The sequence below is a fragment of the Oncorhynchus mykiss genome, chromosome 32 (genome assembly GCF_013265735.2).
Source record: "Oncorhynchus mykiss isolate Arlee chromosome 32, USDA_OmykA_1.1, whole genome shotgun sequence".
Classification (NCBI taxonomy): domain Eukaryota; kingdom Metazoa; phylum Chordata; class Actinopteri; order Salmoniformes; family Salmonidae; genus Oncorhynchus; species Oncorhynchus mykiss.
Window position 1 is genome coordinate 39007783 of NC_050572.1, and position 71852 is coordinate 39079634.

The 71852-nt window shown below is 41.6% G+C and overlaps 3 protein-coding genes and 1 long non-coding RNA gene across 10 annotated transcripts; 3 read left to right on the top strand and 1 right to left on the bottom strand.

Annotated features, from left to right (window-relative positions):
* Positions 1–1183: 1183 nt before the first annotated feature.
* Positions 1184–22910, top strand: LOC110514582 (heterogeneous nuclear ribonucleoprotein R). 6 transcript variants are annotated; one of them, XM_036970709.1, is made up of 15 exons: positions 1216–1386; positions 2174–2342; positions 2458–2576; positions 2720–2827; positions 16411–16524; positions 16720–16896; positions 17722–17857; positions 17943–18148; positions 18262–18411; positions 18502–18623; positions 18720–19261; positions 20789–20980; positions 21881–21972; positions 22263–22494; positions 22621–22910. In XM_036970709.1, exons 2-12 carry the CDS (start codon positions 2177–2179, stop codon positions 20818–20820), a joined length of 1872 nt encoding a protein of 623 aa, XP_036826604.1. In that variant the 5' UTR covers positions 1216–1386; positions 2174–2176; the 3' UTR covers positions 20821–20980; positions 21881–21972; positions 22263–22494; positions 22621–22910. The 6 variants fall into 6 exon arrangements, with proteins under 6 accessions (XP_036826600.1, XP_036826601.1, XP_036826604.1 ...); XM_036970708.1 differs by having other exon boundaries at positions 20789–20871; XM_036970707.1 differs by having other exon boundaries at positions 20789–20863.
* Positions 22911–26249: 3339 nt separating this feature from the next.
* On the top strand, positions 26250–38391 carry LOC110488529 (dnaJ homolog subfamily C member 8). The gene is made up of 9 exons (XM_021560761.2): positions 26250–26401; positions 27371–27472; positions 28428–28484; positions 32495–32561; positions 32656–32750; positions 33021–33092; positions 33198–33289; positions 36489–36564; positions 36841–38391. Exons 1-9 carry the CDS (start codon positions 26309–26311, stop codon positions 36964–36966), a joined length of 780 nt encoding a protein of 259 aa, XP_021416436.1. The 5' UTR covers positions 26250–26308; the 3' UTR covers positions 36967–38391.
* Positions 38392–41443: 3052 nt separating this feature from the next.
* LOC118946482 lies at positions 41444–43795 on the top strand. Its single transcript, XR_005041320.1, has 2 exons — positions 41444–41615; positions 42469–43795. It is a non-coding gene; the product is annotated as an uncharacterized LOC118946482 (long non-coding RNA).
* Positions 43796–51321: 7526 nt separating this feature from the next.
* On the bottom strand, positions 51322–66631 carry clk2a (CDC-like kinase 2a). Of its 2 annotated transcripts, XM_036971166.1 has the most exons (13): positions 66477–66631; positions 65200–65387; positions 64674–64959; positions 63756–63846; positions 62573–62639; positions 61217–61333; positions 60514–60680; positions 57239–57333; positions 56667–56796; positions 53718–53800; positions 53091–53170; positions 52715–52805; positions 51322–52481 (listed from the first exon to the last, which is right to left on the bottom strand). In XM_036971166.1, exons 2-13 carry the CDS (start codon positions 65385–65387, stop codon positions 52293–52295), a joined length of 1584 nt encoding a protein of 527 aa, XP_036827061.1. In that variant the 5' UTR covers positions 66477–66631; the 3' UTR covers positions 51322–52292. The 2 variants fall into 2 exon arrangements, with proteins under 2 accessions (XP_036827061.1, XP_036827062.1); XM_036971167.1 differs by lacking the exons at positions 63756–63846; positions 65200–65387; positions 66477–66631 and having other exon boundaries at positions 64674–64806.
* Between the last annotated feature and the right edge of the window lie 5221 nt (positions 66632–71852).

Here is a 71852-nt window from a genome sequence, read left to right on the forward strand (position 1 = left end):
CGTTATAGTGCAATTAATGTATTGTTTATTGTTGTGTTGTGGCTTTGCTGGCATGCACCCCCCCCCCCCCCCAAAAAAAATGTTTTGTCCCACCAAGATTTACATGCTAAAATCGCCACTGGTGTTTTGTATAACACGAACGTCTAGCAACCCGAAGTTTGTGAGTTTGAATCTTATCACAACTTTTGCATTTTAGCAAATTAGCAACTTTTCAACTGCTTACTTCATTTTAGATACTTTGCAACTACTTGCATGTTAGTGTCCGCTTCCCCTAACCTTAACCCTTAAACATAACTCCTAAACTTAACCTTAACCCCTAACCCTTAGCTAAAGTTAGCCAGCTAGCTAACATTAGCCAGCTAGCTAGCTAATGACGGCCTACCCCGGCCAAACCTGGATGACGCTGGGCCAGTTGTGCGCCGCCCTATGGGACTACCAATCACGGGTGGATGTGATACATATCATACGTGTCGCATATTTGTAACATTTTGAAAAATGTTCAAATTCGTAACGTATTGTCAATTTTGCTAATTTGCTACATTGTACGTTTTGCAAATTCGTAACATATCATACGAAATGGGTGATGGACATCCACAAATGAATACATACCATACGAAACGTATCTAAATGGAGTGTCTCTGATTTATATACAGAATAATATGAAATGCTCGTAGGCAGTTGTAAGTGGTTGTATGTGAGTCACATTCAAAGCATTAATAAAGCACTAAAGTTGTTTTCTGATTGGGAGTTTTTTGTGATTACTTTAAATACCACTGTAGAATGTTAATCTTGAAATCAGGCGCATTTATTATGACAGATGAGTATTTGATTTCAGGTGTGCAATATTCTGAAAGCGTTAGCTGCACACATTTATCTGTGACAGGCAACCCAATTTCAAATCCGAACCAGTTCTAACAATGATAACAATAATCCCATCTCTTCCACATATCTGATTTCCATCGCCAAGACCTCGTACCAAAAACTGCACAGAATTTGTCACATTCCGTTCAGTACGTTTATACTGTAATTCAATCACAGCATTGTGCAGTATCGAAATCCAAATATGTCCTTATTTTGAGTGTATAGATACAGTCATTGATGTACAATACCTAGGCGTTCTGTCTGGAAATATGGGACTTTTATTGGTGGAAAGTAATGTCAATCTGCGATTAACCACTTCGATTGGTTAAGATTGTGAGGTTCTACGTAGTTAGGTGGGGGCGTACTCCTTCGTCGCCGAGTGGTGTGCGAGCGACTGGGCCGTCTCGAAAACTGTCTCGTGGGTAGACTCAAACATATTATTGATATTGACCATAGTGCATATCTATTTTGGTTCATTGTTGAATAATACATTTAACGATACTGTTATATTTCTAGAAAAGATAGGTAAGCGTTTGCTAATTATTCATTTTCACCTCTTTTGGCGGGTGGTTTGTTTGAATGCTGAAAGGTGTCCAGCATGCTAACAAGGCCTAAGCTAGCCCTGTTTTTTTTTTTTCTTGGCAAAGCGTATGAACATTAACGTTATTTTGATTTACATTTTCGTATTTCTAACGCAAAACGTTTATTTTGCTTGGTGTAAATTTTCCAAATTGTGAATTCAGTCGAATTCGTCTAACAATGTAGCTAACTAAATCTAGTTATGTACTGTAGCTAGCTGCAGTAATTGAGCTTGCTATTATTGGAAGGGGGCGGGACGATGTTTAACCAAGAAATACACACCACCAACTAAGCTTGCTTCAACAAAAAACATGTTTGCTAGCTAGCATAGTCATTGTTTTTGTTTACTGTCTGTTGGAGTTCACTAACTAGCTTCCTCCCAATATAACCTTACTGTTCACTTGTCCCCAGGTATTTCATTTTTCAGACATCGTGGTTGTCTGCATTAAAATGAATGGTTCAGAATTTCTAGTGTAGTTATAGTATTTTAGCCAATCTGAACTAGCTAGTTGATCTATTTACAATACTTGCAGAGGTTTAGCTAGATTACATGAAGTTACTATTGCAATAGGAAAAAATGTGCCCAATGTATTTTATGAAAGGGAAAGTTTATGTACCATACAAGTTGTTAGTCTTGATCTGTAAAGGGCACCTGAAACATATGTTCTAATGTGGAACATTCTTACTGAAATCTTGTTTTTGTCTTATCTGGTCTTTTCCCCTTTCTCTCAAGAGAATGGCTGCTGCCGCTGAGGTGAATGGTACTTCTGCCCTGGTGAGGGAGGAAGAGGAGCCTATGGAAGTCACTGCCGAAGGCGAGCACACAGAGAACTACCAGACACTCATCGACGCTGGACTGCCTCAGAAAGTGGCCGAGAGTCTCGACAACGTATTCTCAACTGGTGGGGAATCGGTCATACAATCCGTTTTCCAAAGAAGCGTGATGATATTGCTTGAGGTTCCATGAAGGGGAGAAAGGCCAGGTTGTAATGTTAGGAATCTGTCTTGTACCCTCAGGCTTGGTGGCGTACGCTGACCTGGATGAGAGGGCCATTGATGCTCTGCGGGAGTTCAATGAAGAGGGAGCGCTGTCTGTACTGTTGCAGTTCAAAGAAAGTGACCTGTCCCATGTGCAGGTGAGTTACAGGGGGAGAGGAATGAATACAAGTCAGTTTGGATGATGATGCATTAGTCAGAAGTTGACATGGAGGGGGCTATTTATTTCCTTCTGCTCATAACACCAATACATGAATCATCTGTCCTGTGGTTTGCTTTCTAGAACAAAAGTGCTTTCCTTTGTGGAGTCATGAAGACGTACAGACAGAGGGAAAAGCAGGGAAGTAAAGTACAAGAATCCACCAAGGGTCCCGATGAGTCCAAGATCAAGGTAAAGATATTTTTTTTAGATCAGTGTAGACCAGCTCCCCAGAGACTTTTATTGCAGGTTTGGTGATGACATGGCCTAATAGACCAACGGAAGTGTCTGTTTTATGCTAAATAAATTCCCAAATGTTTCATAAAAACACATTCTCTGTAATCCTGTATGCACTGACCGGCCATGCATGATTGTTGCTGACACTGATGTTCAGATAATTCAATTGTTTATAATGCTCAGCACTCAACTCAAACAGTGGTGTGTAGCCTAGTGTACTTTTGCATTTTAGTAATTTAGCAGATGCTATTATCCAGAGTGATTTACAGTAAGTAGTGAGTGTATACTGTTTGATTTTTTTTAACTTTTTTTTTTTACTGGTCCCCTGTGGGAATTGAACCCACAACCCTGGTGTTGGAAGCGCCATGCTTTACCACATGGGGCCACTAGCTGCTGGAAAAGTCATTCAAAGCCTATACTTATTGCTCAAGATGTAACTTTCCAGGGCTGTTTCCCAAAAGTGTTGTAGCACTAACATCTTAATTCCATTGAAACTAAATGGACGAAAGATGATCTTAGTACTACGATGCTTTTATGAAACCCTGCCCTGTGCGACTATTTTTGCCATGTAATGTTAATACAAAATCGGACAACCCCATAGTAGAATAGTTTACCTATTTACTTAGTCGGCTTGTAGTTTTCTATTCGAGATAAATATGCTTGTCAATGCACAACAATTCTTAATGGCTCTGCCATTTACTGGTTGCTGAAATTCTAATACCTAATTTCAGGTTGACAAAACAAAGTATAGTGTAGAGAATCATCTAAACCGCTGTGAAATATACTTTACGTAACCAAAAATGTAGTATTTTCAGCTGTTTGAAGCTGGTGTACAAAAGTGAAAGACACAAATGAAACTTTAATGAAAAATACACCTGAAAATCACTCATTCCTTTAATTTACAGTGTTTATATAACACTGGAAACAATATTTTTTTTGTGATCAAATGTTCCATTTTGGTGTTTATAATAAGGTTGGTAGCAACATGAAAAACTGTTGTGGGGATCTATTGCAGCTCAAGTCGACGACAAAATTGGCAATGCTCTCTGGGCTGGCTGGCTAGTTAGCTAGGTATGTAGCAAGCAAATGTAGCTACTCACAATACCATAGACAATATCAGCATGTAAAGTAGCTAGTTAGCTTTAAAATCGCCTAAACAAACTACAGTCTAAAATCTCTAATGTTCAACCTAGACAGATGTGCCTCACAGTGAGGTCTTACATTTACAACAGCAGATACACTATATATAAGTATTTGGAGATCACTTCAAATTAGTGGATTCCGCTATTTTAGCCGTTGCTAAACCATTGCTGACAGGTGTATAAAATCGAGCACACAGTAGTCTCCATAGACAAACATTGGCAGTAGAATGGCCTTACTGAAATGCTCAGTGACTTTTAACGTGCCACTGTCATAGGATATCACCTTTCCAACAAGTGCCCCGGTCAACTGTAAGTGCTGTTAATGTGAAGTGGAAATGTCTAGGCGCAACAACGGCTCAGCAGCGAAGTGGTAGACCACACAAGCTCACAGAACAGGACCACTGAGAGCTGAAGCATGTATAAAAACTTTTTTTTTTTAAATAATGCCTTCCCTCGATTGCAACACTCAATACCGAGTTCCAAACTGCGTCTGGAAGCAATGTCAACACATTAACTGTGGCTGCAGTGGCGTAAAGTTTGGCGCCCAATATCCGTGCCCGATCTTACTAATGCTCTTGTGGCTGAATGGAAGCAAGTCTCTGCAACAATGTTCCAATGTCTAGTGGAATGCCTTCCCAGAACAGTGAAGTCTGTTATTGCAGCAAAGGGTGGTGGGCAACTCCATATTAATACTCATGATTTTGGAATGAGATGTTCGGGCGAGCAGGTGTAGGTAGTCCTGAGGCATGGTCCTAGGGCTCAGGTCCTCAGAGGGAGAGAAAAAGAGGGAGAGAGAGAATTAGAGAGGGTGTACTTAAATTCACACAGGACACCGGATAAGACAGGAGAAATGTTCCAGATATAACAGACTGACCCTAGCCCCGCAACACACAAACTACTGCAGCATAAATACTAGAGGCTAAGACAGGAGGGGTCAGGTGACACTGACCCCGTTTGACGATACCCCCAGACGGGTCTTGAATAAAGACTTCAATAAAGACTTAAAGGTTGAGACGGAGTCTGCATCTCTCTCACATAGTAGCCGTATTTAGCACTAACTGAAGTTTATTTAGTGCTTTAGTCAGAAAGTAGAGCATTGCAGTAGTCTAACCTAGAAGTGACAAAAGCATGGATATATTTTTCTGCGTCATTTTTGGACAAAGTTAAAGATTTTTGCAATGTTACGTAGATGGGGGGAAAAAAGCTGTCCTTGAAACAGTCTTGATGTGTTCGTCAAAAGAGAGATCAGGGTCCAGAGTAACGCTGAGGTCCTTCAGTTTTTTTCATTTGAGACGACTGTCCAACCATCAAGATGAATTGTCAGATTCAACAGAAGATCTCTTTTTCTTGGTACCTAGAACAAGCATATCTGTTTTGTTTGAGTTTGAAAGCAGAACATTTGCCGCCATCCACTTCCTTATGTCTGAAACACCAGCTTCTAGGGAGGGAAATTTTGGGGCTTCACCATGTTTCATCGAAATGTACAGCTGTGTGTCATCCGCATAGCAGTGAAAGTTAACATTGTTTCCGAATGACATCACCGAGAGGTAAATATATATATATATATATATTGCTCAAAAAAATAAAGGGAACACTTAAACACACTTAAACAACACAATGTAACTCCAAGTCAATCACACTTCTGTGAAATCAAACTGTCCACTTAGGAAGCAACACTGACAATAAATGTCACATGTTGTTGTGCAAATGGAATAGAAAACAGGTGGAAATTATAGGCATTTAGCAAGACACCCCCAATGAAGGAGTGGTTCTGCAGGTGGGGACCACAGACCTCTTCTCAGTTCCTATCCTTCCTGGCTGATGTTTTGGTCACTTTTGAATGCTGGCAATGCTTTCACTCTAGTGGTAGCATGAGACTGAGTCTACAACCCACACAAGTGGCTCAGGTAGTGAGCTCATCCAGGATGGCACATCAATGCGAGATGTGACAAGGTTTGCTGTGTCTGTCAGCGTAGTGTCCAGAGCATGGAGGCGCTACCAGGAGACAGGCCAGTACATCAGGAGACGTGGAGGAGGCCGTAGGAGGGCAACAACCCAGCAGCAGGACCGCTACCTCCGCCTTTGTGCAAGGAGGAGCAGGAGGAGCACTGCCAGAGCCCTGCAAAATGACCTCCAGCAGGCCACACATGTGCATGTGTCTGCTCAAATGGTCAGAAAACAGACTCCATGAGGGTGGTATGAGGGCCCGACGTCAACAGGTGGGGGTTGTGCTTACAGCCAACACCGTGCAGGACGTTTGGCATTTGCCAGAGAACACCAAGATTGGCAAATTCGCCACTGGCGCCCTGTGCTCTTCACAGATGAAAGCAGGTTCACACTGAGCACGTGGCAGTCTGGAGATGCCGTGGAGAACGTTCTGCTGCCTGCAACATCCTCCAGCATGAACGGTTTGGCGGTGGGTCAGTCATGGTGTGGGGTGGCATTTCTTTGGGGGGCCGCACAGCCCTCCATGTGTTCGCCAGAGGTAGCCTGACTGCCATTAGGTACCGAGATGAGATCCTCAGACCCCTTGTGAAACCATATGCTGGTGTGGTTGGCCTTGGGTTCCTCCTAATGCAAGACAATGCTAGACCTCATGTGGCTGGAGTGTGTCAGCAGTTCCTGCAAGAGGAAGGCATTGATGCTATGGGCTGGCCCGCCCGTTCCCCAGACCTGAATCCAATTGAGCACATCTGGGACATCATGTCTCGCTCCATCCAGCAACGCCACGTTGCACCACAGACTGTCCAGGAGTTGGCAGATGCTTTAGTCCAGGTCTGGGAGGAGATCCCTCAGGAGACCATCCGCCACCTCATCAGGAGCATGCCCAGGCGTTGTAGGGAGGACATACAGGCACGTGGAGGCCACACACACTACTGAGCCTCATTTTGACTTGTTTTAAGGACATTACATCAAAGTTGGATCAGGCTGTAGTGTGATTTTCCACTTTAATTTTGAGTGTGACTCCAAATCCAGACCTCCATGGGTTTGATACATTTCATTTCCATTGATAATTTGTGTGATTTTGTTGCCAGCACATTCAATTTAAAGAAAAAAGTATTTAATAAGAATATTTCATTCATTCAGATCTAGGATGTGTTATTTAAATGTTCCCTTTGTTTTTTTGAGCAGTGTATATAGTGAAAACAATAGTCCTACAACGGAGCTTTGAGGAACACCGAAATTTACAGTTGATTTGTCAGAGGACAAACCATCCAGAGACTAACTGATATCTTTCCGACAGATAAGATCTAAACCAGGCCAGAAGTTGTCCATGTAGACCAATTTGTGTTTCCAATCTCTCCTAAAGAATGTGGTGCTCGATGGTATCAAAAGCAGCACTAAGGTCTAGGAGCACGAGGACTGATACAGAGCCTCGGTCTGACGCCATTTAAAAGATAATATACCACCTTCACAAGTGCAGTCTCCGTGCTATGATGGGGTCTAAACCAGACTGAAGCGTTTCGTATACGTTGTTTGTCTTCAGGAAGGCAAGTGAGTTGTGGGCAACAGCTTTTTCAAAACAAATTGAGAGGAATGGGAGACTTGATACAGACTGATAGTTTTTAAAATATTTTTGGGGTCAAGGTTTGGCTTTTTGAAGAGGCTTTATTATTGCCACTTTTAGTGAGTTTGGTACACATCCGGTGGATAAAGAGCTGTTTATTATGGTCAACATAGGAGACCAAGCACTGGAAGCGGCTCTTTCAGTAGTTTAGTTGGAATAGGGTATGCAGCTTGAAGGTTTAGAGGCCATGATTATTTTCATCAGTTTATCAGTCAACTGAAGTAAAGTCATTAGACCTCATTTATGGATTTAATTTGACTGGCCATGGGTGAGCCTGGGAGGGCATAGGCTCACACACTGGGGAGCCAGGCCCAGCCAATACAAATACATTTTTCTGCACAAAAGGACTTTATTACAGATAGAAATACTCCTCAGTTTAATCAGCTGTCCGAGTGGCTGGTCTCGGACAATCTCGTGGGTGAAGAAGCCAGACGTGGAGGTCCTGGGCTGTCGTGGTTACAAGTGGGCATGCTAGGTTACACGTAGGCTGGTGTGGTGTCATATTATCTAAATCAATGCTGGGAGGTGGCTTATGGTGCACATTGTGAGAAATAAGCTTTTTGTTTATATGGAACATTTAATATTTTATTTCAGCTCAAGACTTTACATGTTGTTTTTGTTCAGTATGTATTTTTATATATATATAATATATATATATATATATATATATATATATATATATATATATATATATATATATATATATGATCAAGGCTGTTCAATATTCTGTGCAGATTATTATAGCAATTGTGAAGATCTCCACAGACCTACCACCTTTGCATGCTGTCTTGAACATGCACACTTTCTATGATTTACATTTAGTTACAGTAACCTCAAAGTGGCCATGGATGTTTTACTAATGTTAAGGTTGAATAAATACTGTTACATTAGTTTAAGAGACTTAACTTTAGTATTTTTACTGTATTACAAAAGTAAAATTGAATTGTGTTTGGTTGGCAACTAGTGTTGAGCAATTATTGCTTTTTGAGGGCGGTTCAATTATATAAATTATTTGTAAAATTCTGACATTAAATGCACTAGGGATGCACGATATACCAGTGAACATATCGGAATCGGCCGACAAAAATGCCAACGTCGGTATTGGTCCGATGTCTATTTTAACGACGTGCAAAACCGATGTCAATGCTGACGTGCATACCTACAGCATTCCTAACCTAGCCCACAATGTCTGCTGTGTGGATTGAGCAGTCATTTGAAAGAGTAAGAACATTTCAGCGAGACAACTCAAAGGCGAAATCCATTAAAGCCAAGATAATGGAATTCATTGCCCTTGACAATCAACTGTCGTGGGTGATGTTGTCTTTCCCCGACTGGTCGAGCACCGGTACACGAAGCAATAAAATGGGGTATCAGTCCACTTGGTGACACCCACAACACAACTGTGACGAGTTTATGCAAATATTAACATTGTTGCTGATATCGCTGGACTGTGACTGTGAAATCACATTCCCAGTCCGCCTATTTGGTGTAATGACATTCATATTGCACTGTACAGCTTTACCTAGTGTTTGGGGATCAATGAAATGGGGTATCAGTCTACTCAATACCCAATATATTTTTTCCCAATGTTATCAGATTCCCAAACATTCACGCAGTATTTTTCCTCTGGAAAAGTGTTCAATACCCACAGGTTGACAAATGTAGCTCAATTCAGTTGTTTCAGAGTCCCGTAATAAGAGCTACGACACTAATGTTCTCTGGGTAGAACGATACCCAATGTCATTGATCCACAATTAGGGTTGCAAAGGTTTAGAAACTTTCTGGAAATTTTCCATGGGTAGTTAAGCCTGGGAATTTTGGGGATTTTGCTTAAATTCCTCAAAAAGGTTAGCATGTAAAAGTGAACCTTTTTTGTGGTATACACAAGGCAATTCTAGGTCTTGTGGCATGTTTTAGTTAAACTATCCCCAATTCAGTGAAATTGCAAACCTCTGCATGCACAGTGCACTCTTCCATCACATGTACAGCTGATTCTCAAGATCTTCCACACTATGAGATGCTATTGAGCCCAAACCACTACACTGTCTGAGCTAAGGACTGCATGCTCTCTGGTAAGTTTTGTTTATAATAATGGGTGGGGTGAATATATTTTATGAATTTTTTTTTGGTAACTAGTAAATAGTAGCCTACAGCAAAGTGAGTTTAAATCATTTCTAACTTGTTAACAATTTCTGCTAGTTAGTTTTTGCTACCATGTGGGTTTTAACTTGCTCGAGCCTGCTAAGTGTTTCCATAAATGTTTAATTTAAATGTTTTTATCTTACAAAGGAGTTATTTGAATCTAACTGCTTAACTCTTTATCTGTACATGAAATTGTATATCTTTTTTTATCTTTACAGCAAAATGCTACGGGCACTATCTGTGTGGAGACAGTTTGCTGCAGCTAATGTAGAAGGAAAAGCAGTGTACATTTGCAAATACTGTGCCGAATCATATGTGAATAATGAAAAAAGATGCAGAATCATTTGTCAGTGCATAAAGGTCCCTCAGCGCTCACAACAAGCAACCTCTGACAAAAGTCTCTACTTCTATTTGAGGTGACAATGATGAATCAGACACCTTATCGATAGCAACAGCTTATGGTCCTCCTGGAATCAGATGTTTTTTTGACTCGATGGAGGAACGTAGTCAGAGAAATGCTGATGAGTGTCTTGCACGAGCTGTGTATGCAACTGGTCCATCTCTGCTCACAGGCAATATGTATTGGAAGAGATATCAGAATGTTCTTTGCCCAGCATATACCCCTCCAAACAGACATACTTTATCTACTAATTTGCTGGATGTGGAGTTCAACAGAGTTCAAGCAAATCATAGAGAAAGCAATCATCTCTAACGGGTGGTTGAATGTTTGTGGGCAAGGAATAATTAACTTAATCTCCACCCCTCATCCAGAGTTCTACAAGAGTACAGATACAAGGGACAACAGACACACCGGTCTCTACATTTGCAGATGAGCTCAAGGCAGTCATCAATGACCTTGGATCACAGAAGGTATTTGCACTGGTGACAGACAATGCTGCGAACATGAAGGCTGCTTGGTCTAAAGTGGAGGAGTCCTACCATCACATCACACCATTGGCTGTGCTGCTCATGCATTGAATCTGCTCCTCAAGGAGCATCAAGGAAATGGTTAGGTATGTGAAGGGTCATCAAGTTCTAGCAACAATCTACCTCACCAAGCAAAGTGAGAAGAATAAGAACACCACATTGAAGCTACACAGCAACACCCATTGGGGTGGTGTTGTCATGTTTGACAGTCTCCTGGAGGGGAAGGAGTCCAAGAAATGGCCATATCACAGTCTGCCGATATGGACAGCCCCATCAAGAGGATCCTCCTGGATTATGTGTTTTGGGAGAGGGTGGTAAAGCAGCCTGAAACTCCTGAAACCTATAGCAGTAGCCATTTCACGGATTGAGGGAGACAATGCCATCCTGTCTGATGTTTCTGCATGCAGATGTAAGGGAAGAAATCTGTACTGCCCTGCCCACTTCCTCCAAGCAGAGGGAACTGCAGGTCTGAAATGCATCAAAAAGCGTGCTGACTTCTGCCTGAAGCCCATACATGCCGCAGCGTACATGTCGGACCCCAGTATGCTGGTGAGATCAACAAGGCCTATGGTGTCATCACTACCGTTGGTGGCCATCCGGGTACATTTTTGGGCTTTTTGAGCCTGACAACGAGCTATCCTCAACAAGGTTAGAAAGTGACTGTGAAGTTGAGGCCTCAGTCTGATGTTCAAGAGGTGGACATTGAGGAGGTCCAGAGAGAAGATATGGAAGCTTGAAAGGAAGACAACCTACACTATAATTTTACAGATGTATGTTAAAAATGTTTTTGGGAGATTCAATGGATCATATTCCCTTTTGTTGTTCAGTGAAATCATCCCATGTGAAGAGTCAACTCATTTAATTCAAGTTCAATTCGTAACTAAAAATATTTGTATTTCTATTCGAAGGATTTCATAATTTGCAATTGTCTACTTATAAGGTAAAAGGTTTCTGTCTCCATATGATATGGTAAATATATCCAATGTAGATTTAAAAAAAAAAAAAGTTTTACATTTTAAATGCTATTAATATTAATTCCCATATATTCCCACGGAAATGTTCCACCTCTGTGTAATGTGTAACCTTATCCACAATCCATAGGTAAGGCTGTACAGTGAGATAAGTATGCCCCCATTGCAATTCTAAGGTATAATATACATCCAGTGTGATTTTAACAGAATTTTGTCAAATTAACAAATTATTAACTTTTTGTTTAACATTCCAGCCCCGTTTAGCATGATCTATTCAATTGTGGCATAATTCTACTATTTGTTTTCATTTTCATTACTGTCAATGTATTTTGTTGGCATTTACGTGTGTAACCTTTATTTAACTAGGCAAGTCAGTTAAAAAAAAAAATATTTACAACTATTTAACTGTAATAGAATGCTTAAAAGGCTGCTAAAATTAAGTCTTAGTATAGTTTATTTTGGCAAGGAAAATATCAGATATTAGTATGTCATATATATATATATATATACACACACACACTGCTCAAATAACACATCCTAGATCTGAATGAAATATTGTTATTACATTTTTCTTTACATAGTTGAATGTGCTGACAACAAAATCACACACAAATTATCAATGGAAATCAAATTTATCAACCCATGGATGTCTGGATTTGGAGTCACACTCAAAATTAAAGTGGAAAACCACACTACAGGCTGATCCAACTTTGATGTAATGTCCTTAAAACAAGTCAAAATGAGGCTCAGTAGTGTGTGTGGCCTCCACGTGCCTGTATGACCTCCCTACAACGCCTGGGCATGCTCCTGATGAGGTGGTGGATGGTCTCCTGAGGGATCTCCTCCCAGACCTGGACTAAAGCATCCGCCAACTCCTGGACAGTCTGTGGTGCAACGTGGCGTTGGTGGATGGAGCGAGACATGATGTCCCAGATGTGCTCAATTTGGATTCAGGTCTGGGGAACGGGCGGGCCAGTCCATAGCATCAATGCCTTCCTCTTGCAGGAACTGCTGACACACTCCAGCCACATGAGGTCTAGCATTGTCTTGCATTAGGAGGAACCCAGGGCCAACCGCACCAGCATATGGTCTCTCAAGGGGTCTGAGGATCTCATCTCGGTACCTAATGGCAGTCAGGCTACCTCTGGCGAACACACGGAGGGCCCCCCTAAAGAAATGCCAACCCACACCATGACTGACCCACCGCCAAACCGGTCATGCTGGAGGATGTTACAGGCAGCAGAACGTTCTCCACGGCATCTCCAGACTGTCACGTCTGTCACGTGCTCAGTGTGAACCTGCTTTCATCTATGAAGAGCACAGGGCGCCAGTGGCGAATTTGCCAATCTTGGTGTTCTCTGGCAAATGCCAAACGTCCTGCATGGTGTTTGGCTGTAAGCACAACCCCCACCTGTTGACGTCGGGCCCTCATACCACCCTCATGGAGTCAGTTTCTGACCGTTTGAGCAGACACATGCACATTTGTGGCCTGCTGGAGGTAATTTTGCAGGGCTCTGGCAGTGCTTCTCCTGCTCCTCCTTGCACAAAGGCGGAAGTAGCGATCCTGCTGCTGGGTTGTTGCCCTCCTACAGCCTCCTCCACATCTCCTGATGTACTGGCCTGTCTCCTGGTAGCACCTCCATGCTCTGGACACTACGCTGACAGACACAGCAAACCTTCTTGCCACAGCTCGCATTGATGTGCCATCCTGGATGAGCTGCACTACCTGAGCCACTTGTGTGGGTTGTAGACTCTGTCTCATATTACCACTAGAGTGAAAGCACCGCCAAGCATAAAAAAATGACCAAAACATCAGTCAGGAAGCATAGGAACTGAGAAGTGGTCTGTGGTCCCTACCAGCAGAACCACTCCTTTATTGGGGGTGTCTTGCTAATTGCCTATAATTTCCATCTGTTGTCTATTCTATTTGCACAACAGCATGTGAAATGTATTGTCAATCAGTGTTGCTTCCTAAGTGGACAGTTTGATTTCACAGAAGTGTGATTGACTTGGAGTTACATTGTGTTGTTTAAGTGTTCCCTTTCATTTTTTGAGCTATGTATGTGTGTGTGTATGTATATATATATATATATATATATATATATATATATATATATATATATATATATATATATATATATATATATATATATATATATATATATATATATATATATATATATATATATATATATATATATATATATATATATATATATATATATATATATATATACACACACACACACACACACACACACACACACACACACACACACACACACACACACACACACACTCTCTCTCACTCTCTCTCTCCTCTAAATCAAATTGGCTATGCATGGCCTGTGTGCAAGGGTCTAGGAAACATTGTATCAACTTGGTCCGTTCTGAAGCTTGTGCTAGCAAACTTGCAACGTTGTGTAAAATAGTCTGGTCCCTCAGTTTCCAGCGCCAGTGAGCTCTGGACAGACACAGCTGTAGGCTATTTGCGCGAATGATAAGAAGTAATCTGGTAGGCCTATTTTTGACATTTTCCACGGAATCAGAACATGACTAATTGTTTTTTATTACGCTGAGTGGTTATCAAAGTTTTTAGGAACTATTGTCATTCTCAACTCTGTCTTAACTTGCCACCACTGTGGAGCGTCTCAATCAGAAAGACTTTCAGATCTGCACATTTATGGCCCTACATTTGCGAGCAGGCCAGGTAGCCTGCATAATCAGGTGCGCGTCCTTACTCGACATTGGCAGGAGCGTTACAAATAAAAATCAATAATAAATTGACAACTTGTAAATGGAACGGAATATACGTATTCCTCACAAGTGTAGCCTAGGTTGTGCGCCGCAAACAACTTGTCCATACTGACAATGAGAACTGTAAAAGACTAATAATATATTGAATGCATTAACATAAATTACCGTTACCAAACAAATGTTGTAAATTAGAAATTAAATTAATTAATGGTAAATGTACTGCTGGTGTGTAGTCCCCACAATGGATTAGTCCACTGAGACAGGAGTGAATCAGACCAGTGTCTCCTGTGCCATAATTTATTTGCGACTGCTCGACTAAAAGAATCTTAGTCGCCCAACAACCTGTCGACTAAATGGAGTCAGCCCTACCAACAATCAATCACTTAAGTCATGTGTTTTCCAGTAGAGCTTCCTAGCGATGCAACTACTTCATCCCTCTCGATCACGCATTCTCTCTTCTCGTTTTCCAGACAAGTAGGCATGCAATAGATTATGGTCATTGTAGTTAATTACCACTTATCTGTGCTAAACTATGTTGAATATTGGCCTGTTGGAAACTCCCTACTACATATCACAGTTAGGGCTACATCTGATTTTATCTCTAGAAAAACTACAGTCGGAAAATGCGCATTGGGCAAAAGAAATGGAATTCAAATAAGTGAACTGACATCAGTCAATTAGTTAAATGGAAAATATCTCTCAGCACCATTGACCACGCAACCAAATATCAACATTTTTAAAGGAGATGTTTCATTCTTGAGCCACTGTCTTAATCCTACTCTTTTTTTATTTTTGATTTAGTTGGAGATGTGAATCAGGGCTCAACATTACGGCTTGCCTGGGGCAAGGAAATAAGTAAATGGTTGGACAACCAGAGTGTGTGTGTATCATTTTTCATTCAGAATGAACAAGTAAAAAATCACTGTTCAAACTATTACCCCGAACAGAATTGGATCAGGCAGGGCAGTGCATGGTTGACATTCTGAGTAAATTACGTATAGGTTATAGCAAGTAGGAATATCTCATGTTGTATTTACACAAAGCAAGAGAACAATGTAGGTAGAGGTAAGAGTATTACCAAAGCAGTGCAAACTTGTTTTTTTCTCTCTTGAATGTCGGATATTCTGGGCCAATAGCTAAATTACATTTTATAGTGGACACTCCAGTGTCTTGTTGTAAAAGCTCAAATTGTGTATATATTTTTTTTCTCCATTTGGTATTGGGACATGGCCTATTAACCCAGTTTCAGTTTAGCGCGGTAGGAGAAATTTAGCATGCATTATCTCAAAGTTTTAAGTTGTTTTTGGAGAGCGTGCGAGAGAACACAATAGCGAGATATACAAATCTAATGAGAAATTTGAACAAACCTTAGTTGACCATCATTATAAAACAGAAATGATGCATGCTTGGCTGGGGGGGGAAATCCCTCCTTGCTGTTGTGAATCAAATGACCAAAAGCCTAATCCTACTATCTGAAATATCCATAAAAACATCAAGACAAATTTAAAGTTTTGAAGAGTATTTTCCAAAATGTTCTAATAGTATCTAAAGTTGTAGCACAATAGCTATTGATGACTTCCCAAATGCTATACAGGCCTAAATAGTGTCATTGATGATCTGTGACTTATATAAAGTATGCTTACATTTCCTCTGTTAAACCTACCCTTTTTGAAATGGCTTCGATAGCAACAATTAATATATTTTGGTAAGACATCTTTCAATCTTTCTCACCCAAGCACATTGGTAGTAGTCGGTGACAAATATCAAAGCTAAGCATGGCTGTGCTCGGTTAACCCTGGATGGGAGACCAGATGGGATAGCTGTAGATGGACTAATTATCTCATAGGAGGTGCTGTCAAACCTATTTTTTTTCTGATTTTGGATATAACGTTGAAGATTTGATGACAAGGTTTGTCTTATGTTGAAAATTGGAAACCATGATGACAATTCTGTGGTTGAAAGTACGCCCTCAAACTTTGTGTTCCCGCTCATGTTGTGTATTGGTTATGCTGACGTCTACATGTTCCCCAGGCTCTGTTGGAGCGGACAGGATACACCTTGGACGTCACCACGGGACAGAGGAAATATGGAGGGCCCCCACCAGAGGAAGTGTTCCAGGGAGCACAGCCTGGGATTGGAACTGAGGTAAAGATGTACCATTTATAACATTGTGGCAAAGCCTATGACTGATAAGAGATGCGTTTGTAAGACTTTGGCCCCAAGAATGGCAACAGACTTTTATAGCAGCATTACAGCAGACTTCCCCTGCTGAAGTATCATGAGCTGATCTGATTACATTGTGGAACCCTCACTGATCTAGGCTCTGTTTTCTGCCTTCAGGTGTTTGTGGGAAAGATCCCCAGAGATCTGTATGAAGACGAGCTGGTGCCATTGTTTGAGAAGGCGGGAACAATCTGGGACCTGAGGCTAATGATGGACCCTCTGTCGGGTCAGAACCGGGGATACGCCTTCATCACCTTCTGCGGCAAGGATGCAGCAGCTGAGGCGGTGAAACTTGTAAGTCCCTGCAGTCAGTCAAGTCTTACTTCACCTTCTAAGAACCAAGCGGCTTGTTTCCCAAACACAGATGAAGCCTAGGCCTTGACTAAAAATCACTTTCAATAGAGAATCTCCATTGTGTTTTTTTTTTTTTTTAGTCTAGGGCAGTGGTTTCCAACCTTTTCCAGATCACATTCTGAGTCAAAATGCAATCTGAGATCTATCGCTCAGATGTTTTTTTTTTTTCATTAAACAGTCCTTCCGCGATGATATTTGTGCAATAGGCTATAGGCCCAATACATTATCACTGCATATTGACTATGCTTGAATTGCCCAGCCAATGTTCTTCTCAGACCATTTTATAATTATATTTGAAAAAATGACATATGATCACACTGCTAATAGATAATTTGTGTTACTTTTTTTTTTACTAGACTGATGGCCTGCATCAGTCTGAGGGGGGGGGGGTGAGGCGAGCAGCGGTGAGGTTGCCTCTCTCCTGACTGTGCTCTCCCTCCCTCTGCTGAGAAAAGGGGACAGTCTTTCAAGTCACACTGTACTATTTCTGTCTCATGCACCAATTCATGTTATTACTCTGATGACCAGAGTGTAATATTCCTCTAAAAATGACAAGCTGCTAATAATAACAACGGAACACTTTGCTATACTCATTAATTGCAGCTTAAGTGGAAGTAGGGAGAATGCACATTTTATGGCTTATAAATGTTGACGGCAGTTCCTCAAGGACAAAACGAGAAAAAAAAGGAAGAAAAAAAGAGGACTGCAGTTCCTCGCAATAAAATGACAGCTCTTAAGCCATCTTAACTCGATTCTTGTTTTCAGTGTGATAACTATGAAATCCGGTCTGGGAAATACCTTGGAGTGTGCATATCTGTCGCAAACAACCGCCTGTTTGTTGGATCTATCCCAAAGAACAAGACCAGAGAGAGCATATTGGAGGACTTTGGCAAAGTCACAGGTCAGAAAGTCATTTTGTTTTATGTTCTGTGGGTTGTCATTGGTCAGATATCAGTCATGTGACGCCAGTCTCCCTCTTCCTCCAGAGGGGCTTCAGGAAGTGATCCTCTACCACCAGCCGGACGACAAGAAGAAGAACCGTGGCTTCTGTTTCCTGGAGTACGAGGACCACAAGTCTGCAGCCCAGGCCCGTCGCCGCCTGATGAGTGGCAAGGTGAAGGTGTGGGGGAACCCGGTCACTGTGGAGTGGGCTGACCCGGTCGCTGAGCCCGACCCAGATGTCATGGCGAAGGTAAGTCATGTCTTGTTCACTCGCTCTCCCACACTCACTCTCTCATTTTACAATGACCTCTCTGCATAAACTGAGATTAATATGGAGTTGAACTGTAATGTTTGTGTCATCAGGTGAAAGTCCTGTTTGTCAGGAAGCTAGCCACCCCGGTCACAGAGGAGCTACTGGAGAAGACCTTCTCTGCGTTTGGAAAGCTGGAGCGGGTGAAGAAGCTCAAAGACTACGCCTTTGTTCACTTTGAGGACAGGGACGCAGCTGTGAAGGTGGGTTACTCTTAGTCCTTATTTTCTCATTTCAAAAAATACAAATGTTTTACCTTTGTATGTGTGATACAAATGTTCTGCTTTCCTCAGGCAATGGCAGAAATGAATGGGAAGGAGCTGGGGGGAGAGGAGATTGAGATAGTCCTGGCCAAGCCCCCTGACAAGAAAAGGAAAGAGAGGCAGGCTCAGCGCCAGACCACCAGAAACCCAGGGTGAGGTCACAGAGAGACTGTGCCTGACTAATATCTGAGTAGATCTCCTGTCATGGGATTACGTTGAACCTTATGTGTTATTCTTGTATTCTGCAGGTATGATGACTATTACTACTACCCACCGCCACGCATGCCTCCACCAGGTAGGGGCAGGGGCCGTGGTGGCAGAGGAGGCGGTGGCTACGCCGCCTACCCCCCAGACTACTACAGCTACGAGGACTACTACGATGACTACTACGGCTACGACTATCATGACTACCGCGGTGGTTACGAGGACCCGTACTACGGTTACGACGATGTGTACAGCATGAGGGGCCGTGGCAGCCGCCCCAGCAGGGGAGGCCCACCCAGGACCCGCGGAGCACAACCCACACGGGGCCGAGGGGGCTATACCCAGAGGGGGCCACCCATCGGCGGGCCCAGGGGTGGCAGAGGAGGGGGCCGTGGGGGACCATTCCAACCACAGAGGGGCCGAGGTACCCGAGGAGCCAGGGGGAACCGCGGGGGCAATGTGGGCGGGAAGAGGAAGGCGGATGTCTTCAACCAGCCTGACTCCAAGCGCCGGCAGATCAACCAGCAGAACTGGGGGTCCCAGCCCATCGCCCAGCAGCCCCTGCAGCAAGGGGCCGACTATTCCGGTAACTATGGTTACAGTAATGACACCCTGGAGTTTTCACAGGATTCTTATGGGCAGCAGTGGAAGTAGACGCATCAAAAAAGGTATTTGGCAAAATAAAAACAAAAAGTACAGGGGGAGAAAACAAGGAGATTGGCGCAATTTTTTTGATTGACTTTTTATTCTTCATCCCTCGCGGAAAAAAAAAAATTCACTGAGAAAAAAATGGACAGACACCCCCAGAATTGGCACATGATTGGCTGGAATTGCATTTTGGCCTGAAGATGTGAATGTAACCGTTTTGCTGAATCATTTCTTACTCTTACGGTTACATGGGACAAATGTCTTAAAACACACATCACTTTTACCTTCCAACATTTTGTTTGTTTATTTTAAAGCCAACAATGAGCATTTTAAATGTGGACAATTCATTTTCAAAAGTCTGAGGACATTAAAATCATGATCTTGCCTTGCAGGAAAGTTTGTGTCCAAGCCCCTCCCTCCCCTACCTGTATTCCCCTTATTTCTGGTTTCTAATAGTGGCATAGTGACTTGCTTGTAAATAATTGCTTATGGCTAGAGCTTCATATTCATTTTTTGCCGTGATGGAGAAAAGAATCCACAGGAAGTAGAAAAATTGAACGTTTTGTAATGTTAAGTGTATGTCAAGCATTTCTAGAGGTAGATCAATTGTGTTTTTTAAAACTGATATTATTATTATTATAACTTCCTATGTTTTCTTTGAACTTGCCCGTTAGTTTGGTTTGGCTTACCTTAAAAGCCATTGCAGTTTGTTCTGATGTTTGTATTTATAACTTTTACGTTTGTTCCGTTTCAATAAAACTCAGTTGAGCATTATTCAATTGTCAGATACCTTCAAATTCAATGGTGTCATTCAGTATTTGAGTCTACTCCTAAACCTACCTCAAATTTCACATTTGGAATGAGATTTTGTCAGCTTTTTGCTCAAAGAATAAATAAAGATTCCAAATGAAATTGTCAAATAGCGAAAGACTGGATGACAGAGAGCACAAATGATGTTTGAATGACTGAATAAAAAAGGATTATAACCCTTTATTTTCCAGGATATGCCACCCTCTTATGATCTGGTAAAGGTTCTAAAGGTATACAAATAAAATAAAAATGAACACAATAGTTGTACATTTTGTACAACGATGCAGAAATTTCTACCTCGCAATCATTTACATTGGACTCTACAGGAAGACCAGAACAACTGAGAATTCAAATACATTCCCCTTCCCTGAAGGCACTGGATCAGTTGCAACTCACCTCCACTCAAACACCATGAGGCCCAATTATTCAGTAATTTCTTATTACAGACTGGGAACCTCCAAAGGATAAAAATGATTCACAAATTATGAAAGTAATGTCTGTGCTGCTGCTGTACGTTTTTGTCTTTTGCTGCTGTAGCAATGACCCTTCAAGCCCTGCTGTTGTTCCATAGAGAAATGCTAAGAGCAAATGCCTTCGGTTTCATTTATATTATTATTTGTGTTTATCTTTTGTCCTTTTATTCCAACTTACCCAGGTGGTGAAGCAAGAGCGGCATCGCTTGAGTGAGGAAAGAACTCACCCTGAACGGTGTTCCTTACAAAAGGCCCGGGTGAGCTAGTTGAGTACTGTCTCTCCTCACCTACAACTGCTGCTAAAATCAAAGGGGGGGGACTTCCAGCCACAGTCATGCCATGCTCCTTGTTATTGTTGTTACTAATATACTACCGTGAGTGATGTAGGCCTACATTTCAATTGATTATTTTTGTCAGTGTCAACCACATCAATCCTTGCATCCTCAAACTAGGGTAATGAAGCTTCTGAATAATTGCGTTGTAAGTCTAGATAGAAGACAAATGATTTGAAGTTATTAGCCCCCTTACTTAGGATGTAGCCTAGTCATCCTGATTGACCAATAAGTGGTAAGTCACAGTATTAAAGCCAATTGGCCACATTTACTCAGAAGTAGATTAGTTTGTTAATCTACGGAATGAAATGGACAAAAGTAGGCAGTCCAACTCGAGGCTTTTCTATAAAGGAGATCGGCCTAAGCCCCCAACACCTGTCACTTGGACAATTCCCTATATGGTGCGCTACTTTCTAACAGCCGCTAGGGCCATGGTCAAACGCAGTGCACTACATGAGGAATAGGGTGCCATTTGGGACACACTTAGCTACACCCTGTTGTGATAATCGCTTCAGCTGTCACTGTCGCATTTAATCTCTAGAGGCAGCTTTCTTTAACGGAAGCAAGGGGGACTAGAATTCCTTTTATTTTCTCTAACCAAGCATATTTTTATTGGGCAATTCTAAACTGACATTGGCTTTCTGTATGATGAGTACTTTTTACTACTGTGGTAATTGATAACTACACTGATCCCAATGCCTTTGAAGATTACAATTTAGTCAACTGCTGGGCAAGCGACAACAAAAGACAGTGCCTGGAAATTGGTCTTTACATTTTAAATCCACAGGAGGGCAGTGTCTATTTGTTTTACTGATGTGCCTTATATTGCACCAGCGATATTTTATTCATGTTGTACACAATTTAGCTTTGTATTAATGTCTGATTTTAAAGGATTATATTTAATAAGAGTAGTTGTGTTTTATATGTTGCTTCTGTCACCAGACTGTACGGGAGCTTCCCTCAAGCTAGCCCTCACCCTGCCCTTCCTGTGGACCAGTTAGGTTGGGCTCATTCGAGATGGAGTGGACTTATGGGTAAGGTCTTGTTCTTTTTCTATTTTATTCTGTATTATACATCTATCATTGGAAATTGGAGCCCTTCATTTATATTAGTGTAAGAGGTACATCCATTGAACATGCTCTGAGATGTGATGTCATAATTGTTATTCACTGACATTTGCATAGAATATTCCAATAGGATTCCATTGATAACCTAGCATTCTGATTTGTTTTCAAGACTCTATTGAGTTGTTGCCAAACCTATGCTATGTTTCACAGGAATGTCTGATATTTGATATGGCTTTCTCTATGTGGCCCTTTTCCAGCCCTCCTAAAGAGACCTCTGTTATTTTCTCCAAACTCCCAGCCTGGGCAACAGTGGGCATTGACATCTCCCCTGATGAACTCCTGGCATATTTCCGAGCCCAGGCTGATGAGAGAACTCCAAGGCTACTCTACTACATCGATCTCCTGTCCCCATACCTCTCACCCCTGCTGCTAGTCTTTGTCATAGCTGCTGCTGGCTACCATGCTTATAGAAAAATATGTAAATGGAAGGTAAAAATTATATTTTCTAAAATATGAAATCTTACATTTGTATAAATATTTATTTGTATTGACACTATTTAATCTGTGGATTTCTTCTGGTCATTAATGTTTTGATGTGTCGACATCCCTATCCAGGAGTGGTCTGAGGCAGATGCCTTGTCTAAGCAGCTATATCAAGGCCTGGAACTTAAGGAGAGCCTGGCAGCAAGGGTGAGGGAGGCCAGTCAGCGCCTGGAGGCCCTGGAGGAGGTCAAGCGAGCTGTCCGTGGCAGAAGGGGCAGGCACTGTCACTGCTGTGGCTGCTCCACCAGATAACATGAAGACAGACTGCTGGACACCAGCCAGAGACAATAAAATATGAGGGAAAGTTGGGCTGTGTGTGTGTCCCCCATTTTTCATTAACTGAAATAAAAGATCCCATTTTCCATATGCTCAAAAAGCTTATTTCTCACAAATGTTGTGCACAAATGTGTTTACATCCCTGTTAGTGATTTCTCCTTTGCCAAGATAATCCATCTGACCGGTGTGGCATATCAAGAAGCTGATTAAATTGGATGATTATTACACAGGAGCACCTTGTGCTGGGTTGTGTAAATGGTATGCTGACTGCAGGAATGTCCACCAGAGCTGTTGCCAGAGAATGTAATGTTAATTTCGCTACCATAGGTCACCTCCAATGTTGTCTCAGAGAATTTGTCAGTACGTCCATCTGGCCTCACAACCGCAGACCATGTGTAACCATGCTAGCCCAGGACCTCCACATCTGGCTTCTTCACCTGCGTAATTGTCTGAGATCAGCCACCCGGACAAGTGATGAAACTGAGTATTTCTGTTTGTAATAAATCCCTTTAGTGGGTGGAAAACGTATTCTGATTAGCTTGGCCTGGCTCCCAATTGGGTGGGCCTAGGTCCTCCCAGGCCCACCCGTGGCTGCTCACATCAGTCATGTGAAATCCATTCAAAAGGGCTTTTTACAGGGCCTCCCGCGTGGAGCGGCGGTCTAAGGCACTGCAGCGCTTGAGGTGACACTACAGACCCAGGTTAGGGGAGGGTTTGGCTGGGGGGGGGGCATTATTGTAAATAAGAATTTAAATGATTTGCCTAGTTAAATCAAATTTGCCTTGACAGCTTGGCACACTCTTAGGATTCTCTCAACCAGCTTCGTGAGGTAGTCACCTGGAATGCATTTCAATTAACAGGTGTGCCTTGTTAAAAGTTCATTTGTGGAATTTCTTTACTTAATGCGTTTGAGCCAATCAGTTGTGACAAGGTAGGTTTGGTATACAGAACATAGCCCTATTTGGTAAAAGACCAAGTCCATATTATAGCAAGAACAGTTCAAATAAGCAAAGAGAAACAACAGTCCATTACTTTAAGACATGATGGTCAGTCAATACAGAAAATTTCAAGAACTTTGAAAGTTTCTTCAAGTGCAGTTGCAAAAACTATCAATCCCTATGATGAATCTTGCTCTCATGAGGACCACCGACACAGGAAAGGAAGACCCAGCGTTACCTCTGCTGCAGAGGATATGTTCATTAGAGTTACCAGCCTCAGAAATTGGCAATTAACTGCACCTAAGATTGCAGCCCAAATAAATTCTTCACAGAGTTCAAGTAGCACACATCTCAACATCAACTATTCAGAGGAGACTGCATGAATCAGGCCTTCATGGTCGATTTGCTGCAAAGAAACCACTACTAAATAAAGGACACCAATAAGAAGAAGAGACTTGCTTGGGCCAAGAAACATGACCAATGGACATTAGACCGGTGGAAATCTGTCCTTTGGTTTAATGGGTCCAAATTTGAGATTTTTGGTTCCAAACACCGTGTCTTTGTGAGACGCAGAGTAGGTGAACAGATGATCCCCGCATGTGTGGTTCCCACCGTGAAGCATGGAGGAGAGGAGGTGCTTTGCTGGTGACACTGTTGGTGATTTATTTAGAATTCAAGGCCATGTTAACCAGCATGGCTACGGCAGCATTCTGCAGTGATATGCCATCCCATCTGGTTTGCGCTTAGTGGGACTATAATTTGTTTTTCAACAGAACACTGACCCAAAACACACCTCCAGGCTGTGTAAGGGCTATTTGACCAAGAAGGCGAGTGATGGAGTAATGCATCAGATGACCTGGCCTCCACAATCACCCGAACTCAACCCAATTGAGATTGTTTGTGATGAGTTCGACCTCAGAGTGAAGGAAAAGCAACCAACAAGTGCTCAGCATATGTGGGAACTCCTTCAAGACTTTTGGAAAAGCATTCCAGGTGACTAGATCATGAAGCTGGTTGAGAGAATGCCAAGAGTGTGCAAAGCTGTCATCGAGGCAAAGGGTGGTTACTTTGAAGAATCTAAATATAAAATATATTTTGATTTGTTTAACACTGTTTTTGGTTATTACATGATTCCATGTGTGTTATTTCATAGTTTTGATGTCTTCACTATCATTCTACAATGTAGAAAATAGTAAAAATAAAGAAAAACCATTGAATTAGTAGATGTTCTTAAACTTTTGATAACCCTTTTTTTGTATTGTTTATATACAGTTTCGTTCAAGTAAATTGACTTATTCTTTGGGATTTCAAGACTGGTGTGATGTATGTGTAAGGTGATGATTTAGCTTGGCAAAAAGCAACAGTGCCTATTTCTATTGAACATGTAGTCTTTTATGACATATTTCACAGTTGTCTAGCACTATTACATCACAATAGGGGTTGAGGTTGTGGAATTTCAAATTCTCAAGTCTGCATATACCGATTTTGGTTTCTCATGAGCATGCGCCTCGTCAATTGACCGGAGAAGAAAAAGAGGACACTATCAGAGATGGCGTGCATGAATCTCTGTGGGATCCCCTCGTGGTCACAAGTTGGAATGGAGTTCCCTCAAGTGGGCATTCGGGACACATCTGTCCATGGCGCTTGCAGTGATGCCATGTTCTGGGCACTTCATGAGTGGCCCAATGTCACCTTTGCTCTGGTTGTGATCTTGCTGATCATCCTCTTCATCAGCCTTAGAATCATCAAGAGGAATCAAAACCAGGTGACTGACCAATACGTTTCATCATAGATGTGTCTGGGGTATCTAAGATATTTATCCATACAGTATCATTAGTAGAAGTACGCGTGATCTTAATTCCTATTTTGGAGACAACTGTATATAACTTGCAACAATGATTGAGATAGTATTGGTAATTTTAATTTCAACCGCTGCCGCCTCAGCTGCAGTACACTGTGGACATGCAGTCGATGTTTCATCAAGGATTCAGGCTACAGGAGGTAATCGAGCAGAAGTTGACAGCTCTGGACACACGCCTTACCACCCTAGAAGACTTTCTCTATGGACTCTGGAGACCGTCGCGTGGAGGACGCTTCACCGACTCGGAATCTGATGAGAGCTCACTTCCCAGGAACACGCACAGATACTCTGAATTGTCCGACTGAAAACTGCTTTTTCTGTTCATCGGCCGTGAAGGATCATTGGTGGAAATGTTGTGGTATATTTTTGAACACCCGAATGATTTTTTGAGCAAAATAATAAATATTTTAACCTGTTTTCAAGTTTTTTATCAACATTTTTAAAACATTTTAAAGTGTTATAGTGTAAGCTTTTACATCAACTATCTATGTTGAACGCAATTTATTGAATTGTTTGGAAAATGTTTCAAAGGACAATCTGAAACAATACATATTTGCAATATGTTTTATATATTTCATTGACATTTATTGAAAGTCCCTATTTTTTTATTTGTATAAATGTATTTGAGCGCAAAAACTCCAAAACTGCATTGACAGTCACGTGATAGTGGATATTGTGACGTCAGATGAATGAAGTCTTAGCCAAGATGGCGGCTGCTGGAGGAGAGCCCTCTACCCAGAGTGGTCCGGATGATTTGTTCAATCATTTCTACACAGAGGTAAGATACATTTAGGAAATACATCTTACTCAGTGTGTTGATATGTAACCTAACATTATGAATTTGACAAATACCGATAATTCGTCCCATGGACCTGCATTTATGAGGCCTACAAACATCTGCTAGCTAAAAAGCTAGAGGGGCTAAAGTTAGCTAACGTTAACTGGGCTAGCTAGCTCGCATAACACGGTGTGTGTGTGTACGTTCTAGCTAGCTAAGCTAAGCTACCAAGTGCTAACGCTAACCGGGTAGTGTTGTTGATTCACCAGTACACTTCTCTGTGATCATGACACGCATATAGTTTGTTACGCGGCTATTCTATCAGTGTAGAGGAATTTTGTTTCCCATTTAAACGGTGGTGAAATGGTTGAGTATTTGATCTGTTTTGTGCTATTGCTAGCCAGCACAGCAGATTCGACCCTCTTTACAGCTAGCTGCACTAGGTTGGACAGGCTTCCTGTGTAGATTAAGATATATGACTCGGAAAATATATCCCAATCCAGGGATGAGAAATACGTTGTATAGTACTCCGAATTGTCCCATTATGCCAACTGTTACACCAAGAAGATTGAAAGACTACTCGTTTTTAGAAATCATTCAATCTTTACGGTGTAACGGTTAGGGTAATGGGACAATTTTAGGAGTAAAACACATTTCTCATCCCTGGATGGAGTTTAATTTTCTGAGCCATATCTCACACCAGCTCTGGGGTGTCTTAATCTAGACAGGAAGCCTGTCTGACCCTAGTGCAGCTGTAAGCAAGTGGGTTGGATCTCTGGCATGAATGTAAACATGCTCAGTTCCATCTATCCAACCTTCCCCAAGTGGACTCATGAGTCATGACAGATAATGCTATGCCAGCTGGCCAGTGAAAGGGACCAAGATGATGTAAATATCCATTTGCTTGCTAATATGACCATGACTGTACTTCTGTGACCCTAACTAATATGGCATGTCTCTGTTCAACAGGTAAAGCAGATAGAGAAAAGAGACTCTGTGCTAACCTCGAAGCAGCAAATAGACAGGCTGCTCAGACCTGGGTCATCCTACTTCAATTTAAACCCGTTTGAGGTAAGTGGCTAGTTCCTGTCACATGCAGCTGTAGTTGATCTATTATTATTGTGACAAGGTTTTTGTTTATAACTGCATTGAAGTGTCCTTAGTACAACACCAGCAACCCCATTAAGAGGTTCAAGCCTCTTGCCATAATGGCTTAGGTGTTGTGCTGACAGGTGCTTCGTAGCAGGTTTCAACCCATTTGAGATACTTGTTGAAGGTGCTGCATTAGTGTCAGAAGTTAAATGATAACTTTGTGTGACTGTTGTATTTGGGCGAGATGGTAAAGTGCAAGAGTGTGTTTCTCAAAGGAAAGGGAGTAGTGTACCATTTTTATTTAACTAGGCAAGTCAGTTAAAAACAACTTCTTATTTACAATGATGGCCTACCAAAAGGCCTCCTGTGGGGACAGGAGCTGGGATAATATATATATATATATATATATATATATATGACTAAAGGCACATCATGACATTCGAGACCTAAAACAACAACAGAGCATGACAGCAACACATGACAACACAGCATAGTAGCAACACCACACCTTATTAAAATCTTTTTTGCCTAACACTTATTTTTCTTAACTGCGTTGTTGGTTAAGGGCTTGTAAGTAAGCAATTCACTGTAAGGTGAACAACACCTGTTGTATTCTGCGCATGTGACAAAATAAAATTTGATTTGATGTGTGTGCTTTGGGGACCTTTTAACGGAATGTGACTGGCAGGATGGGTGTTAAATATGGAGGAGCAGGGCTGCGGTAGGTATCACAGATAGGGGGGAGTGAGGCCTAGGATATATATATATATTTTTTTTTTTTAAAGGATCAACCAGTGGGTCTTGCAACATCCTTTGTACAACACCGGCAACTTTGTCTAGCTGTTTGAATCGCTTGAGGTAAATACAGATCTGTGTTGCTTAAGCTATGCAATGTAAACTTTGCTTCCAGTGAAATGCCTAATTTGAATTTCAGGTGTTACAAATTGATCCAGAGGCAACAGATGAGGAGTTGAAGAAGAGGTTCAGAGCGGTAGGTATACTACATATCTGACAGTGGGTACCGGAGGCTCCAGTCTTAGACCTACCGGTTCCAACACAGCTTCCAGGTCATAACACAGTTGAACAGCTAACCCTAGCTTTCCACCTGCACATACTGTACCTGCTAGTCACCCACACCCTATTAAAATACTATTTGCACTGACTCTTGACACACCCATTCACACTTTCATACATATACACTTTCACTCACTACCATCATTGCTGTTATTTAATTGTACTGCTCACTTTATCTACAGTAAATAACTGTCACATTGAAAGTACATTCCATAGTAAATACTGTACATTCTATAGTTTTATATTTCCCACCATATCTTTATAGCTGATATTCTTAATAGTGAAACAGCCACATTCATTTGCAATATTACAACAACAAAGTTACTGCAAACAACGAACACTGTTTTTTTTACCCTCTGACATCATTGCATGCATGAAGAAAGTAGAGCCCGACTGATATAGGTTTTTGAAATCCGATACCAATTTTAGGGAGGCAAAGGTCACCGATTATTTATATGTACAGTTGAAGTCGTACGTTTACATACACTTAGGTTGGAGTCATTCAAACTCGTTTTTCAACCACTCCACACATTTCATGTTAACAAAAATTATAGTTTTGGCAAGTCGGGTTAGGACGTCTAATTTTTTTATCAATTGTTTACAGACAGATTATTTCAGTTATAATTCACTGTATCACAATTCCAGTGGGTCATAAGTTTACATACACTTTTACATACACTAAGTTGACTGTGCCTTTAAACAGCTTGGAAAATTCCAGAAAATTATGGCATGGCTTTAGAAGCTTCTGATAGGCTAATTGACATCATTTGACTCAATTGGAGGTGTACCTGTGGATGTATTTCAAGGCCTACCTTCAAACTCAGCGCCTCTTTGCTTGACATCATGGGGAAATCAAAAGAAATCAGCCAAGACCACAAGTCTGGTTAATCCTTGGGAGCAATTTCCAAATGCCTGAAGGTACCACGTTCATCTGTACAAACAATAGTATGCAAGTATAAACACAACGCAGCCGTCATACCGCTCAGGAAGGAGACGCGTAATTTTCAAAGACACAAGTAGGCATATGTGATTACACTGGCAAAATTGTGAAGAAGAGGAATAATACAATAGGTGTGGGGAATAACAGTACTGTTCTTACTGACAAGCACAGTAATTACCCTATATTTTAGCCTATTGTTAAGAATAAGAATTGTTCCACTGATCAGACTAAAAGTAAATCAATAATAAGATATCCTGAAGACAAGATGACATAAATCTTGCTCTACACCCTAACCCAATTATTTTTCTATTTATTGATGCCCCTCTAGAATAAGAAGGTTCACGATCTGTTTGACAAAATTATTTTCATAGTTACAAATCAGGTCACCCTACCAAACTTCCCTGCTAAAACATACCGTAGGTCTGCCTGCTGGCTTTCCGTTGTCACATCCCGAAAACGCCAATCACCGAACGAGGGGACTAGTGTGAATTTTTAAATCGACTTGAGTACAGTGGGGCAAAAAAAGTATTTAGTCAGCCACCAATTGTGCAAGTTCTCCCACTTCAAAAGATGAGAGGCCTGTAATTTTCACCATAGGTACTCTTCAACTATGACAGACAAAATGAGGGGGAAAAATCCAGAAAAACACATTGTAGGATTTTTTATGAATTTATTAGCAAATTATGGTGGAAAATAAGTATTTGGTCAATTACAAAAGTTTATTTTCCACCATAATTTGCAAATAAATTCATTAAAAATCCATCAATGTGATTTTCTGGATTTTTTTTTCTTCTAATTTTGTCTGTCATAGTTGAAGTGTACCTATGATGAAAATTACAGGCCTCTTATCTTTTTAAGTGGGAGAACTTGCACAATTGGTGGCTGACTAAATACTTTTTTGCCCCACTGTATATGCTGTCAAAAAGGCTGAATTCTGCAATAGAGACTGGAGTAACAGTGACCTAATTTGGTTGATAACAAACAGCGCCTTCACTACTCTTTTTTTTTTTTTGTGAGTTTTATAAGCAGAACTTTCTCGAGGGATTTTGTCCCACTCCTCTGCAGATCGTCTCCAAGTCATTAAGGTTTCGAGGCTGACGTTTGGCAACTCGAACCTTCAGCTCCCTCCACAGATTTTCTATGGGATTAAGTTCTGGAGACTGGCTAGGCCTCATCTCCCTCCTGAGATGTGTGCAAACCTGGTGGCCAACTACAAGAAACGTCTGACCTCTGTGATTTCCAACAAGGGTTTTGCCACCAAGTACTAAGTCATGTTTTGCAGAGGGGTCAAATACTTATTTCCCTTATTAAAATGCAAATCAATTTATAACATTTCTGACATGTGTTTTTCTGGATTATTGTTGTTGTTATTCTGTCTCTCTCACTGTTCAAATAAACCTACCATTAAAATTATAGACTGATCATTTCTTTGTCAGTGGGCAAACAATCAGCAGGGGATGAAATACTTTTTTCCCTCACTGGAAGTGATGAGGACAGGGCTGCTTGCTTGGTATAGAGCACTTTTGATGATTTACTTATTAAAAAAAGGCTAATAACCCACTGTTCCTAGGCCGTCACTGTAAATAAGAATTTGTTCTTAACTGCCCAGTAAAAATCAATAAAGCCTATTCTTCTCACCTTGTGTTTTAGGGCAGAATTATGTTCAACAAGCAATACACAGAGCACCCCCTAGGGAAAAAAACGACTGCAAATTAGCAGACGTATTTGTTCTTTCAATGTATATAATATCGCCGCTTTATCTGTGGAATAAAGACCAATGCAACTATTTTTGTGAAGGGCTATCGGCCAATAAAATTGATTTATTGGTCAACTGATTTATCGGTCAGACTCTACATAGAAGAGCACTACGTATTGCAATTTTATTTACTATTCTGCTCGCACTCCTCAGCTCTGCAACAATAACAAAGGTGGTGGGGCGGCAGTGGCACTGTTTCCGCACACTGCAGATTCCATCTTTAATGTTCTACTGCCTTATTTGTATTGCACCACTTATTGCCTTATGTTATTATTTTGAGTTCATGTTTCACTGCACTGTTGAGAGAGAGAGCTCGCAACTAAAGCATTTCATTGCACCGTTTACCAGTAGTGTAAAGTACTTTAGTTAAAATACTTTAAAGTACTACTTCACTAGTTTTTTGGGGGTACCTGTACTTTGCTATTTATATTTTTGACAACTTTTACTTGGGGCGAGCATTGGGCCAGTAATCGAAAGGTTGCTGGATCGAATCCACGAGTTGACAATGTAAAAATCTGTCCTTCTGCCCCTGAACAAGGTAGTTAACCCACTGTTCCCTGGTAGGCCGTCATTGTAAATAAGAATTTGTTCTTAACTGACTTGGTTAGTTAAATAAAGGTTCAATTAAATGTATTTTAAATATATATATACTTTTACTTCACTACATTCCTAAAGAAAATATTGTTATTTTTACTCCATACATTTTCCCTGTCACCAAAAAGTACTCGTTACATTTTGAATGCATAGCAGATCAGGAAAATTGTGAAATTCACTCACGTATCAAGAGAACACCTGGTCATCCCTACTGCCTATGTTCTGACGGACTCACTAAACACAAGTGCATCTTTTGTAACTAATGTCTGAGTGTTGGAATGTGACCCTGGCTATACATACATTTTAAAAACAAGAACATTCTGCTTTCTGGTTTGCATAATATAATCATTTGAAATGATTTATACTTAGTATATTTGATCAAATAAATGTAGTTTTGGTACTTAGGTATATTTAAAATCCAATGCTTTTAGACTTTTACTCAAGTAGTATTTTACTGGGTGACTTTTACTCGAGTAACTTTCTATCTATACTTTTACTCAAGTATGACAATTGGGTACTTTTCCCACCACTGCCATTTACACCCCAATGTGTCCTGTGTATTTAACAAATACACTTTGATTTGATATTGTTGATTCTCACACTAATGAATGCCAACTAATTTCTCCTCCCATTTCAGTTGTCCATCTTGGTCCATCCAGACAAGAACCAGGATGATCCAGACAGAGCACAACTAGCCTTTGAAGGTAGAAATATAATTGCCGTCAACAGTATGTCTACATCAGTTAGACGAATACATTCAAAGAGTTCTTAACAACCCCAATCACACTGTATTTCTAGCTGTGGACAAGGCATACAAAAACCTGCTAGACCCAGAACAGAAGAAGAGGGCAGTTGATGTGATCCAAGCAGGAAGGGAATATGTTGAGCATAATGTGAGTAACTAACCACCTGTCCCTCTGTTCACACAGGTACAGTAGCTTCCCAAATGGAACCCTATTCCCTATATTGTCCACTACTTTTGACCAGGACCTATAGGGTTCTGGTCAAAAGTAATGCACTATAAAGGGAATAGGGTGCCATTTGGGACATAGATTCACTGTACAATTGTATTAATACTAGTGATGCCACGATTACAGTTGAGTTCATGTATTGCCACAGCATATGACACTTCAACTGCATCTTTTTTTTAAAAATTGCAACAGATGAAAGAGAAGAAGAAACAGCTGAAGAAGGATGGGAAGCCTCAATTCTTGGAAGAGGATGACCCAGAAATGGTATTGACAAGTGGTTAAATATAACTTGTAACAGATGTAAGACTGTTTTTGAGACTGGGCTTATTGTTATTTTACTAAGGAAACCACTATTTTCTTGATCGTCAGTTCAGACAGGCGGTGTACAAGCAGACTATGAAGCTGTTTGCAGAGCTTGAAATCAAGAGGAAGGAGCGGGAAGCCAAGGACATGCATGAAAGGTAATGGGTCCATTTCAGTCAACTTGCCATAGATTTTCAAGCCAGTTTTAAATCCAGACTTTATCGTCGTCTTGGTAAGCGGCTCCAGTGTATATCTGGCCTTGTGTTTTATGTTATTGTCCTGCTGAAAGGTGAATTTGTCTCCTAGTGTCTGTTGGAAAGCAGACTGAACCAGATTTTCCTCTATGATTTTGCCTGTGCTTTTGTCTATTCTGGTTATTTTTATCCTAAAAACAACTCCCTAGTCATTGCCGATGACAAGCATACATGCAGCCGCCACCATGCTTCAAAATGTGAAGTGGTACTCAGTGGTTTTGGATTTGCCCTAGACATAACACTTTGTATTCAGAACGTAAAGTAATTATTTTTGCAGTTTTACTTTAGTGCCTTGTTGCAAACAGGATGCTTCCTTCTTTTCACTTAGTATTGTGGAGTAACTGTTGTTGAACCATCCACAGTTTTCGCCTATCACAGCCATTAAACTCTAACAGTTTTAAAGTCACCATTGGCCTCATGGTGAAATCCCTGATTGGTTTTCTTCCTCTACGGCAACTGAGTTCAGAAGGACGCCTGTATCTTTATAGTGACTGGGTGTATTGATACACCACCCAAAGTGTAATAACTTCACCGTGCTCAAAGGGATATTCAATGTCTACTTGTATTTTACCCTATCTACGAATAGGTGCTCTTTGCAAGGCATTGGAAAACATTCCTGGTCTTTGTGGTTGAATCTGTGTTTGAAATTCGCTGCTCGACCGAGGGACCATACAATTATCTGTATGTGTGGTGTAGTCATTTACATTTTATGTTAAACACTTATTGCACACAGTGAGTCCATGCAATTTATGTGACTTGTAAAGCACATGTTTACTCCTGAACTTTATTTAGGCTTGCCATAACAAAGGGGTTGAATACTTATTGACTCAACATGTTTCCGCTTTACCATTTTTAATTAATTAAAAAATCGATAAACATAATTCCACTCACATTATGGGGTATTGTGTGTAGGCCAGTGACACAAAAACGTAATCTAATTCATTTTAAATTCAAGTTGTGTAACAACAAAATGTGGAAAAATTCAAGGAGTGTGAATACTTTCTGAAGGCTGTATATTGTCCATGAAATACAGAACAGCACAGAAGACTCACAGCGTGTGCAGTTGCATGCACACAATAATGTGATTGTTGTAGATAGTCAGATTTAATATAATAGCTCATTTAAGAATGTTTACATGCTTTGCAAGAAGAACGATTTATTTCCTTTATAATCCTATTTACGTGGACCCATCTGAAACCAAATCGTTGATGAAAATAAACAATCTACCGCAGTGAACACATCTTTGGGACGCATATTTGTTCCGAACACACTTCACTGGCACTGAAGAGGGAGGCTCGCTCGGCTGGCGCTAGCATATGGCAGATCAAGTTTGGCCGGGGGGGCGGGGCTTTTCTTGGCTCATCGTGCTCTAGCGACTCCTTGTGGCGGGCCGGGCTTCTGCAGGCTGACCACGGTCGTCAGTTGAACAATGTTTCCTCCAACACATTGGTGTGGCTGGATTCTGGGTTAAGCAGCCGGGTGTTTATAAGTGCGGTTTGGCAGGTCATGTTTAGGAGGCTTGACCTTCGCCTCCCGATCCCATTGGGGAGTTGCAGCGATGACATGATTTAAATTGGGGAGGAAAACAATAATGCATAATGACAAAGAGAAAAGTTTTTTTTAGAAATGTTTGCAAATTTATTTTAAAAAATAAACATGCCTTATTTACATTAGTATTAAGACCCTTTGTTATGAGACATGAAATTGAGCTCGGGTGCATCCTGTTGATTTGGAGTCCACCTGTGGTAAGTTCAATTGATTGAACATGATTTGGAAAGGCACACACCTGTCTATATAAGGTCCCACAGTTGACATTGAGAGCAAAAACCAAGCCATGAGGTGGAAGGAATTGTCCGTAGAGCTCCGAGACAGGATTGTGTCGAGGCACAGATCTGGGGGGAAAAAACTTTCTGCAGCATTGAAGGTCCCCAAGAAAACAGGCCTCCATCATTCTTAAATGGAATCATTTTGGAACCACCAAGACTCTTCCTGAAGCTGGCCACCGGCCAAACTGAGCAATCGGGGGGGAGAAAGGCCTTGGTCAGGGAGGTCACCAGGAGCCCAATGGTCACTGACAGCACTCCAGAGTTCCTCTGTAGAGATGGGAGACCCTTCCAGAAGGACAACCATCTCTGCAGCACTCCACCAATCAGGCCTTTATGGTAGAGTGGCCAGACGGAAGCCATTCCTCAATAAAAGGCACAACCCGCTTGGAGTTTGCCAAAAGGCACCTAAAGGACTCTCGGACCAGGAGAAAAAGGATTCTCTGGTCTGATGAAACCAAGATTGAACTCTGGCCTGAATGGCAAGCGTCACATCTGAAGGAAACCTGGTACCATCCCTACGGTGAAGCGTGGTGGTGGCAGCATCATGCTGTGGGGATGTTTTTCAGCAGCAGGGACTGGGAGACTAGTCAAGATTGAGGGAAAGATGAACGGAGCAAAGTAAAGAGAGATCCTTGATGAAAACCTGCTCCAGAGCTCTTAGGAATCGACTGGGACGAAGGTTCACCAACAGGACAATGACCGTAAGCACACAGCCAAGACAACACAGGAGTGGCTTTGGGACAAGTCTCCTGAAAGTTCATCCTTGAGTTGGCCGGCCAGAGCCCAGACTTCAACCTGATCGAACATCTCTGGAGAGACCTGAAAATAGCTGTGCAGCGACGCTCTACCATCCAACCTGACAGAGCTTGAGAGGATCTGCAGAGAAAAATGTGAGAAACTCCCCAAATACAGGTGTGCCCAGCTTGTAGCGTCATACCCAAGAAGACTCGAGGCTGTATTCGCTGCCAAAGGTGCTTCAACAAAGTACTGAGTAAAGGCTCTGAATACTTATAAAAAAACAGAAATATTACATTTACATGTTAAATATATTTGCAAACATATCTAAAAACCTGTTTTGCTTTGTTATGGGGTAATGTGTGTAAATATATATTTTTTTAAATTTAATAAGGCTGTAACGTAACAAAGTGGAAAAAGTCAAGGGGTCTGAATACTTTCCGAATGCACTGTACATGGCCCTTAATGTCTTTGTGCTTGTCTTTTTGTGTCCTTAAGGAGGGAATATAATGGAATTCAATGTTTCATGTTTTCCTTTTCAGGAAAAGGGCAAGAGAGGAAGAGATTGAGACGGCAGAGAAAGCTAAGCGAGAGAGGGAATGGCAGAAAAACTTTGAGGTATGTTGAAAAAAGGTTGTAAATACATTTCAGTCATTTTTTGGGGGGTGGTAATGTTTTGAGCAGAACTTTGATCCTCACCCAAAATAACCTGGGATGAGGAGAGACTGAGTACCTACTGTTGAATAACTAGCTCTTCAGTTGTTTTAACTGATTCAGGGGTATGGCGTTGCCACGAGCAGCAGGGGGAACTGCAGATAGTTGTTTCAGAAGTCGTCCCCGATATTGCTGTTTACTTAGTGCATCGCTGACTCTACTACCTTATATTTTCACCAGGAAACAAGGGATGGGCGAGTGGACAGTTGGAGGAGTTTCCAGGCAGGCAAGAGCAAGGCTAAAAAAGAGAAGAAACCCCGGTCCTTCCTGAAGCCTCCTAAAGTCAAGATGGAGCAGAGAGAGTGACGTCTGTTGAGATGTGAGGGTTAAGGATACTACCCAAAGGCTACATCCCGATTCTTCACCCTTTTCCAGAAGTGTATACTGGCACACTCCACGTGATGTTTTAAAAGCATATGAGTGGTGTGTAAGCGTTGGCTGGAGGGAGTTTCCACCATTGTAAAAATTCCACCATAGCAAGCGTACACTTCGGGAGAAGGTTGGTGAAATCGAGACTCAGCCCAACATTCTTACTTACACTTGACAGTGCATCCAGCCTCCTGAGAAATGTAGTTTTGTGCTCGTTTATTTTTTATTTTTTATGTACATAATTGTGATCTGCAACCTCCATGGGACCATCACACTTACTGGCCTCAAAGTAGACAAGATGACAGGCAATCTTCCATTTCTGTATCCACCTTAGTTTGACTGGACTTTTTGTGCTGTGTTTTCTTTTCTTTTTTTTCTTTTTTTTTTTACCTTTAAATAAAAGCTTGTTTGTAACAAGCCAATTTTGTGGTCTACCAAGTATTGACTCCGAAACGAGGCAATCTAGTTGAGGGTAGAATAATGAAATCCTTAGCTAGCGACTGCCTTGTATTTGTGTTCGTCAATAGGTACAAGATGCTATAACATGTTATTAAGGAATTTTCCCTTTACTGTGAAACACAAGGAGAATATCCAGCCACTCTTGGAGGACAATGGGAGTAGTTTACTCCTCTATTCAGGCACAGTGGTTGTAAAGTGAGGAAGAGAGTATCCCCATATCTCAAAGTATCCTGCCATCTAGATGATTTTTTTTTCCTTTATTTAACTAGGCAAGTCAGTTAAGAACAAATTCTGATTTTTATTGACGGCTTAGGAACAGTGGGTTAACTGCCTTGTTCAGGGGCAGAACAACAGATTTTTACCTTGTCAGCTCGGGGATTCGATCTTGCAACCTTTCGGTTACTCTAACCACTGGGCTACCTGCTGCCCCAATGATTTGCTCATCACAATTTCAAACCCACAGTGAGTTGGGATTCCACTACACAGGAGCGTCCCAATTGGCACCCAATCCATATATAATGCACTACTTTTGACCAGAGCCATATGGGTCCCAGGGAAAATAAGTGCACTAAATAGCGAATGGGGTGTCATTTGGGACAGAGACAAAAAATCCACTCCTATTCCCATGATGATACCTCCTCTGACTTTGTTTTCTCCAATACATTAAAATATGTTACCCCAATTGACCATTGGTCGTGATCATATACCTATCATCTAACCACTAGTAGTGTTCTTTAATTAGCAGTAGCATTGTGAATCCATATCAAATGTTTAATTGCAGCAGTGTTTCACTCAATCTACAGTACCATGGAAATTCGAAGCCTAGTTTGTGAGAGCTGTTTTTCTGTCCGTTGAACTGTAATCGTTATACTATAACAATAAAAATGTCCAAGATATTCTTAGGAGATAGTCAGGTCGTCTGTGAGTGTGATCAAAGCAAAGGCATTTGTCAGTTTGTTCTTGCCTGTAAGTGAAGCATGATGAGCCCAAGTTTTTAGTCTTGTTCAACATTTTGTCTTTTAATAATCATTAATTGAAAATACATTCAATTACTCATTTGTCAAAGACAACTAGACTAAATTGTGACAGAGCAAAAAATTATACAAATGTATATTTACTAAAAGTGCGTAAGTTGTAAATCAATTCAATGACAACTATCAAGTGTGCACATATAGGATACAACATGAGGATATTAAACTCATGGCAATACATATAGAAATGACTACCAAAGTGTTCTCTTCGGCTACAGAGGCATAAAGAAAAGATAAAGCATTGAAATGCATCTTCACATTCCAGATTCTCTGGACACCCACAATGTCGGAGTCCCCACACCCCTAAAATATAATGTCTACTGTGTTAGCCAGCCAGCCACTCACAAAGTATAGACTAACGGTTGTTGTCCGTGGTGCTTAAATTGCGACATGTCTATGCTTCTGCATGCCCATCGAGTCGATGTTAGGCTTTCTGTGGTCTAGAAGAAAAAGAAACGCACACCGATTAAGTCGAGGTGCTGGGTGTCAGGGCATGTATAGCTTTGCTTTAGCTTATGGATAAATGTTTATTGGTAGGCCTATTTGGTCATAATGTTCTCATTTTAAACATTTCTCAAAAGCTATAGCTTTGTAGCAAAGCTGCCATTTTGTGACTGCTGGCCGGTTGTTCAGTAATTGAAAGTTGGAAATTCAAACATTGCAGATTGTGAAACAAATGTTCGATGCAACAGCATACTAGTCAGCTACCAATAATGTTTTAGAATTTACAACTTTCCTGTATAGGCTAGGTGAACCTGCATCACGAGCCGTGCTTGAACTGTAGTGCTGAGCGATTAACCAAAATTCCAGTTATTTTTGTTTTTTAAACAACTAATTGACCAATGTCGTTTTAATTCCATTTCGTTCAGGTTTTTTTCTGTGAGCTCAATGCGCACATAGCTCAGTTTCTCTACAGACAAATCAGATCCAGCCTGAACTGTGTGATGTCGTTTCCAACAGGCCAATATTCTACATAGTTTAGGGCTAATTCATTGCGCATCTACTTGTCCGATCTGTTTCTTTTACGCCTGCTACTGAAGAGAGAATGCCGATGGTGAGATCATATAGAGAGCAGCTGTTGCTTCACAAGGTATCTCTACCTAAAAATACATGATCTAAGTGGTTAATAGTTGGTATATTCAGCAGTCATAAAAGTATGCCTTATTTGAAGAACTACAAAATTGTGATTTTGTCAGACAGCATAGGCAGCAGCTCTTTAGCGACGAGATGACTTGGAAGGAAATTAAGTCATCAAATGTAATCTACACAGTTGAAATATTGTTAATAAATTATTGTTATGTGATAAGCAGTAATGGGCACTATCTTCATTTGACTTTTAATAATTGTTTTATTCTGTGTTGTTACAGCATTCAACCCACATAATACATGGTGCATTTAATGTTTTTAAACAATTATCGAAAATGAAATTGAAAACCATGATTTAAAAAAATAATCAAACAGACTTCAAAAAGCACTAATCACTCCCAACTTTCCAGCTTTGCTCAAACCCCACAATCAAACCCCAAACCCAAGCACTCCTCGGGTCTCTTGGCCAGCTCCCACGCAGCCCAATCCAAGCTTTTCTCTGGCACCCCAATGTTAGAACCAGCTTCCCACTGAAGCTAGGACTTCAGAGTCCCTGGCCCATCTTCCGAAAACAGCTGAACCCCCCTCCCAAAAAAATAAATAAACACAACCAGCACGTGCACTTTTTGTGGCCTGTAGGTCCGGGTAACGGGCCTGACTGTTTTCTATAACGAGTATTGCCTATCCAGACAGTATTTCCTGAGACATTGTGCATTAGGCCCAATGCCAATATTTCAATTGCGCTGCACACAATTTAAAAGTAGTCCTGATTAATGCATGCCAATACAAACCATAGATAAGGGTCTGTTGATATTGCAACTCCACAACTCTAACACCGGTTTACCAGTAGGAACGAAATCTCGAATCGAAATCTCGATCTGCTGTTGGTGGCTCATCATCACCAGTAGCCTACAACTGGCGAGCACTAGCAGCAGCACAGCTGGATTCAGAGTCTGATTCTTCCCAGCCCTTGCTCTCCCAGAGTCACAAAGATATCAGCATGTGGACCTGCTGCGTGAGTGTGTAAGTGATGATGCTGCATTGTGGCATGAGGGGCTGTCTAACTGAGGTGCGATCTTGTCAAAAAGGGTCCAAAACAGATCAGAGATATTGTATTCCCTCAAAGTGGGGACACAGTCCCTCAAATTTAGTAGCGACAACTACGAAAAATGACACGGACAATACTTGTGTATTCAAGTAGAGCTGATGCTGCTTTTTGTTTTTGTTGTTGCAATTTTGTAGATTTTTTTGTTGAGTCATTTGAGTAGTGAGGGTTTTCGTTAGTGGAATAAAAAAAATCGGCACCAATTTAAAACCACATGAGCGTTGTAGGGCCAACTGAGCATTTGCAAAATATGGAGAGTTGGCGCCACCTTGCGGAAAGATTCAAAACAGGCACAACCATTGACGTAAATCAACCACACTGGTGGCGAGGTGGATCGCATTCTGACCAAGCCCCTGCAAAGAAGTTCTGGCCTGGTTCAAAGGCATTTGGGCTGGGGTTCAAGGCCTCATTTCATCTCCTGAAGTTGTTTTTTAAGCTTCATCTATTGGCTCTTACACGTACGTACTTGCGTGTATATATAGATCAATAACTCAGTTCAGTCAAAGTGGAGGGATGGGGGACTTCAAGCTAGATGGGGAGGCACTCACTAGCATTTCCATGATGATCCAGAACCATTAGCCAGTGAAATTGGGACTCAACTCAGACCTGGGCCGCACAGTTAATTTGCTCTCACAACCTGGTATAAAAAGTTGAAAATACTTCTTACTGTTCATTTAAAAAAATCAAATTGATCTGATCTCTCCCTTTCTCTATTTTCTCCCTGCAGGATGATGTCAGGATGTTTGTGGTCCTCCCTGATGAGGTCACTGCCAACATGACCCTGGTGGATGAGAGCCTGATGGCCGAGTTTGTCCAGGACCGTTCAGTTTCTGCATGTGGCCGACACACTGCCTTCCAAGAGTTCAGCTACTCCACTGACCTGCTGCCTCCGCTTACTGACCATGGTGAGTACTCATTCATCCTACCTCATCCCCGTCTGAATTGTCTCCCTCATTTCTTCTCAGCCCTTAGGACCAACAAAACTCAAAACTTTCGGAGTAAAGTAAAATAACTATTAATTTGTTTTAAATGTGTAAGGATGTGTACGTTCTTGTGGACTATGTTGTGTCTTCTACAGTCTGATGGCAGGAGTGCACCTATCTCTGTATTTTACATTTGAGTCATTTAACAGACCCTGTTATCCAGAGCCACTAACAGGAGCAATTAGGGTTAAGTGCCTTACTCAAGGGCAAAACCTTTTTCTTTTAACATGTCACCTAGTCAGTTCAGGGATTCAAACAAGCAACCTTTTGGTTACTGGCCCAACACTCTTAACTGCTAGGCTACTTCCCACCCTCTCTCTGTATCTCTCTCTCTGTCTTAACTTTAGAGTAAAGTAACGATAATTTTTAAAAACATGAGGGAAGATGTGTAAGGTGAATATCAGAAGTGGATGGAATAATCTCAGTTTCTAACCTGTCAAGTACCTTCTGCCCTCCCTCTCTCCAGGTCTATCTTGATAGGTTGCAGGACACAAAAGCTCAGCAGCCTCAATCACAAGTTGGCACACACACACACACACACACACACACACACACAAACCAGCACTTAAGAGGATCCTAAGAGGAGACCTTACAATAAATATCATATGTAGAAATATTCATCTAATAAATCAAAGGAATTTAAAAATAATAATAGCAATAGTCTGTCTCTTATCTATTTTCCTTCCTCCTTGTCTTCCATGTGGTGATGCAAATAGCTTTACTAGTGAAGGGAATTTCAAATATTTTCAGTCTGCGTTTTCCTTCTCTGGTTCAGAATGGTCTCTCCAAATCACTAAGTCCGCACCTGATGAGAGGCTCAACTAAAGATGTTGCAGAACGGCTGTATTTGAAGCACTCACACCCTTCTGCCCAGTTTCCCTGATGTTGCTACGGCAATCAAGCTGTTTTTTTTTTTACCATCCATGTAACTGTTGCCTCTGCGGTAAGATCGTTTTTATAAACTAAAACTCATAAAGAACTACGTGAAAAGCGTTAGGCTCTCGGTCTGATATGCGCTTTTGAACACTTCTTCAGTAAGCTCCACTAATTGCACTGGTGCCGTCGTAGCATTGGGTGTGTCGTAGTGTAACAGTTGTTAAAGTACTATGTGAATTTCACCAGGTTCCTGTATTAATATGTCGTGTTGATTTGTTATTATGCATGCCTGCATCCTGGGAGAAGGGGAGTGTGTACTTACGTTTTGCCCTGCGTGCTCAAATCATTTTGACGCACTGAGAGAGGTAGGCACGCTTTTTCTGTCTTCAGGAAAGTTTGATTATTTTAAGTACAAAGTCATACACAGTGTTTTGTTCATGAATAATGATGTATATTTAGAGGTTACTCATAAGCGGATGGTATTGTTAAGATGCACTTGTAATTGTACTTTTTAGGATGATATCAACATTCTGAATTCAACATGTGGTTAATAGCTAGCTAAGGTATTAGCAGGCTATTGTATGTGTGAACGATGGCTAGCTCCTCGAATGATCCCAGTCCCTCCTATTGTGCATCTGTTGTAGAAAGAGGCGACGATTCTCAGAACATATGTGCTCTACAAATGTTTTATTTCCTTTTGGATGCAGGTATGTGGTTTTATCTATGTAAAATATGTTATGTATAATAAGGAGAGACTGTATTAATTTTTGTATTCGAAAATCATTTTGATGCACTGAGAGAGAAAGAGGCGACGATTCTCAGAACATATGTGCTCTACAAATGTTTTATTTCCTTTTGGATGCAGATGCAGGATGCAGAGAGTGAGTTCTACTTGATTAAAACTACCTGATATCCAAAGTCCACGTTTTATAGTCTCAATCAACCACACACAACGCAGAGTTACAGCGGTGCAGTATAGCACCGGTTACAGTAGCATTGACCACGGCATTTGTTCACGATATGTACTTATGTACTTTCAGATATGTACTTTCAGTCAGTTGAATTTGTAGAAGCTGATCATGTAATAACTTTTGCATTTGATCATGTAAACTGCCAATAATGTAACAGCTGCTTCTAATGTAATAACGTTGGCATTCATAATGTAATAACTTGCCAATCATGTAATAAATATGCTGAACGCATAACATAACGTTTTTGCACATGAAGTTGAACTATATAATTATTACATTATGCATCGACTTTTACATTTTATACCATGGCATTGTTGAGTACTGACTGGCTTTAAGGGCGTTCAAGAGCGTGCACTACTTAAGCGATAATGCCCTAGAAGCCAGTGTTTGGAGGATATAGTGGCATGGGTGTTGTTTGAGACGAAGTCACTATTTGACAGTGGGTTACCAACGTTTAAATAATGATTGATGAATGTATTCATACTTCCACGAGATTTTGTCCCGACACAAATCTAAGGTTGCTTGCTACCCAAGCATTCGTTCTATCGGTTCGGTTGCCAGAGACGCGACCCACTCGTTAAGTCTTTTTGTTCTGCATCTATGGACGCGATCGCTCCAGTCATTCGTTCTAAAATGTTCCATTGCGATACTGGCTGGCAACGTTCCTAATCACTTGCTTACTAGCTAGCCAACCACAGCTAATTTACAGTCATGTCAAACAGTCCCGCCAGAATAAAAGCAAAGTAGCTGCATTTGCGTTTGTTTGATCGGTTTTCCAGTGACATTTTTATATGGATAGATCCATAACAATGAGCTAATGATGCGCAATTTTGCCTGGCATAGAACATGTGCTCTCTCGTCAAGGACACTTGTTCAGAGAAGCTAGCCAACAACACAGCCAACACAATCACTCCAAACGGAAGCTGGAAAGACTGCAAACTAGCTGCATTTAGATTAGTTTGACCTGTTTTCTATTGACATTTCTTTGTATATATATCCATAAAAATGATGCCAGCTGATTCATGATTTCGACTGGCTGAGAAAAGCTGTCCGTCTCATCCTGACATTGCTATGGGACAGCTAGAGATCGAATTTCAATATTGAAACAATATTGCAAATGTTGGAGAGACAGACAGCTAGGTTTATACAAATCGCTGCTGTTGAAAACCAAATGCTAGTCGAAAAGAAAAATGGGAGTTAATGTCTACATGCTTTTTATAGTGGAGATCAAGTTTATAAATTGCCTGGCTGGGCTGATGAGACAGTGGATTGCGGAGATGGAACAGAGTAAGTAGGCATTTCAACTTCATAGCTTTAGCTGGTGGTAACTTGTGGAAAAGACACCGGCTGGAATGTGGTTTTAACCAATCAGCATCCAGGATTAAACCCACTCATTGTATATTGCCATGGTAGAATTCAATGGCTATAGTTAATTTTGACATGTTTTGTTTGAGATGCTTTTGAAAGCAAAAGTCAAATTGAAAACAGTATTGGTATTGTTGAACTCGATTTTCATAAAGGCAAACTAGGACTGATGGTTTGGTTAGCTAAACTAGCAAGTCTGTTTCCACAGCAACCAACTACTGTAGCTGTCTAGTAAACTTGCTTGCTACTTCAGTGGATGTTGAACACATTTATCAGCAAATTAAAATTTCTAGTGGTTAAATTATAGCCATCGGTATAAAAGCGATAATCAACTCCGGGCTCCATGCGTTCTCTGGAAAATAGTGCTACACTGTGGAATGTCAGTTCCTCTCCGCTAGCGACACGTGTCGTGGAACACATCTTCCAAGGCATTCATTATGTCCATAGAACCCATTTGCCCTTTCGAACAGCCTCAATTCGTCAGGGCATGGACTCTACAAGGTGTCAAAAGCGTTCCACAGGGATGCTGGCCCATGTTGACTCCAATGCTTCCCACAGTTGTATCAAGTTGACTGGATGTCCGTTCTTTGGGTGGAGGACCATTCTTGATACACAGGAAACTGTTGAGTGTGAAAAACCCAGCACCGTAGCAGTTCTTGACACAAACCGGTGCACCTGGCACCTACTACCATACCCGGTTCAAAGGCACTTAAATGTCTTGCCCATTCACACTGAATGGCACACATACTGTACAAATCCATGTCTCAAATTCTTATTTCCAATGATGGCCTACCCGGCCTAACTAACCTGGATGACGCTGGGCCCATTGTGCGCCGCCCTGTGGGACTCCCAATCATGGCCGGTTGTGATACAGCCTGGAAACAAACCAAGGTCTGTAGTGACCCCTCTAGCACTGAGATGCAGTGCCTTAGACCACTGCGCCACTTGGGAGCCAAGAGCAGGTGTTAATGATTTCTGTACTCATTGTATAGATCAAGTTATCCCCAGATATTGACCCTTTTCTCACATTGACCCACTCTACACAGCTGCCTCCAGAACAATATTTAGTTACCAAGATGTCACTAACCTTTTTAGGACGTTCTCAGGACTTTCATTTTACTAGTCATTAGGATGTTTGCATGATGGTCCCAAGGGAACGTCCCTGCTAACAAAAATGTGTCATTAGGATGTCCCCGGAACATCAAAAAATGGTTGCCTAAAGTGGTCAGGACGTTATGTCATGGTCCCACATTTTTGTCTAGTACTTAGTTTGTTCCGGGGACATCACCTGACTCATTTCAGGGTTATATCTATTAAAAAAACATTGCATATTAGTTGAGATTTTAGTAGTAGTAGTAGATTTTAGTAGTAGCCCCCCCCCCGCACACGCTCACTCACTCCCTCATTTACACAGGCAGATTCACTGACTGACTGGGGCTGTGGGTGTGTATTGATATTACTGCTAAAGTCAGGTTTAGATCTAGGATTCAGAAATGTGGTTTGGTGTGTAGTCAGCTATTACTGAAGCACGAAAATAAAAAGAGTGAATATTACATTGGTTAAAGTTACACTATTCACAATGTAATAATCATTACATTGTGCGCAAAAACCTTGTTATGCGTTCAGCATATTTATTACATTATCGGCATTTATTACATTATGAATGCAAAAGTTATTACATTAGCAGCTAGTACATTATTGGCAGTCATTACAGTTGCTACAAGGCCTGAGGCACTTTTTTCAGTCACATTTCTGAAGCCCAAAAAACAAACACTTAGCTTCTTAATACATATGGACATTGAAAAGGTTTATGATTGACTTTTGAGGGTTACTGTCAAAATGATTTATTAAATAAAATAAAAATAGACATTGATGACAGGCGCATGGCCCCCAGAGCTTATGGTGTCTGATATGAAGGGGGTAAGTGCACTAGCATCTTTAATAAACCAACTGAAAAGGTAGACTCAGCAAAATGACGTTGCCATGAGCAGCACCGCAGATATTGGGATATAGGGAGATGCAAGATGACGCTCTCACACAGTATTTGCACATGCGCACAGGTTTGCTTCAAGCTGTTAGAGAGTCGTAACTAGTTACCACAGCAACAAAGTCAAACTCCACCTATTTGTACAATTTCTCTTCTTAAAAAGTGATTAACCTAACTGCTAACCTTATGCCTAACCCAAAATTGATAAAAATGCATGCTTTTTTTTTTCTTAGACAATTTTGATACTGTCAAATACCATATAAAAAATAGGTTTTATTTAACTAGACAAGTCAGTTAAGAACAAATTGCTTATTTACAATGACGGCCAACCCCGGCCAAATCCTAACCCGGACAACACTGGGCCAATTGTGCGCCACCCTTTGGGACTCCCAATCACGGCCGGTTGTGATACAGACCGGAATCGAACCAGGGTCTGTAGTGATGCCTCTAGCACTGAGATGCAGTGCCTTAGACCGCTGCGCCACTCAGGAGCCCAACGTGGTAGGTACGGGACCCAACAGCCTATTCTGTTTACTTTCTGCATCTACATCATATTGTTGAGTCTACCTTTAAAACTTTGGCTTCATTGTGATTTCTCATCAACAACCTGTTGTTTTTCCCCGTAGTTCAGTCTTCTCAGAATGTCTCAAGGGAAAGTGTAGGTAACCTCGTCCCCAGTCTCAATTGTTATCCCATACACATGTCAACAGAGAGCCTGCTGGTGAACGAGATTAAAGTGTTAGGTGATATGTTGCCTCGGCCCTGGAAGCCTAGGCCAGGTTATATGAGTCAAGTCTTTTGCCTCACATTATTTTACACTGGTCCCCGCCTGAGGCCATCGAGCTCTGGGCACCTCCCGTCACGTTCAGACTGAGCCCCTGGAAGGCACCAAACAGCGAATCATCCTTCACAGATTTCTGGTTCCTCTTGGCATTTGTCTTACTCTACATGAAGATAGAAAAAAAAAGAAAGGTTCAATTATGCCTTTTGTAAGTCTAAAATCCTGGCCAACAGTACACTTGTAATCCCTTCATATAAACGAGAGACATAGGTCAATTCAATTAGAATAGGTCTCTTGTGATTCAAGTTTCACCCATTACTCCTTCAAAATTAAATTGATATACTCTCGGATCAGATGCCTATTGAATGAGTGACCTTCTGTTATTATGACCAGTCACACATGACATGCACACAGACTCAATTACCTTTGGGAGGCAGTGCTGGCTCCTGAAATGCTGACTCCTCCTTCTGATGGACCTTTCTGCAATCTTCTTCTCTCTCAGTTTCCTACAGTAGCACAATACGTAAACATTAGAGATGCTTCAGTGGCATTTTGTTAGTCTCCCAAGCAGATATACCTAAAAGTTTGATACTTATCCATGTAAGCTCTACGGGTCGGTTTCCCAGACACAGATTTAGCCTAGTCCTGGACTAAAAAGCATGCTCAATTAAGAATCTCCATTGAAAGTGCTCTTTAGTCCAGGATTAATTTCCTTCCAGGAAACTGGCCTTTAATGGTTTTATATCTACTAAAAACAATGGCCAACCATCCCTACCGTTCTCTCTGAATGTCAGCCTGGTATGCACTGAGCCAGGAGTCTGGTACGGCTCTCTGCTTGGTGCAAGTTTTGGCGCAAGGGACACTCTTCCTCCTGACTATGCTGTGCCTCCGGACTACAACTACACTCTTCCGTCTGGCCCCGGTGCTCACGACTACGCTCTTCCGTCTGGCCCCTGTGCTCTTTTTGGTGCCTATTTTGTTGTCCGGTTTGGTCCCCGTCCCTGACACATAGTCGCTGAACTGCTTGATGGGATCACCCAGGGACTTAAGATCCACCATAAGATCCATCTAGTTGTGTGTGTGTGTGTGTGTGTGTGTGTGCTGCTTTGAGCACTACAGTAGTGTTTCAGTATCTCTCAGCTGACTGACTGGAGGAACTTGACTGATGGGCTGTTCTTCAGACCTGTCAACAGCAAAGACAGGATAATGATTGAGTTGGGAGTTCAAAAGGAGGGAAACGACACAACTAAATGCATGCAGTGTCTGATTGCAAGTTGACCTGAACAGTCTTAAAAAGGGGGGCATTATCAACGACAATAGAACCAATGTCAACTACATTATTTAGAATACAGCCAACACATACGGATAAATAATTACAAATACATTATCAAAACTAAAATCTATGCAAGGCAATTTCAAGTGTGATGTGCATCCTTTTCTAATTGCACATACCTGTAAATATTGTCTATTTGCAGTATCCAATAAAGTAAAGTACTCCAAATAATTCCTCACAGTGACAGCATTGTTTGAGGTTGAGACTAGCCACTTTACCGGACAAATGCGCACTAGTCCCTCTTATGGGGATTTAACAGATGACCCTCCTAGCTTCTCAGGCAGATTAGCTGAAGACGTAAGCGCTACTTATTTAATTAGAACCTACAGGGTCGCAAACAAACCAGTGTAGGAAAGAAACAAGCATGTCATGTTGATTTCAATGATGACTTGGAATGACCGATTCCCATTTCTTAAATTTGGTTAGTTCAGTTTATTTTCAATATCAGAGTGGTGGGGGGGGGGGACCATTTTCTTTAGAATAGCTGCCAATTGAAGTAAACCGATTCATTGATGCAATAACAGGTCAAGATCCTGTGGAAACGTCTAACCATGACCCATCAGCCTTCCACCACTTTGTACCTGATCATGTCTATACATTGACTGATGGAAATATACTGGTAATACAAAAAAATATATACACAATCTCAATTATAAAACTTGGTTGTTTGGGTTATTTTGTATTTATTTCTATAGCTAGACGTTTAAAAGGTTAATAGTTTTGTTCATCCAGTGAACTTAACTCTCACCCTAATGTCTGCCTTGGTTGCTACATATACAGTGCATTCGGAAAGTATTCAGACCCCTTCCCCTTTTCCACATTTTGTTACATTAAAGACTTATTCTAAAATGTATTACATTTTCCCCCTCAATCTACACACAATACTAAATAATGACCAAGCAAAAGAAGTTGAGAATTTTTAGCAAAGATAAGGCATTTGTTTAAAAAAAAATGTATTTATGTAAATGAGTACTCAGTCCCATTGCTATGAGACTCAGGCGCATCCTGTTTCCATTGATCATCCTTGAGCTGTTTCTATAACTTGGAGTCCACCTGTGGTAAATTCAATTGATTGGACATGATTTGGAAAGGCACACACCTGTCTATAGATAAGGTCCCACAGTTGACAGTGAATGTCAAAGCAAAAACCAAGCCATGAGGTTGAAGGAATTGTCCGTAGAGCTCCGAGACAGGATTGTGTCGAGGCACAGATCTAGGGAAGGGTATCAACAAATTTCTGCATAATTGAAGGTCCCCAAGAACAGAGGCCTCCATAATTCTTAAATGGAAGAGGTTTGGAACCACCAAGACTCTTCCTAGAACTCAGCTGGCTGCCCAGCCAAACTGAGCAATCAAGGGAGAAGGGCCTTGGTCAGGGAGGTGACCAAGAACCCGATGGTCACTCTGTCAGAGTTCCTCTGTGGAGATGGTTGTCCTCCTGGAACGTTCTCCCATCTCTGCAGCAATCCACCAAATCAGGCTTCTTTTTTTTTTTAAATACATTTGCAAAATGTCTTGCTTTGTCATTATGGGATATTGTGTGTAGATTGATGAGGAAGGGCAGGGGTTACATTTTAGAATAAGGATGTAATGTAAAAAGGTCAAGGGGTCTGAATGAACTTTGTCTGCCTTAGTTTACCAGCATATCTCTACAGATTCTTGCTTTGCTAAGCTTTGCTCTAACGTTTATGGTAGCAGATGGGAGAAACAGATGGAGTGAGGGAAAGCAGGCCAGGGACAGTGAGGCAAAGAGACTAAGGTAGTAGAGATGACGAGTTAGTGACAGACGGAGGAGTACCCATGACGTTAAGTACACCTGCCAGGCGGCTGCCACAGCGGATCCCCTTGTCCTTGGCCCTTCCGGTGGGTGAGCCTGCTCTGTCAGATCTGGAAGGCAGACTTCAGAAGAGATTCCAAGAGTGAACCTCAATCTTTCCTTGCATTCTACCTATTCCTTCTCAAAGCACATTGGCGGAGAACATCTGAGGGGGAAGGGACCTTGGACCTCCTCTAATAGGGTTGAGGTGGGGAGAAGATCAGAATGAAGGAAAATGAAGATTGTAGCGCTACAGACTAATTTGGTTAGTAGTAGTAGAGTTGGTAATAAAATACTATGAAATAGAGCAATAGGCCAGGGTTATTAAGGGGTTTCCTGACAGCCTGCTATATCTTATGCCAACACTAGTTTTGCCAGACACACACACACAAGTCCTCCTAAGGGCTACAGTCACAAGATAAATCAGGGATTCAAAGACACAGTCAAGCATCGAAGACAAAAAGCCTTCGCATAACTGTGCCAGAGGCCAAAGCTGACATTAACAGCACTATCAGCCCTGGCAAAGGAGGACTTAACTTTAATTCTAAACAATCATACATATATACAGTTTTACACATTTAAATTTCATACAAAAAGTACTGTACAGGGAGATGACCAGCAGCAGCCTCATAATAAATACTGTAAACTGTGCTGCTGTGTGCATGTGGCATTGGGATGCCACACATGACTACTATGACCCTGTGGGTACGTGCGCTCTCAGACCACAAGCCTGAGCCTATCACAAAGTATAAAAGGCAGTTTGCATTGTGTGTGTGTGGGTCAGTTCCCCAGACAAGAGGACCAGCTGCGAAAACACGTCTAGGTGTGAGTACTATTATTACATTAATATGGCAGCATAATCCCTCTCCTCGAAAGCATTTATGTAACAGAAATAAATATAGCAATAGGAGAGGCCTATATAAACAATGTGGTGTGTCAATCACTCATTGACAAAAGATGTCATCCAGTTGGCTAACATTAGTCCAGATCGATGGTTTCCAAATAAATAGTGCTCTTTAAATGGAAGAACGAACCACGTTACAATGCCCCTCTTCGCCAATTGTCTGACATCAAACGAAAGGGTCACAATATTTGATTATGTAGCGAGGGTCCCTCTTGCTCTCACTAGTGTTCCACTTAAACGGACCTAGACCAGACCGGTCCTTTTCTTTACATGCGGAAGACTGGAGCTGGGTAGTTTAAGGTTGGGCAACAAAAAAAAAGAAAGAAAAAAAAAAAAACTAATCTCGTCATGTCTTCTGTTGGGAGTAGAAGCTGAGAGGACTAAGAGGACTGTCCTTTTCTGAAGTTCTTCTAGCTGCCAGCATGAGCCCCTCTCCTGGCTGTGGAGGTGGGGCAGTATAGTAAGCAGGAGGGAACAGGTTCATGCTGTGATATACCACCTTAAGCGGTCATATCTGTCTGGTCCACCTTAAATCCCTCTATCCTTAAGAGTATGGAGGCCCTGGGTCACCGGCTGATGTCGCGGTTGCCCTCCCAGCTCTTCCCCCCCACTGCGTCGCCTGCTGTCCCCGATTCAAAGAACGGGTGTCTGAGGGAGTTGGCCAGAACCAGGCGCTTAGTGGGCTCGTACTCCAGCATGCTCTCAATTAGGTCAAACAGCTGATGGTGCTCCTCAGCTTCCGACAACAGGTATCTCTGAGAGAGAGAGAGACAGAAAGAGCGATGGTATACAGAGATGTGATTTGCATAACAATGAAAATCAGGAACCGTTGATACTAGAGTCGGGGTTAGGGTTAATTTGTCTAAAGAGAGGATGATTTTAGAAATTCCTGGTTAATCCGATATGAGAGGGTGAATGAGAGGTAGAGGTCAAGGAAGATAAAGTAGTGGGGTGCTACACAAGGAGGGAAAAGGAGCTGCTCTCTTACCCGTAAGGGTTTGCAGTTCTCCCTCACGTATCTCCCAGCTGACGAGCTCTCGTCCCAGTCCAGACGGCCGCGGTAAAAATATTTCTGCTTCCTGAGTTGAGAAATTGTCAAAGATTGAGGCGTGGCATACAGAAATAAAAATCCTTTGAAGAACAGTTTGTGTGCACGTGCATGCAGGGGCAGCACCCTGGAAAGAGTTGCCACGGGGTTCGACGCAAGACATAATGACAATCATCGCTAACAAAAAGGCCCTTTAAAATGTGGCATGGACCAAACTTCACTTTGATGCTATGGGTGTGTGTGTTGGATTGCTTTTTGACCTGCAACTAACTACACAGATGCACCTGGTCGTATGTGTGTGTGTGTGAGCTCTGACCTCGTCTTGCGTATCATCCTGGAGGGCACTGGCCCCAGTATTCTCTCCATCATAGCCAGATGCTCCCTGTTATCATGAGTCTGAGGAAGGGATGAACAAACAAGATGGTGATAAAATTAAGATTCACCATGGCTATTTCTCATTCAATGTATAAAATAGCCATAAAAGTAGATTGTGGATATCAGCGATGCAAACAGACCATTATCAGAGCGCTCACCTATCTTGAAACAATTTTAATAAACGCTGAGTAAAATATGGCTGAAGTTGAGAGCTTTGAATAGAATGTGTGAGCTAGCATCTATGGTGTTAGAAGCACAGCCAAGCAAAACTCAGAACACGGAGGACGACCTCAACCAAGGGTTGATCCTCAATAGGATTAGCAGCTGTCTCTCCCTGCTGCTTTCTCCGGCTCAACATGTGCGTGTTTTCTTGCACGTGTGCAAATGTATTTGTGGGTACACATGTTGGTGTGATACTGGTCCGACTCCGGGCTGACCAATCCGAGTGACCAGGCAGCAAGCTATTCTGGGCTTTGTTCAGTCCTTCCCGTCAACCTGAATCGACCAATCTAGAAAGGCAGCTGTCGCCATAGACAGAAATGGGTTGGGAAGTGAAGTGGGGTTTTACCTGGAACAGGGTGAAGCCTAGGTAGTACTCAAACAGGATGCAACCGATGCTCCACACGTCACATGGCTGGCTCCAGCCCAGCTCTGCAGGACAAAACACATAATGGGTGGAAAGTAACATTTCCTCGGGGTGGTTTCCCGGAGACAGATTAAGCCTAATGCTGGATTAAAAAGTATTTAAATTGAGATTCTCCATTTAGCTCATCTTTTAGTCTAGGACTAGGCTTAATCTGTGTCCAGGAAATGGCCGCGTATTATTCAACACATAATGAATTGGTGTAGGCTGGTGGAACCTAATAAAAACAGCAGGAAAAACTATTTAAGACACTAGCGCCAGTGCTTTGATTTATCAAAAGCAACAAATCAAATTACAACACAGCAGCTTTCTGCCTAAACATTGTCCGTCACTTCACAACTAGCACTTCGGATCAAGAGGGTGAGTGTGCAGCTTTTGAGTTTCTTTAGATAGAACAAGGGAGGCCTTACCCAAGCCACATAACATGGCCAAGGGTAAGCGTACACCTTGAGCTTTTAAAATTACGTAAAAAGACAAATCAACCCTGCTCAAAGCACACTCAACTAATTATCTCATGCACTACTGAGCGAGGTTAAGCCGATCAACTGCACTTAGTGTCTGACTGAGTTGTTCAGTGTCTACCTGACTGGAACAGAACTGGCAGGGTATGGCAGTTCAACGCGACTGCCAAGGAACACCCCCCCTCTGTTTTAGAATAGCCTTCCTCACCCAACCACACAGACTATAGCAGTTCATTGCCAACGTAGTGGCTACACCAGCCTTAGTTTAGAATAGTCCTCATTTGGGCTGTGGCGGTCATGACATTGTCAAGCAAATAACTGCCAGTCACAGTAATTTGACCATTAATTAACAAAACACATTTGGCATCTCCTGACTTCCAAACATTGCCTACAAGCCACTGATGCTGACCTTTAGAACATCTACATTAAAACAGTCTAATAAATCCATGTAATATAGCCTACACCTTCCCAATAAATCAATTATTTATTTTAGACCGGTCTAAAGAAGCATGATATAAAGAAAATGTATATTTCAGAAGAACAGAATAGCATACTCTTAGTTGTCCATGTTAAGCCCGGATCTGGTTATGCCATATGGCTGTGGGCTACACTAGTTCATTTAGCAGACATGATTTGATTAAAATGTTATAATACGAAGAATACAATTGAACATAACGGAATTAAATAGAATATTTTCTCCAAACAATTTGAGTGCACACATGCGGCTATTCTATGTTAAGCGGTTAACAAAGAAATAGGTACTCCTATATGCTTAATTTAGAGTTATCCACGTAACTTTAGTTGTGACAAAATGTTGGGCTATATGTTTAGATTTTTAATACACTAAAGCTGCATGAGAATAATGATTTGAAAAAAAGTCACGAAAAGGCACTAGCTCAGCTTTGTTTATTGCGCAGGCTGTACACACTTCATCAGTCTCTCATTCACAATGTGACAAGCACTTGATAATACCTTTAGAACATTACAATACATTCACAGATTTCACAACACACTGTGTGCCCTCGGGCCCCTACTTCACCACATATATTCAGTACTAAATCCATGTGTATTTAGAGTGTGTATGTAATCGTGTGTGTATGCATGTGTCTGTGGCAATGTTTGCGTTGCTTCACAGTCCCCGCTGTTCCATAAGGTGTTTTTTTTAATCTGTTTTTTAAATCGAATTTTATTGCTTGTGGAATAGAGTTCCATGTAGTCATGGCTCTGTTGTACTGTGAGCCTCCCATAGTCTGTTCTGGATTTGGGGACTGAAGAGACCTCGTGGCATGTCTGCGGGGTATGCATGGGTGTCCGAGCTGTGTGCCAGTAGTTTAGACAGACAGCTCAGTGCATTCAACATGTCAATACCTCTCATAAATACAAGTAGTGATGAAGTCAATCTCTCCTTCACTTTGAGTCAGGAGAGATTGACATACATATTATTAATATTAGCTCTGTGTACATCCAATGGCCAGCCGTACTGCCCTGTTCTGAGCCAACTGCAAATTTCTTAAGTCCTTTTTTGTGGCACCTGACCACACGACTGAACAGTAGTCAAGGTGTGACAAAACTTGGGCCTGTAGGACCTGCCTTGTTGATAGTGTTAAGGCAGAGCATCACATTACTATAGACAGACTTCTCCCCATCTTAGCTACTACTGCATCAATATGTTTTGACCATGACATTTAATCATCATCATGTGATGGGTGAATATTAGCCTATTCTTAATTTAATATTTTCTTTACATACACTAAATAATATACAGTGCATTCAGAAAGTATTCAGATCCCTTCACTTTCCACATTTTGTGGAAAAGGTGAAGTGGCCGGAATACTTTCTGAATGCACTGTATGTGTGAAATTTGTTTCGATTTAGAATGACCCATTATCATGGATCGGTCTCTAAAAAAATATGTCATCCATGCACTTAATTAGCGAATTGAGCACGCTTTCCCCGTGGTTCATTTTCATGCCTGCCAGGTAGGCTATACTCCTGTTGCTTCTCTTTACGATGTGCTTAATATTAGGAAAGTTGAATAATAAATATAGTAAGCCTTGCCTAGAAAGCTGATGGGACCCTCTTCTTAAGAGGCCATCACATAGCCTATAAAAATGTTGCACAACATGAACTCATGGGCTCTAACGAAGTGTTTGATTACATTTTTGAAAACATTTGCATTGATGTCAGTGATTAGAGGGACAATAGAGTGCTGAGTACCAGGCAGTTAGCAAGTTTGGTCATTAGTAGCCTACCATAGGCAGCATCAGAGCTTGGAGAAGCCTAATTATCGTGACTAAATGGTAATGTGGAATTTGACTGTCGTCGTGAATCGTGACCACCGGTGTGGCCGTAATACGGTCACTGTAACAGCCCTAGTCCTCATCCAATTGATCAGCCAACTGAAGTCACTCACCTAGTATGACTTCTGGGGCGCGGTAGTGCCGTGTGGAGACGATGGTGCTGTGGTGCTCGTGGTCAAACGTGGCACTGCCAAAGTCCACCACCCGTACATCCGTGCTCTTCACGGTCCGCTCTTCACGCTTCTGTAGGCAGGAAGGTGAAAAGGGACATGGTTTAAAAACAGAAAATGTCCTATAAATAAATAAATAAAATAAACACACTATCACTGAACTAATTTCAAACCTCATGAAACAAGTAAAAAGTCAACTTTTAGAAAGAGGCCAGTGAGTGATGCCTTGATTACTCCATTTCTGATATCTAGTAACCTTGACATTAACCATACCCGTATCCAAACAGAAAATGCTTCATTTGTTTTGCTCTGGTACATTTATGCCAAGTCATCATCTGCACTTAAGGCCTGCTATGACACTCAGGATGCATCCCAAATGGTACCCTTTAACCTATAAAGTAGTTAAAAGTAGTGCACTATTAGGAAATAGGGTGCCATTTGGGGTGCAACCTTGGTGAACGCAAAACAGGCTCTGAAGAAAGCCCATTATCCTGAGGCATGACTTCTCGTCTCACCTTCTCTACGTTATAGGTCATGGTGAAGTCGGAATTGACAAACAGGATGTTTTCTGGCTTCAGGTCTGTGTGTGTCAGCTTGGTATCATGAAGAACTGTGAGGAGAAAATCCCAGTTAATATCCTAACAAACGAGACATCCACATTCGATGGTGGTGAATGAAAAGAGCACTCCTCTTCTGACAGGTGTTTGAACCAACAATGCCCTCATGTGGCTAAAGGCTTCTTATTGTAAACAACGGTGGCCTTTTATTCCAACCTCTCAGTCTCAAGGGGAGATCTATATAGGGGTTGTTGGAGTGAGACTTACAGTGCATTCGGAAAGTATACAGACCTCGTCCGTTTTCCACATTGTTACGTCACAGCCTTATTCTAAAATGTATTAAATAAAACATTTCAAAGTGAACACAGGTTACACATTTTAGCAAATGCATTACATTTTTTTTTTAAACAAATACCTTCTCTACATACAGTACCAGTCAAAAGCTGACACCTACTCATTCTATGGCTTTTCTTTAAATTTACTATCTGACATTGTAGAAAAATAGTGAAGACATCAAAACTATGAACACGTTATGTCGTAACCAAAAAGAAAAGTTATCAAAATCGATTTTATATTTGAGATTCTTCAAAGTAGCCACCCTTTGCCCTGATGACAGCTTTGCACACTCTTGGCATTCTCTCAACCAGCTTCACCTGGAATGCTTTTTCCAACCATCTTGAAGGAGTTCCCACATATGCTGAGCACTTGTTGGCTGCTTTTCCTTCAATCTGCGGTCCAACTCATCCCAAACCATCGCAATTTGGTTGGGGTCAGGGGATTGTGGAGGCCAGATCTGATGCAGCACGCCCTCACTCTCCTTGGTCAAATAGCCCTTACACTAACTGGAGGTGTGTTGGGTCATTGTCCTGTTGAAAAACACATGATTGTCCCACTAAGCCCAAAACCAGATGGGATAGCGCATCGCTGCAGAATGCTGTGGTAGCCATCCTGGTTAAGTGTGCCTTGAATTCTAAATAAATCACAGACAGTGTCACCAGCACCCCTACACCATCTCCATGCTTCACTGTGGGAACCACACATGCAGAGATCAGCCATTCACCTACTCTGCGTCTCCAAAAGACATGGTGATTGGAACCAAAAATCTCAAATTTGGACTAGTCAGACCAAGGGACAGATTTCCACCGGTCTAATGTCCATTGCTTGCATTTCTTGGTCCAAGCATCTCTTCTCATTGATGTCCTTTAATTAGTGGTTTATTTGCAGCAATCCGACAATGAAGCCCGCTCTTGCCATAATATGGACTTGGTGTTTTACCAAATAGGGCTACCTTCTGTATACCACCCCTACCTTGTCACAACACAACTGACTAGCTCAAACGCATTGAGGAAAGAAATACCACAAATTAACAAGGCACACCGGTGAATTGAAATGCATTCCAGGTGACCAGCTCATGAAGCTGGTTGAGAGAATGCCAAGAGTGTGCAACGCTGTCATCAAGGCGGCTACTTTGAAGAATCTCAAATAAAACATTTTGATTTGTTTAACACTTTTTTGGTTACTACATGATTCCATGTGTCACTTCATAGCTGACGTCACTATTATTCTACAATGTAGAAAATAGTCAAAATAAAGAAAAATCTTTGAATGAATGTGTCCTAACTTTTGAGTGGTACTGTAGCTATTCCGCCCCTTTGCTATGAGACTCGTAATTGAGCTCAAGTGCATCCTGTTTCCATTGATCATCCTTGAGACATTTCTATAACTTGATTGGAGTCCACACACCTGTCTAGATAAGGTCCCACAGTTGACAGAGCAAAAACCAAGCCATGAGGTCGAAGGAATTGTCCACAGAGCTACGAGATAGGATTGTGTCGAGGCACAAATCTGGGGTTCATTAAAAAAAAGGTGGCAAAAAAAAATGTCTGCAGCATTGAAGGACGCCAAGAACACAGTGGCCTCAATCATTCTTAAAGGGAAGAAGTTTGGACCCACCAAGACTCTTCCTAGAACTCAGCTGGCTGCCCAGCCAAACAGAGGAATCGGGGGAGAAGGGCCTTGGTCAGGGAGGTGACCAAGAATCCAATGGTCACTGAAGGAGCTACAGCATTCCTCTGTGGAGATGTTCGAACCTTCCAGAAGGTCAACCATCTGTGCAGCACTCAACCAATCGGGCCTTTATGGTAAAGCGGCCAGACAGAAGCCACTCCTCAGTAAAAGGCACGAGAGCCAACAAGTTTCTCTGGTCTGATGAAACCAAGATTTAACTCTTTGGCTTGAATGCCAAGCATCACGTCTGGATGAAACCTGGCACCATCCCTATGGTGAAGCATGGTGGGGCAGCATCATGTTGTAGGGATGTTTTTCAGTGGTAGAGACTGGGAGACTAGTCAGGATCAAGGGAAAAATGAACAGAGTAAAGTACAGCGAGATCCTTGATGAAAACCTGCTCCAGAGCGCTCAGGACCTCAGACTGGGGCGAAGGTTCACCTTCCAACAGGACAACAGCCCTAAGCACACAGCCAAGACAATGCAGGCATGGCTTCGGGACAAGTCTCAATGTCCTTGAGTGGCCCAGCCAGAGCCTGGACTTGAACCCGATCAAACATCTCTGGTGCAACCTGAAAATAGCTGTGCAGTGATGCTCCCCACCCAACCTGACAGAGCTTGAGAGGATCTGCAGAGAAAAGTGGGAGAAGCTCCCCAAATACAGGTGTGTCAAGCTTGTAGCGTCATACCCAAGAAGACAAGACTGAAATCGCAGCCAAAGGTGCTTCAACAAAGTACTGAGTAAAAGGGTCTGAATACTTATGCAAATGTAATAGTTTACTAAAAAGTGTAATACATTTGCAAACATTTCTAAAAACCTGTTATGCTTTGTCATTATGTGGTATTGTGTGTAGATTGAGGGGGGAAAAAAACTCTAGATTAAGGCTGTAATGTAACAAAATGTGGAAAAGTAAATGGGGTCTGAATACTTTGCAGATCCACTGTATGGCGGTAGGTCATGTTGAAATTGTTGAATTGAATGTGTTCTTGATAAGTAATTTGATTAAATAAAAGGCCATACAAACAAGACAGTAGCGTAATATTGTAGTGCACGTACACTTGACAGCCAGGCTGTTTTAATAAGAATTATGACTAGATGACTGGTAGCATCATAGCATCTGAGTGTACTTATGCCAGGCCGGTAATGGTAAAGAACATGCCCTCAACGACTTAGCGGGTTAAATAAAAGGCAATTTAAAAAAATATATATATATAAATAAACTTACACTTGACAGACAGGCATAGCTGGTAGGCCATGTGTCGGACCTGGGCGATGGAGTAAGGCAGGTAGTTGTTCTCCTTGAGGAAGTCAAAGGTGCTGAGGGCCAGCAACTCAAAGGAGATACACATGTGTCCGTGGTAGTCGAACCAGTCATACATCTGCACACACAGGCTGGGAGTAAAGAGGAGTCTCATATTAAATAACACTAAAAGCTAACATAATCGAACAACAACGAAATGATACAGGATCGAGACAGGGCATTTTTTTCTGATCAAAAAAGGGCTTAGATGGTGGGTGTGGAAATGGGCATGTTCAGCACTGCTCTGGATCGATCACATGTTCCAGTTCCTGCCAATATCCAACAAGTTCACGTAGCCATTGAAGGAGTGGGACAACATTCCACAGGCCACAATCAACAGCCAATGTCAACTCTATGTGAAGGAGATGTATCACGCTGCATGAGGCAAATGATGGTCACACCAGATACTGACTGGTCTTCTAATCCACACCTCTACTTTTTTCCCTTACCAGATGCATATCTGTTTTCCTAGTAATGTGAAATCGATAGTTTAGGGCCTAATGAAATGTACATTTACCCATTTCCTTATATGAACTGGTTCTCAGTAAAATCTTAAATTGTTGAATATATATTTCCCTTCACTGGTAACGAACAATACACCAGTGGTCAAAGTAGTAGGTATACTCACTGTTTGTTTTCCGGGTCTTTCTCATTGATTCTCTCCAGCACATTGATCTCCAGACGAGCTGCTTCCTTGTATTTCTCCACATTTTTTATGATCTTCAGAGCAACAGTGGCTCCTCCCCTGTAAAACACAATGAATGAGAAAGATAAACAGTTAAGGTAAGGCTACAGGTATGGACATCCCAAGGATCCCTCATAGCACTAACCTTAGGTACAGTCAGACAAAGTTTTTTGAATATTCTTCAGGCTTTTCCTCTGATATACACTCCACCACTGGTACCACCCTATATTAGAGCAAAAGTCTGAAGATATACCCTACCTCAGTGGATTTAGCTAGCGATGAGTAATAAAGGCTAGCCTAACAAATGTTTTAGGCACATTGACAGCTTGCGAAGACCCACTAACTAGCGTGTTGCACAGAGCAAGTTACACAAGCGAATAGAATATCAAAAACGTGCACTTATATTAAGAAACAAAGTGGAAAGCTAGGGTTTGGAAAAATCTGTTGACTGCATGCTGTTCTTTGGTCAATGCATGCAGAGTGAATCTCTAGCACTAGGAACTGCCTGCTTGAGTGACAGGGGGCAGGACTACATGCGTGTGGGCGATTGAGAAGCGGCAAGAAGGAGAGAACACCGTCAACTGAGCAATAAATCAAAAGTATTGCGCATGTCAATGTCACAATTTAGGTGCAGTCCTAACACACAATACATTAGGGAATACCTTATGGCGCAAAGCTCTTATTGCCTGAAGTGAGTCTTGTTAGAGGTTAATCTACATTAACCAAGAGTGCTGTTGCTTGGAAACCTGTTGTCACAGGTTTGGTAGCTAAAATAAGACTGACGGATACACTTAAGATTGCTTTTGAAACCTGCTTTTTCAATCTCTAAACATGATAAATTTGTCCAATTCTATAACTATGAACGTCCACCTTACTTCATAGAAGAAAACAATTGTGATGTGTAAATTCTTGCCTTTTCATGTTGATTATGCAACATCTTATGTTCCCATAATGACGTTTGTTTTTTTAATCACATTTAAGTTCAAACTCACATCATGCTTCAGGGAGCCCAGGCAGGGACATTAGCATGGCACACATTTGCATGGGGTATAATTGCCCAGCCAGCTAAACTCAGAGCCACACCACTCATCCATAATTACATGGGAGGGTGATATAGGCAGAGGCTGTGTCCCAAATGGCACCTAATTTCCTTTATAGGGCACTACTTTTGACCAGGACCCACAGGGCTATGATCAAAAGTAGTACACTAGATTAGCTAATAGGCTGCCATTTGGGACACAGTCAGAGTTTACACAGAGGTATATATCTCTAGCAGTTATTTTTAATGCAGATACATACCGGCGATGGTCAATACATTGCATCACCCTCCCAAAGGTGCCTTCCCCCAGAGTGCTGACAATCTCATCTGGAAGACAGAGAGAGAGAGGGAGAAAGCGGGAAAGAAGGGAAGAGAAGAATTAGACATGTGGACAGGAGCAGGGAAACCAAGGCAAAAAAGTTAGGCGTTTCAATGCTAGCGCCCATTCCCCTTTTCAGGTTGTGGACAAATGGGATGTCTATAAAAAAATAATTTTATTTTCCACAGTCCTAGATAACCTATGATAATTGGGGTCCACATACTAACAGGGGGGGGGGGGAAAGATGAGGGAGTAAATTTGAGTGCCCCCCAGCAGCTTATAGGAAGGAAAACAAAAGTATATTCCCTACAGATGTGGTGGTGTGCCTATTTTAGGGCAAGGGAGTGTGAGGAATGCATTTGGTTTTACTGGTTAACCTATGTAATTAAAAAGACACACTCAAGCTAAACTTTTCCTGAAATAAGTGTGAATGTGTGTAGACTTAGGGGGGGGGGGGGGTGGTTCCAAACGGGAATCACTGAAGATAACATACATGTTATGCAAGGGATATGAGCTAGAAAGTGGTAAAACTATGTTAATTGTGTGGGTGTTATGAGATCATGATAACTGTTTTTTATCATGCTCTTAAATTTACTATGAAGTGTAGCATTAAAAAGATGCAACTGTCAAAGGAAAAAATTGCAACACTGCAGACAACGTAAGTTGTAGAGGCCCAATGAATGTTTACTAGATACACATGCTAGTTGAGGGAAAGGGCTAGATATGAGGGATTGGAAAAAATATTTAAAAACGTTCATAATTGCTTTGCCTAATTAAATGCATTAAAAAATAAAAAAAATTGTAGATCTGGACTTGAATTTAAACTAAAGCGCAAGAGATAATTAAGAAGTTGAGGAAATGCGGTGGTAGGAGAATATATTTTTTTGTTTGTTGAATATCTCCGATATAAAAACATACCACAGCTAGATATCTTCAACACAACGAGCAATATTTATCTAAAACCGCTATCCTCAACATTGTGTGCAATCCACCCTGCTTTTTGAGCTAGAGCGAACAACATTCTACCATGGCATCATCATCAGGCACTCCCCTGTCAGTGAATGCTCTATGGTTTTAAATACTCATATGGAGAAGGGTTACGATAGAGTAGTGGCAGTGAGTACATCTCTCTTGCAGGACGTCCCCACTCCGACAGATCAGGTGCCCTTCCTCGTCGTCCCTCACACTCAGTGCCCGCGTCCGGCTGTCGCTCCGCTGTTTGCAGCCCCCACGGCATCAGCAGGTCACGACACGACCGACAGGGGGACAGGGGGTTTTCAGGGGCAGCCGTAGCCACGGCGATGGAAGGCGGCACAGGTAGAGGAGGGAGGAGGAGGGTGGTGTTGTAGTTGACGTAGTGGTTGTGGTGGTCATTGGGCGATTCGTATGACACCACGTGAGGAAATATATAACGATAGGGATATAGTGCAAGGGAACAAGTCAAAGATCACATTTCGTCCTCTGCTTCTCTCCCCCTCTACCTTTTAACTTGTGCTGCTTACAAATAAGGAAGCAACCTGCATATCCATTCATGAATAAAAAGCCAATTCATAAAAGAGCAAAAATATCTACAAATTATAATATTGCTCACTTAAAATTAAGCAGAGTACTTCCCAGAAAACAAATAAACTGAGAATGATAAGGAAATGAAGCAGAAATAGTTTGAGATTAAAATCAGTGATACATCCCAACCTATGGTCACCTCTCATTCATGTCTACTTAATGCAGAAGGATAAAAATGTGGCTGATGCTTTATCCACAATGTCTCACTACACAACTCATTCTATGAAAAGACTGTAGAAAGCACATTTGGATTTAATTACTAAAACCAAAAAAAACTAAAATCCTGCTGACAAAAACAAAACAAAAAAGATTGTACTACTTACCAAGTCCAGGAGCTGTGGACAAGAGAAGGTTAAAGAGAAGTAGAGAGAAATACATGAGGGAGAGAAAGAAGAGAGAAAGACATGAGGGAGAGAGAGGAGAGAAAGATAGAAAGAGTAGGAGGGTTAAAGGACAAGCTCGGGCCGGGCTGTACTCACCGACGAGGATGGGCTATAGGACCTGGTTCTACGCCGCCTTCGTTTGTGCTTACGCCTGCTGCCCTTCCTTCGGTATGACTCCTCCTGTTCCCTCTCACGACCCCGCCGGTAGTCACACATGCTCGGTGATAAGTCAGGTGCGTAGTAACTATCGACTGCTGCTCCTCCATGTTCCCTTTCCCTGTTTCCGCGATCTCTGTCTCGTTCGCGGCTCTGGTCCAGGCGCCGATAGCCCTCACAGTAGCGTCGGTCGTACGGCCTGCGGTCTGCCGAGCGATTATTGTAGCTGCAAAAGTGGGCCAACACAATGGGTTAGAGCAATGCTGTCTGAACATTTAAGAAGACACATTGCTTAAACTCCAGTTACACATTATTAAATGAATGCCATACAGGTACATTAATCTACTGAGATTTCCAGACTATGAAAACATTTCTACCAGATAAAGTATCATACAGTACAAAAGCTATCATACCAAATCATTAAGTATGCAACTGAACAAATATAATACAACCATAGAAAACACACCTCCTAGAGCGAGCATAGCTTCCCTCCTGTCTGTTTCCCCGCCCCCTTCGGTCTTTGTCCCTTTCCCGGTCACTGCTAGAGGAAAAAGAGGGCGATCTGCGGTGCCTCTGCTTGCGTCCTCTGTCTCGGTCTTGATAGCTGCTCCGGCTGGCCAGTTCTGAGGACGGGTACCGTCTTGAGTGTGGCATCTGTGACAAGACAAGAGTTGTTACTTGGTATTCTCATTGCAGTTGGTGAGGGGTTGGATTACACTCAGAAAGGAGGGTGGGATACATAAGCAGCTGCATTGTGGGGAAAAGGAAGAAAAGTAGCAAACGCAAACCTGGTGAGGAACAGGTGGTGGGGGGGTATACAATTAAACAGGACTTGCATTTGTAGGCTTTGAAACAAACTCTATATTGTGGCGTTGGGCCAGTAACCGAAAGGCTTCTAGATCAAATCCCCGAGCTGACAAGGTATACATCTGTCGTTCTGCCCCTGAACAAGGCAGTTAACACACTGTTCCTAGACCGTTGTTGTTAACTGGCTTGCCTAGTTAAACAAATGTTAAATAAAAATACTGGTGGTTAGGCAGTATTCACGATCACAAGTGTTAAGCCAGTCAAATGTCAAGAGTACAGTAACGTTAGCCTACTGCACTCAATAACAAAAACGTAGCTAGGTATTGATGGCCTTAGAATAACAACAGTAGCTAAGAAAAACGTTATCAACCAGGTACGTCAGCTGTTACCTGGCTAAATGCAAATGTTAGATAAGTAACTTAATGACGTGGGTTAATCACTGACAGTTTAACTAAATATGATAACAAAAAAAAAAAAGACATGGGATGACAAATGTGTAGTTTGACAACTAAGTCAGTTCGCTAGCCATCATGACAACAAATGGCAATGTGTTGACTCAGAACAAATATAGCTAACTACGACGTCAGAATTCAGTCGAGTTGGCTGCATAACGAAGGCTATGCTAAATTCGCTACTAAACGATGACCTGATATTTCGCATAAATGCTCCCATTTCACACGAACTGCTTTCGCGAAGAATGGCATAAATTGTCATTTTTGTCGAAATAAATAACTGTTTGGCTATTTCTGAAAATATGCCGCTAACGTTAGCTAATAGCTACCTAGCTCCCTAATGCTAGCCAATTTTGACCGCCATCTTACTAGCTACTTGTTAGCTTTGATTCTAACTGACTGTACTTTGACTCGCATGGATTACCTTGTCATTGAAACCCGAATACAATTACATGCACACGTGTATTTACAATGTTTTGTTTACCGTTTTAGCAGCCAGGCCTGTGTGTTTATCCCACAGGAAATCCGTGTTGGCAATTGCTCGTTTTGGCTTCCCTTCTCACCATTGGAATCCTATCTATATCTGTTGCTAGCGATGTAGCCTCATACGAACCATCACGGTCTCGCGAGCTTACGTCTGTTTTCCGACAGAACGTAAGCTCGCGAGATCATGATGGTTAGTAAAAACGCTACTAGCTCTCATCCTCTGCCTTGCAACTTTTAAAAACATGTCGGGTAAAAAATAATGTTTCTTTTACAGGACAATATTTTTTTCAGATCAGATCTACAGGACCGCAAATTACGAAATTTGCCTCTAAATGGGTAAGGGAAACATTTTAAATTAAACAGTAACATACAAAACACAAAACACAGAACAGCCAGGCAGGTTACATAGACATTACAAAGAGGATAATGAAATCAAAACATATCCACATTATATAAAATCAAATACAGACATTTAGAGAATACATGAGACATTTTGTTTTGCATACATTTCAATAATTCTAAATAATTTTTCAAAATCCGTAAAAAATGAAGGCTTTTTCTTCATACATTTAGATGTGTGACATTTTTTCCCTAATAAAAAAAAGATTAATGACATACTGACATTCAATTGTTCAGTCAGTGTGAAATAATATGTCAAACTTAGATATTTCAATGGTTGTATGCATTTTGCTTCCAAGATATAGCATCACGTCTGTCCAGAACAGCTCACAACACAAACAATTATGAAATACTGTAAGTGTTCAATAGATTGTTTCTAGTTCACAAAAACTACATTCACTGTAACATCAGGAATATATTTAGAAATCAAGCTATTACACGGATAGAATCTATGGATAATCTTTAAGGAGATCTCCTTTACTTTGTTGGTCACCGTACATTTCTGTGAAGTGAGACAAGCACGGCGCCAGTTCACGTCAAACCATGAAGCCCAACTAAATATGGCAGAAGGAATTGATTTCCTGTAGTAAATATCCCTTTTTATATCCCTCTTGTAACGATTGTTACATTTCACTACACTGAACAACAATATAAACGCAACATTTGAGTTACTGAGTTACAGTTCATATAAGGAAATCAGTCAATTTAAATAAATTAATGAGGGCATAATCTATGTATTTCACATGACTGGTTACAGATACCTTCAACAAAATGGTAGGGGCATGGATCAGAAAACCAGTCAGTATCTGGTGTGACCATTATTTGCCTCATGTAGCGTGACACTTCTTCTTCACATAGAGATGATCAGGCTGTTGATTGTGCAATGTTGTCCCACTGCTCTTCAATGGCTGTGCGAAGTTGCTGGATATTGGCGGGAACTGTAACATGCTGTCATACGCTTCAACCCAGAGCATCCCAAACATGCTCAATAGGTGACATATCTGGTGAGTATGCAGGCGATGGAAGAACTGGGACATTATCAGCTTCCAGGACTTGTGTACAGATCATTGTGACATGGGGCCGTGCATTATCATATTGAAACATGATGTGATGGCAGCAATGGACTGCCACGAAAATGGGCCTCAGGATCTCGTCATGTTATCTCTGTGAATTCTAATTGCCATAGATAAAATGCAATTGTGTTTGTTGTCTGTAGCTTATGCCTGCCCATACCATAACCCCACCCCCACCATGGAGGACTCTGTTCACATAGTTGAAATCAGCAAACCACTCCCCTACACGACACCATACACGTTCTCTGCAGGTGAAGTAGCCGGATGTGGAGGTCCTGGGTTGGCGTGGTTACATGTGGCCTGCAGTTGTGATGCCAGTTAGACATACTGCCAAATTCTCTAAAACTACATGGGAGGCAGCTTATGGTAGAGAAATTAACATTAAATTATTTCGCAACAGCTCTGGTGGACATTCCTGCAGTCTGCATGCCAAATGCACGCTCCCTCAAAACTTGAGACATCTGTGGCATTGCGTTGTGTGACAAAACTGCACATTTTAGAGTGACCTTTTATTGTCCCCAGCACAAGGTTTAATGATCATGCTGTTTTTGTTTTATCAGCTTCTTGATATGCGTATGGGACATTTCTGGGATTCACAATTAAACATTTACATTTAAATGTTGCAAGCAGTAGGCATTTACAATTAAATGTAGAGTTGAGCTTATAGTTTTAAAGTATTCGGCAATCATAATTTGTGGCAATAAAGAAAGTTTGCAAACTCCAAGTGGGCTGTCATGTGCCTTTCCAAGTCCGGGCTCTGGCTGGGCCATTCAAGGACATTCAGAGACTTGTCCCGAAGCCACTCCTGCGTTGTCTTGACTGTGTGCTTAGGGTCATTGTCCTGTTGGAAGGTGAACCTTCAGTCTGAGGTTGTGAGCGATCCGGAGCAGGTGTACGTCAAGGATCTCTCTGTACTTTGCTCCGTTCATCTTTCCCTCGATCCTGACTAGTCTCCTAGTCCCTGCTGCTGAAAAACATCCCCACAGCATGATGCTGCCACCACCATGCTTTATGTAGGGATGGTGCCAGATGTGATGCTTGGCATTCAGGCCAAAAAGTTCAGACTAAAGAATTTGGTTTTCGTGTTCTGAGAGTCCTTCAGGTGCCTTTAGGCAAAGGAGGAGTGGCTTCTGTCTGGTATGCACCATCAACTGTGGGACCTTTATATAGACAGGTGTTTGCCTTTCCAAATCATGTCCAATCAATTGAATAAACCACAGGTGTACTCCAAGTTGTAGAAAAATATGTTCTCATGTTCTGAGCAAGGAACTTAAACGTTAGCTTTCTTACATGGCACATATTGCAATTTTACTTTCTTTTCCAACACTTTGTTTTTGCATTATTTAAACCAAATTGAACATGTTTCATTATTTATTTGAGGCTAAATTGATTTTATTGATGTATTATATTAGGTTAAAATAAGTGTTCATTCAGTATTGTTGTAATTGTCATTATTACAAATACATTTTAAAAATCAGCTTTTTTTTGGTCCTCCAATAATCGGTATTGGTATCGGCGTTGAAAAATCATAATCGGTCAACCTCTAGTTTTAATGACTCCAACCTAAGTGTATGTAAACTTCCGACATCAACTTTATGTCCGTTATGTTTATGGGGGGTCAATTAAGGAAGACATCCTCTTCTGCAAACCACTGGAAACAAGGACAACATGAGAGGATATTTTTTAAGTACGGGACAGCTTTGTAACATCAAACAGACTTTGGTGGTCAAGATGTATTGGTATCTGTACTGATGGCGCAAAGCCATGACAGGCAGACATAGTGGAGTGGTAACTCACGTGCAAGCAGTTGCTCCCGACGCCACTTGGGTACACTGCAGCATCCACGAGAGGCTCTTGCTGCCAAGGGAATGCCTGACAGCTTGAAAGAGGTTTTGGACACTACAGTGAAAATGGTTAACTTTGTTAAAGCAAGGCCCCTGAACTCTCGTGTATTTTCTGCATTATGCAATGATATGGGCAGCGACCATGTAACGCTTTTACAACATACAGAAGTGCGCTGGTTATCAAGGGGCAAGGTATTGACACATTTTTTGGAATTGAGAGACGAACTTAAAGTTCACTTTACTGTCCATAATTTTCACTTGTCTGACCGCTTGCATGATGACGAGTTTCTCACACGATTGGCCTATCTGGGTGATGTTTTTTCTTGCCTGAATGATCTGAATTTAGGATTGACTCTCCGCAACTATATTCAATGTGCAGGACAAAAATTAGGCTATGATTAAGAAGTTGGAGCTCTTTTCTGTCTGCATTAACAAGGAGAGCACACAGGTCTTTCCATCATTGTATGATTTTTTTGTGTGCAAATGAACTCAAGCTTACGGACAAATGTGATATAGCGAAGCACCTGGGTGACCTGGGTACGCAATTACGCAGGTTCTTTCCCAAAACAGTTGTCACCCACTTCCCTTGAAAAATAGTTTGCCCTACAGCCAATTCTGTCGAATCAAAAGAATTTGCAAAAAACAGTCCGATTTCGACAGAAATATGGCTGAGACGCAAAGAAAGTTCAAGGAGAGGGGCTACAAGAATGATCAGATTAATATTGCCATTGAGAAAATTCAAAACAAAACGAGACTTTACCTTTTTCAAGGTCAGTCTCGCAAAAAGACGCATTCTTGCGTTCTAACTACCCGCTATTCAAAGTGCTCTGAACAAATTAAGGGAATTGTTCACAAACATTGGCACATCCTAAAATCCGATGATAGTCTCGGTAATGTGTTTTCGGACCTTCCCTTGGTCGTATTCTCGCGGGGCAGAAATCTCAGAGACCAATTGGTAAACTCTGATTTACCACCCCAAGATATTCCTGAACAACGTCTATTTGCGCCCCTACTGGATGGAAATTACAAATGTAATGGCTGTGCTCAATGCAATGGCACTTATAAATGTAGATCCTTCAAACACTCACAAACAGGGAAATCGATCCCAATAAAAGGTGTTATTACGTGCTCCACTAAGGCAGTTATTTATCTTATAACTTGTCCTTGTGGTAAAAATTATGTAGGTAAAACAAAGCGCGAATTAAAATTACGTATCTCAGAGCATAGTAGCACCATTAGGTGTAAAAACTTTACTTATCCAGTTGCGGCCCACTTCTTGGAGGCAGGCCACTCGATTTCGTCTCTGCGTCAACCCCTAGGAGAGGGGTTGACCTTGATAATTTATTGTTAAAACGAGAGGCTGCCTGGATCTTTAATTTAAAGACCCTTGCGCCCTTCGGTCTCAACGTAGACTTTGATCTGAAGCCATTCTTGTGATTATTGTGACTTTGCCATTGTAATTGTGTGTAAACTTGTATAGCCAAATTAATCTATGATCGTATGCTATCCATTTGTTTGTATGCAGTTCTTTGTATGACATTTTAATATTTGATTATTAACCAATGATATTAGGCCACTCCTGGCCATGATTACAGACACCTGTGTCTTTTGACACTATATAAACGAGTCATCCCGCAGTGTTTGTGATTATACCCTGATGAAGACAGCTTGGCTGTCGAAACGTTGGTATTACATTTTTGCATCTGAGCTCCAAGAGTGTGCGGCTCTCTTTTATTTTCAAGTTTCCACTCCGCTAGCCAGCACCTCATCTTAATAGGTGTGCGTTTCTTTTTCTTCTTTCCCAAAACAGACCACACAAACAACTGGATTCGTTATCCCTTTCATGCCCTGCCTCCAGTCCACTTAATCAGAAGCCAATGCCAGATTTCTGGATAGGGCTGTGCCCAGAGTTTCTTGCCTTGGCAAATCGCGCTGTTAAGACACTGATGCCCTTTGCAACCACATACAGTGGGGCAAAAAAGTATTTAGTCAGCCACCAATTGTGCAAGGTCTCCCTCTTTGCAAATAAATTCATTAAAAATCCTACAATGTGATTTT

Bases quoted from the DNA above. Each gene is read 5' to 3' on its own strand.
- LOC110514582 (XM_036970705.1), top strand. From the start codon at position 2,177: ATGGCTGCTGCCGCTGAGGTGAATGGTACTTCTGCCCTGGTGAGGGAG. The intron at 2,577-2,719 runs GTGAGTTACAGG...TTTGCTTTCTAG, and splicing joins GTGACCTGTCCCATGTGCAG to AACAAAAGTGCTTTCCTTTG. The intron at 18,412-18,501 runs GTGGGTTACTCT...TGCTTTCCTCAG, and splicing joins ACAGGGACGCAGCTGTGAAG to GCAATGGCAGAAATGAATGG.
- LOC110488529 (XM_021560761.2), top strand. From the start codon at position 26,309: ATGAATGAAGTCTTAGCCAAGATGGCGGCTGCTGGAGGAGAGCCCTCT. The intron at 32,562-32,655 runs GTAGAAATATAA...CTGTATTTCTAG, and splicing joins AGCACAACTAGCCTTTGAAG to CTGTGGACAAGGCATACAAA. The intron at 32,751-33,020 runs GTGAGTAACTAA...AAATTGCAACAG, and splicing joins GGGAATATGTTGAGCATAAT to ATGAAAGAGAAGAAGAAACA.
- clk2a (XM_036971166.1), bottom strand. From the start codon at position 65,387: ATGCCACACTCAAGACGGTACCCGTCCTCAGAACTGGCCAGCCGGAGC. The intron at 60,681-61,216 runs GTGAGTATACCT...CTTTACTCCCAG, and splicing joins AAAGACCCGGAAAACAAACA to CCTGTGTGTGCAGATGTATG. The intron at 56,797-57,238 runs GTGAGACGAGAA...TCCTGCCTACAG, and splicing joins TGACCTATAACGTAGAGAAG to AAGCGTGAAGAGCGGACCGT.